The sequence below is a fragment of the Tinamus guttatus genome, unplaced genomic scaffold (assembly GCF_059628265.1).
Source record: "Tinamus guttatus ecotype Peru unplaced genomic scaffold, ASM5962826v1 Tinamus_guttatus_pri_ptg000052l, whole genome shotgun sequence".
Lineage (NCBI taxonomy): Eukaryota > Metazoa > Chordata > Aves > Tinamiformes > Tinamidae > Tinamus > Tinamus guttatus.
The window spans coordinates 2,254,793-2,325,948 of NW_028288586.1; the positions used below are offsets into that span (position 1 = coordinate 2,254,793).

Genomic DNA, 71,156 nt, shown 5'->3' on the forward strand with positions numbered 1-71,156 from the left:
ATTGCTTTCTTATTTAAAGGAAAGAAATATTAAAAAGCAAACAAATACAATTGGAAAACTCCACAGAGTTAAAAGGAAAGGTAAGAAATTTAAAGGTAAAACATGCAGCAGTAAATAAATTAGGGGTCTGCTTTCACTGAAATAATCACTTCCTCTCTCATAATTTAATAGAATCATAATCTAATCAGTAAAAAGTTAAAGCAAAGGAAAATTCTGCAATAACGCCACAAATTTTGCATACGGTCTATGTGTTGTCCAGAGAAGTTGAAGGGGCCATGTATACTTAAACCTCTTAAAGACCTCTCCAAGTACTAAATGCAAGATCAAGTCGCATAGCATTGACAAAATCACATACACATCAAACGAAGCAGGTCTCTGTCAGGTGCTCCACAGGACTAATACAGGAAAGCGGTAGGGGAAAAGGAAAGAGACAATTATTTTAGAACAGTATCTAGTCCAAAGGTGAAAGTCCACCATTTCCCTGTGATATAGGAACTACAGGGTTCATTTTCTTTCTGCTTCAAACTTGGAGGGGAAAAAAGAAAGAAGATCTCTTATTTTCTTCTGTTGAAGCTGTTGCACTTGCATAATTAAATATTTATGTTACTAGAGGGAGCCCATATCCTGGCAGCTAAGATCTTATTCAGAACATAGTAACCCAAGATTCAGGTCCTTAATACAGTTAATATTCAACCACTTTCACCAACTGTCAGTGCTTCAAGGGAGCTAAAAGGATGCTCAACAAACTTCACCTAGAAGAGATCGAGGTTCAAGCTTCAAATCTGGGGGTAATTTGAACATAAAACATGCAAACTTCAGTTCAGTGCCTCTGTATGGTCCTGTTGTAAATTCTAAGGCATAAACTTGGATTAATGAGAAATTTCATTCTAATTCTCAAAAGATTGCATACCGAAACTGATGTCTTTAGTTTTTTTCCAGCTAGACATTTTCAAATGGAAAATTATTTTGTTGTAATATTTCCACCAAGTTGTGTTTCAGTTTTATTTTTTGTGCTAGCAGTCATTGAACCTTCTTTCTTTATTCCCTCTAAATTGACTAGGAAGGGTAGAGTCAGACTGGATGTCTTTTGTTCTCTAGCATATTCTTTGCTTACAGTCTGCTGAGTACTGACCATATATATGAAGTGATGGTCTTTGTGCCAAAGACTCTATTGTGGTCACTGCAATAAATGTCTCTGAAACGATCAGACAGCTTTCAGGCATGTCACCAGTTGAAAAAATGGACTTAAGAGTCTGAAAAGCCATCCATATGTCAGATCAAATGACAATACTAGGTTACTCTTAAAGTTCATGGTAACATAAAGCAGTCTGAAGTCCCTACCTGGATTTCTTAGCAAAATGAACTATTTCTTACATTTTTCTAACACATTTAGAGGAACTTAAAATGCAGTACACGTTTCCCTGTCAGTAGTGCCTGTCTGAGTCACTTGACAAAATATTTTCTCTGATCTTGTATTGCATTTTTAGTTCCATCAATAGCAAGATATTTTAAGGGAAATAATAATAATGCAGAAGGAAGGCAGTGAGAGACTGTCTTGACAGAAGCAGTTTGATGCATCTGGGAAAACAAAATTCATTTACAGTAAGCCTAGATTTAGTTATAATGACAAGTCCTTTAAAAGGGCTCTGAGATTTTATTCTTTTTCTCTTCTATGTTTTAATTCCCACTAAGTTTTCTTCATTCTTAAAAGTAAAGAAAAGGGCCGGGGCAAGAAGAGCCGGTGAACAGAAGATAATTTATGTGTAATACCTCCAGAGTTAGCTATGATTGCTAGCAGAGACAACAGTGCCAAACTTTTCCACTAGAACTCAAATCAAATCAATTAATTTTACATACAATTTTAAACAGCTCTGAGATCCTCATGGCTGAGTTGGATCTGAACTCTCTGCAGCACCTCCCGGCGACTAGTCACAGCCTGGGAACGGGTGTTCCTGGAGCATTTCGCTAAAGTCCATGTTTTGAGTCAAAATGAGTAGGTCCACACAACTGCCTGAACTGAGCAGTTATGTATGTTGGGTATTTACCAATAGTTCCACCCATTTTATCCCCATATCACCCATAGCTAGGCTGGAAGCACCCAGCCAGCTGCTTCGTAATGAACCTCCCATATTGCCTTTTGGTTTATTTGTAAAATCACAGTGTAACTTGAAACGCATAGTCCCTCCTCTGCCCAGCCACCCTGCAGCCTTGGTCCCGACTCCTTCCTCCATGAACATCCTGCGCGGTGCCTGCGCTCCTGCCTCGTGGCTGCTGCTGCTCTGCCCAGTCTGTGCCCTTCCCTGCCACCAGCCAGGCCTCCTCCCCAGAGCACGTCACCATCTGCGGGCCTGTCTTGTGCAGGTCACCATCAGATCAAGGTTCTTCCCCCAAAATCTCTTTTTTTTTCTGCTCCAGTTCCAAAGGAGGCAAACAGTCTGCTCTGATTTCCAGTATCCAGTTGCACTGGCTAAAAGCCACATAACAGCCGAAAAAAAAAAAAAGAAAGAAAAAGACTGCCTTCAATTTTAAGAGGCAATATCTAACACAAAAGGCATATAATATGTAAAATATGTTCAAGACCCAAAATTGTTGAAGAGGGAAAAAGAAACACCATCACTTTAAAGATCTCTGTTGTTTGCCTAAGATGTGTCCTTCACGGACTTGCCTGGGCACAAAGGATTCAACATAAATGAGTAACTGCTAAACGGCTTCTGATCTGCAGATCATATTGTCCTGCTGACAGATCATGCATGTGAAGCAGAAGAGCTGATAGAGGGTAGTGAAACCAGCAGTGAACCTGAGAAAATTGAGGAGGCGCAGCTGACATATAAATGGACAAAAGCAGCCTCTGACAAGGAAAGGCAAAACCAAAAGGAAGAAAACAGGTGGGAGAGCAGATAAATGCTGAAAGTGACGGTACTGCCCGCAAGCATAGCATGCTTGCTCCAAAATGTATGCATGAAGGTTGGAAGACTGGATATTTTTCTATCATCAGATTAACAAGAACGTGAAAATATCTGATATAAATTACCACAGGTACTAAAACGTCTGTTCTAGCTATGATAGGTTATATCCTCATTCAGAGGCACTTAAACCCTCATTACATGGAGCCCTGCAACATCTGTAGAGAGTCAGATTGAGTCGTTCTTCAGGAGACAAGCACTACATGTTTTCATTATGTTTCAATTACATAGCCTGTCCAGATCTTAAGGATTTACAGGCTGGGTTTTTTTTTTTTTTTTTGTCGTTGTTTGTTTTTTTAAATAATCATCTATTTCTTTAACATAGAACATGGATGTAACAATCATGTTAGTGCAGTGGCCCCATAATGACAAAAATCAGCAGCAAAATTTGAAGTCATCCCCTTCATTGGTCTGCCTATGGATAAAACAGGGTTGTTTTCTCCTTGATGCCTGACAAAGACACTCTGATTTCTGAGAGCTGTACTTTAAAACTGTTCCTTAAATATCATACATGAGTATATCTGAGTAGTTGCATCAAAGAGACACAGTAGTTTGTATCTGATTCTGAAATTGTAATTTTTACAGGGGAAAAAAATGGTTTAGAAAGTTTGAAGCCTTCTTAATGAACCATGGAAAATGCTTAGAGAAGTGGAGAGTAATCTCCTGAAAAGACAGATGAACTCAAGATACCTATGGAGATTATAGAAGTGATAGAAATATGAGATTGAAGGGAAAAAAAAATCAGTGTTTGTGATTACAAAGCAGAATTGCAGAGAAGAAAGATGAAACACTAGAAGCAGATAAGTTTATCTAGTCAATGTACGGAGAAAGAAAGCAATGAAGATAACATATCTAGTGACAAAGACCACAGAATGGTAGTTGAAGAGGAAGGTTGAGAGTTATTTTTTCAGACATTGAATGACAACAGCGTATTCCTCTGATGCTGGCAAGGTGATGGCAGAAAAGTAGCTGCTGAGGCACAAGAAGAATCGAGACACCTAGTTAGTTTTGCAAGGAAAGCAGTGGATTGGTACTTGCATAACCTGGATTTTCACTTCCCGGTTATGTCCAAAGTTCTGTTTTTCTTGGCCAAGACAGCTACTCCTCCCTTCACTTTCCTACTGCAAGCTGGGGATGACAGGACTTCTTTTGTGTCGACTTGCTCTCGACCTTATGGCCTGAGTTAAGGCAGGTACTGCGTGTCCATCCATGTGTGCTTAGACAGCAACCAGATCCCAGTTGGGGCCACTATGTAGTAGTATCGCATACCCCGGTTAAGTAAGACAGAGAGGATAAAAAAAGTTGAAGAAGCTGTCAAAAGGCTTGATATCAGACACTAAACATGATTATTTAAAAATACATATTTGGGTTCTTTTATTTGCCTTCTGATCCTATCAAGCACACTCAAAGCATATTTCAGCTTATTTTTCACTTATTCCCTTGAACGTTCTTTTACTTCAAAAGAAAGTGGTTGTTCTCATCCAAGAGCTGGGGCTTTCTGAAAAACTCCAGCTCTCATCAGACTTATGATAAAAACATAAAAGACAGTAATATTGAGAGTTCCTTTTGTTTTATAACCTTTCTTTTGTGAATATTTATCTTTCATTTGAATAATTAGCATCAATAAAAAAATGAAAGCATGTTTGTGGAGACTGCAAGAAACTCTGAAATTAAAATGAGTGACATCCCTCAAAAATAAGGGCTGAGAGTTATCTTTCTGCAAGAATATTCTAAGGCTGGAATAAAAGACCAGGAAAAAAAGAGGACTGCAATTCTGCAGATGCAAAGAAAAAACGGTGAAAAGATTCTGTGCGGTTTATCTACTAGCATTTATATAGTCCTACCTATATTTTACTATTTAACTGTTATATAAATCGTAGATGTTCTAACACCATAACAATGCTTTTAATCAGTGGATTTAATTTATAATATTTTTATTTATTTTTCATTATTCGCTATTTGCTGGTTTAAACAAGAAGCTGTTTTCAGCAATAGGTTGTCACAGAAGCCTAAGAGGGCATGTAAGATTGTGATATATTGCACAAATGATACCGTAAACCACAGAAAATATATGAACAAAGAGGAAAGATAAATGTACTCTCTAGAGCAGTACAGTTATATAGAGTGTTAGTGAGGAACAACTAATTTAGAAGAAAATGGACTACGATTTGGGGAAAATGTCTAAGTTTGATTTATAATTTGCAGGTTAAATATATGAACACTATGTATGTCTTTACTGAATCAGAGTTGTATGCTAAAACTAGTCCTTCTGGTCTTTCACCTCTAGTTTCAGGGGCTGTGATCTGGGGCATATATTAAACATGATAATCTTAGGCTCAAAGAGAATTCCTGCTGGGTTTAGCCTATGTGGCTTATGTTTCTTCCCATATAAACTGTAAGTTAAGCGGGTGGAACAGGAATGTTATTAATGGCAAGCCTGAGCGATCATCTGCTCACAGGGACGCAGCTCTAGGGGATCTCACAGCCCCTCGAGAACAAAAGTGCCGCTGTGCCTAGATGCCAAAGCGCAAACAAGCCTGAACGGGGCGGGGGAGAGATTGTGGTGAGGACAATGGGTGCATGTTTTGTTGTTTTGCCTCTTTCTGTCTGCTGGGTTGTTTAAAACAAAGAGTAATTGTGGGTGACCACATGATACTTGTTTGTCTTGGTTGGAATTAGGGTTGTGGCCCGGAGAACGTGGTTGTTGTCCTCCACAAGCACCACGGTGCATCCACGCTTCCCAGCGCAGCCCTTCCGGGAGGTTTCAGGGATGCTCCCAGGGTTGGCATTCCAAGTTTCCACGCTCTGGCGGCACTGCCATGTGCTGTGTTCCAGCTGGCACTGCTCTCAGGCCGCTGCTCAGCACTCACAGGCCACATGTGGTCGGCGGGGACAGAAAGGGCCGAGTCCTGGTTATTTGTAATAGTGAACGGGCTCTGTGCCCCGAATGCGTCGTGTTTGAGTACTGGATTTTGAGAAAAGGGCGGTTTTCCCCCATTGTGCCCGTGCACGGGAGCAGCGCACAGGGAGCACACGGCTGGAGGCGGCGCTGCACAACACGCCGAGCTCAGGGCCGGGCGCGGGGCACGTTCGTCCCTGCCGGGCGCAGGGCTGCGGCCTCCGGGCCCGGCGCGGCCGCGGCGGCGCCGCCGCCACCGCTGGGCGGCCCCGGGCGGGCGGCGGGCGCAGGCCGCAGGCCCCGCCTCTCCCCCGGCGCCGCTGCCAGGGCCGCGCGGGCCGGGCCGGGCCGAGCCGAGCCGGGCCGGGCCGAGCCGAGCCGAGCCGAGCCGAGCCGAGCCGGGCCGCGGCAGCCATGAGCGCCCAGCGCAGCGAGAGCGACTGGCAGGGGCTGCTGAGCGAGGTGAGGCGCGGGCGGGCGGCAGGGCCGGGCCGCGCCGGGCCGGGCGGCGCTGCGGCGGGGCGCCCATCAGCCTCGCTGCGGGGCGGCCTCTTCCTCCTCCTCGCCAGGGAAGGCCCCTGCGCCACCGGCTCCAGCGACCGGGGCGACATAGGGAATAAGTGGGGCCTCCAGCAAGGAGGCAGTTTGGGGATGCAGGAGCATCACAAGTCACGAGCTGCCACGTCCACCTTGCCGTCCCCGCAGGGCAGGCACTTGGGGATAAGGTGGGAGTGTGCCACGCAGTTTGCGGTCAGCGTGACTCGAAGGAGTGTCATCAAAGTTAAATATATTTAATAAAATAAATTGGAACTAGGTTGGTGTACTTAAACTTTGCATTGCTGTACCGTGTAACTATAAAAATAATGTTCTCGTGTTTATAGCTTGCAAACCAAGCTGTGAAAGGCACGTGTCCAAAGGGCTTTGGAATCTCCTGTCCCAGGTCATGATGTACACAGATGAATTCCTTTGATTTTTGTAGGGTTTTGCCCCATTACGTTGCTCATTACATTACCTGTCGGCAAGATGCACGGGTGCAGGGGTGTTGGTGGAGTCCGTGTAGGCCCAGGTCTGCGCTCGTGCAGCGCTCCCACAACTGCAGCTGCTGCTGCCAAGTACACAACATAATCCACAAGAAAGGGGGAAATAAGAGGGCTTTTTAGCCTCCGAAGAGGAATGTTGTGTCTGCAACTCAGCTCCCCAAGTTTGGTTTGGAGACAGAGGGCAGTGCCGTGTGAGTGAGGAGTAGGAAAGGAGAATTGCACAGGTGAAGTAAAAGGAAAATCCCTATTCCAGACTTTAAAAGTCATTTTGATTTATTTGGGAACATTCTGACTTTTTCTATCTTTTAATGTACAAACTCAATCCTGAAATTGTAGTGTTTGGGTGAAGGCTTATTTCTGCTTTAGAGGCTTCTTCATTGTAGCAAATTTTAATGACTGTGCTGAGCTACAGTCTTCCAAATACTGAAGCATATGTATAATTTCTTTTTCACGGGAACAATTAGAGGCATAGTGATTTATATTCCACTTTTCCTTCTCTTCTCTCTGTTCCACAGCAGGTTTACAGCCTGTTTTTCTGCATGAGGTCTGTAGCACACACTGTCAGGGAATGGGTTTCCCTCTTTTGCCTCCCCTTTCTTTCTTGTGATTAACCTTCTGTGCTTTAGCCATTAAGTTCTGCTAATACTAATGGGTGTGCGAGAAAGCAACTCTAACTTCTAAAGTAACTTGTAATACCTTTATTCCAGTTTACTTTGTTCCTCAATATGCAATTTCAGGTGAAGATACAGAGGTTATCCAGGCCTTGAGTCTTGGTATCTGCTGGGTGGTTTAACGGTTTTGTTCCCTACACGGTGATCCTCAAAACAGAAGTGCTCTCAAATGGAAGGCCTAACACAAGGCAAAAAGAGCCTTGGTGGTGCTAATCATTTCCACATCCGATATGTTTTTAACAGTTAAGTGTAGAACTGGGTACAAAATATAGGTTATAAAAAGGCCAGAAGCCAGTGGATCCAGATCATATTTACTTCCACCAAGTTTGAAAGTGAGGAGGCACTCAGATTAAAATACTTGACCAAGCATCTGTGCTGTGTTTAACAAAGCATCTGCACTATGTTAACAGGTGTCTTGGGTGTTAAGAGAAAGGTAAGAAGATATGTTTTTGATCCTTAATTGTACATATGCAAACACTCGTACACGTAGCTAGATATTTTTGTAATTTGGCTTTTCAAAAATATATTTTTTGTTTATTTTGGTGTGTTCCACATTTTTTCAGTATTTTTTTCCTCCCTTTCACTGCCCTTTGCTGTGTACCCCTTCATCCCTCTGTCTTTCTCTCCTTTTCTGATGTTCATTACCAGTGTCTTGCTTGTTCTTTTGAGGTTAAGTTACAGTTTTTTCCCATTTAATCTGTTGTAGGCCTAGTATGCAGGTGTGCAGAGCTCAGGTTTTCACTGCATGTATTTCTGAATAGCCTTTAAACAAACTCTGAATAGGGTGACGTGGAAAGAAATACTGGGAAAAAGCCAACTTTCCAGGTGCCATGGGAGGAGTCATTGTTTCCACTGATAATCTCACGGATGTATACAAAAGAGCAAGCCTCAGGAAGGAGAATTCACATAAATTTTACTGTTACTGAGCTTAGCTCAGCTAGTTGTGCGTGTTATGTATGTATGTGTATACATACATTAATCTTAACACTTTACAGAACTCGATGGAATACAGTAGTTTGTTGTTTGCAGCTTTCTGAATATACAGAGCTTGCAGAAGTTCTGAGGTTTCAGGCACCTAAAACTTGTTTTGGCTTCTTAACTTTCTTTATGCTCTTGCTGGCTTCTCCTTTTCTGTGCAGTGACCAAATCACAGGCTGGGCCCAAGCAAAGTGTGTGTGACAAGGACAGGTTGACCACTTTAATAACTCCTCATGATCTAAACATTGAGGCTAAGCTGAGTATGTAGAGCTAATCTTTGAGAAATATGTGTCCAACCTGTGCTCTGTTTTTCTGTTGAGTTGCCACAAGATTTTTGGTTAGAGTCTGGATTTTGTTCTCATCTTCGGGTCACTGCGCAGCCTCAGTTACAGGCAAAGGCAGGACATTTAAAAGCCTGTGTTAAACTATGGGATGGCGACCAAGACAATAACTTTGCTTCTTTGACACAAATGAAATGGAGCCATAGCAAGAATTTCTTGCTGACTAGACTAAGTTTGGGGCCTCCAGAAACAAGTGATCCTCATAAATTTCAAAATGCTGTCTCAAGAGCAGGGCCCATTCCTTTGAATGTCTCTTATTTAAATCAAGAAAAAATGAAATACCTTTTTCAACCCAGAAGAGGGTGGAAAAGAAAAGTAGGACAGTTATGAGCTGCTTTGCTGAGTGCACTGCTCGGAAGTTGTTTTGCTCTTCTCGTACTACAAAGAATAGAATTCTTGGAAACAATTTTGGCCACCAATATCTTGGTAGTATTCTACTTGTTTGCTTTTAAATATTTTTAAATACCCAGAGTTACTTCTTGACCTGACTGCCTTGTCTGTGGATAAGCTAAACTATTGACTTTCACAAACTTGGGAGTCATTTCCTTGCTGGCCCAGTTTTCCCGCCTCTATAATGGAGATGAAATATAAATAAAATAAAATAAAATAATAATATGAATAAACAAACCTGTCTATGAACTCTGAGGGTGGTTGAGGCAATTAACCCATGTCTCTCTTCTGGGAGAGGGGGAAGCTTTCAGCTCTTTATATTCTGCTGTACAGAAGAGTGTATTTTAGTTTTTGCCCAAATTCGGTGTAGTCTGTCTTGCAGTCATCTGATTTGTGGCTGATGACAGAATCGGTGATTGGGAAGGAACAAGTGGTACCGTGATCGTGGTGGGTTGGGATGACTTCAAGAGCACAAGGCCATCATGCGTGGTGGGGAAGGAACCTAACCGTGTCTTGAGCACGAGCACCTCAGTCGTTGCCACAGAGAGCTGCCCTCCTATGAGCGGAGTCTCCTTCCCACTGAAGTGGTGAGTGTCCTTCCACTAACTTCATGGCGGGTGGGCACTGCGCCCGAGGTAGTGCTTGGAGCGTGTGTTCTTCAGGCCGTTTCCTCCCTGGAAGGAAGCAGGAAAGGTTTCCTAGGAAACCCGTAGACGAGCGAGGCTGCGCTGCGTCTTACTGCTGGCTTCTCCCTCGCGTCTGCCAACTTTCAGAACTAAACCCAATGTCAAATGCTTCTCTTCCCTTGTCACCTCGCACACATTACAGCATCCACCGTGGGCTATTTACAGCTACTCATAGGTGACCGTACTTCCTAAAATTAGTTTGAAGAAATGCAGTGTCCATTCAGCCCGTCGTTCTGAGAGGCTCCTTCTTGATTCCTATCTGTATGGGACAGCACAGGGACGTGATACACATGCCGCGTTAAGTTCTCTTCCCTCATAATTGACAACTTAAAACTTGAAGAAAGAGTTTGGGGCAATCATTTATCTATTATGTAACTAGTGAGCAGCAGTTCTCTAGTTGAAATATATCTAAATATTCCAGACATGAAGTCTGCATACATGTGGGAAACCTAACCTGCTTATAACTGGCAGAACATGCTTTTTCCATAGTTTTCATGATTTTTTTTCTTTTATATGGACTAGAGAGAAAAGGAAGGAAAATCAGTGAGATATTAATCTTTATAACATCTATTTCATTTTCTATCACATTACCTTTTCAAATAAGGCGTGTACTTAAACAAACCTGTGTGAAGATACCGAATGCGCTTTGGAACCACTGTTTCTGGTGCTTTTCCAAAGGTGGGCAAAGGCCGATGTCCGAAGGCTGGAGCGGAACCCCCGGCGATGGGCTTAGTGGTGAAACGGCCTTGTGGAAATGGTGAAAATGCTGACACCGTGACTCGGTTCTCAGCGGGATGAGAGTGCCCGTAGCGCGCTGCGTGCTGGGCTTTCACGGAGCAAAACACGTGTTTGCTGCCCATGCTGCTCCAGGTTGCAATGAGACACCCATAGAAGAAAAGATGTAAGGAAAATAATGTGTAATCTGATGCATGGAGTACAAAATGGTTAAGGGTATCAGCAAACAGAGTTATTTTGAATAATCGAATCAGATGACTCAATGCTAATTCTTAAATAATCATGAAGGCATAGTGTGATAATAACAGCAATGATATAACATACCAGTAAAAGCACTGATAATAATGCAAGACATGGTGCTTTGGGAAGCTGTTTGAATTTCAGTCCATCCGTGAGTGACACCAGCCTGTGCTGTGCGACAGCAGCGAGGGGAGGCTAGTGAAGGAAAGGTAGGAAAGCAGGAAAAGCAGAAGCACTGCTTATTAGGGACCAAAGTCAGAGAAGCACTGCTTATTAGGGACCAAAGTCAGAGAAACTGCATTGGCTGAGGTTTTGTTACAGATGAGGGCGAGGAGATGGGATGGAGGACAGATGGCTGGTTAGTTGAGTATTTCTCTGGGTTTGAGTACTTGACTTTCCCAGATATGCTGACCAGTTTAATGTGAAGCCAAAGGAAGCCACGTTACTAAAACATGATCAACAAGTGCACTGCGAGTGACCGCGCACTGCATTTTGGCACACTTCCCTAGGTTTGTTGTTTTCACAACAAAATTACCTACAGGAGCGTGGTGAAGAGCCACTTGCTAAGAGTTAAGTAGGAATTGTAGCTCTTGTCCAAAAGATGGTGATTACACATGAGTGTTTACCTGAGATCTTGGCGCATGTCAGGTTTTCAGACCGTGTACCAATGAGTTCACATCAGCATTTGGGAGATCACTCAGTTTAGGGCACTGAGAATGCACAGAATATGATCCACAGTAATTCCAAAGCAGAATTTGGAGGTAATATCAGTACTTCTACTCTCAGGAAATTACATGTTTTCCTTTTTGACCCTAATTCACATAAAATAGCCAAGTATAAGCCAGTAATCTATACAAATCTAAAGTAAATCATTTTGTGATATCAATTCAGTGTGTTTGTTAGTTTAAAAAAAAAAGAAAAACAACCTAAAACCTTGCCAGTGTCCCAGCTTCATCAGATTATTAGACCATGTCTATGTCGTCGCTAATGAGATCTATTCAGATTTGTCACTAAAAATAGCAATGGACAAATAGTAAGTGTTTGATATAGAGGGTGACCTTGGAGCAATTCTACTCTCCTGTAATGTCCGTCTCTTTTTACTCAATTTCTCTAAAGTAGTTATCTGGCTGTAAAGCAGTTCAGGCAGTGATCTAGGATGTCATATATATTCCTTTAATTATTATGATCTTCCTTGTAGCAATTATAATTTCCTTTATTGCAGATAACAGTGAGTTGATAGATAAAAGTCACTAGACAGCTAGGAAAAGTTGCAGATTGAAAGTACAGTAGCCGGTTCATATTTATCTTTGTTTTTTAAATACAAAGATTCTTTTTCAACATCAAATAAAAAGAAAGAAATGATAGTAAGAGTGTTGCACTCTAACTAGAACACTTGACAGAAATAACTTTGTTGTCACATTGATTATTCAGTAATGCTAGCCATAGCATTTTTCCTTCAAATACAGAGGAAGAAATCTCTGCAGGAATACCAGAAGTGCCAACCAAATGCTTTTTCTGAGACTATATTTGAAAATTTTGAAAATTTCCCATATTGCCATAAATCTGTCATGCTCTCATGGCCCTGTTGAGAGCCTACCAACTTTGCTGGGCCAGTTTGCTCACATATAGGAAACTTTATTACTCATTTATTTCCCTAAATAGGATCCTTTTCAGGTATCTGAAATGGCCATTATTAATTAATTAACTAATTATGGCCACTATTAATACCTGCTTTTTATCATTCCAAAGCATATACATTGAATAATCTCTTTGAGGTCCGTCTTGGTGTAATTTGTTTTTCTTTCAGATTGAGTAATTGGAATTGGAAGTATAGTTTTGTTGAATAATCAGATTCCACAGGAATGCTCTGGATTTATTGTCTCTTGTACCATAAACACATGGAAGCAAATTGCTGTGCATTATTACTATTTTTATCCTATTTGGGGCAGGAAGTCAATACATACAAAAACCAAAAATAGTTTCCAAAAGCCTGCTAGGTGTTTCTTTTTCTAGTGGAATCCAGGCAGTACTGATGAGAGATGCACAGCCACTTTCTTCCATATGGTGCTTTATCAGTATATAATTCATCAAGTTAAAACATAGCTTACATAGGGAGGAGACCATTATTCCTTTTCATTTAGACTCCAAACACAGTTGTCCCCACAATCTGTTTCAGGCTCGGTGCCCGTCATCCCCGTGGAAAGCACGCCATTCCCCTAGGTTTTGTTTCGCACCAGATCTGCGTTTCCCTCCCGTTAAATGTGATTTCTGGAGTTAGCTGTCCCGGGCTGCAGGTAGCTCTCGATTCAGAGGCTTGTGCGTATGCCGGGCTGAGGTGTTTGCCTCGCTCCCCTGCAATCCTGCCGTGTGCACTGGCTATGTGGCCACGTAAGCCTTGGCTGCATGGCGGGTTTCAGCCTGCCTGTTCACTAAAAGAATAAGATAGGTTTGTTGGCTCAGGGGTGGGTTTTTTCTTTCTTTTGTTCTTTTTTTAATTTACTTACTCAGTTTTATTTGTAATTACTGTGTCAGACTGCTAGTATTTAGAAACAGTTTAGTCAAGACATATTGTAGAATTGGCGAAGACACGAGATGGAACTGGCAAAAAGAAAGGAGATTGTCAGGACAAATATTTCACTGTAAGTGAAAAAATCTTTGCTTGTTTGTTTTCTTCAGGTTGGAAATTGCTTACCGTGTCACTATAATCGCTTGCTGACAGTATTAAAGTTCACTTTCCGGGGCCCTTCAGTGTGTTTTATCAGGGGACCTGACATCTGTGTAAGGTAGCGGTAAGGACACAAGCACATAGACACAGTTGCCTTTGTAAAGCTGATGCCAAGGCATCATAATCCAGAAAATTTATGGCAGGATTTCAACTTCAGTATTGCCAGAAATAAAATTAATCCAAGGTGGAAGTGTCCTTTCGGAGAGTTCAGATTCTTCTTGGAATTGCTTTTCTCATTCCCTTCCTGCCTTTTTGCAAGCAAGCATTTACAATTTTTGGAAAATGTTGGCCACACTAATATGCCAGACTCCTTTTCCACTTTCTCATTTACTTGAAATTGAGGTTAACAAAGTCAATTCCAAGCAAGTAGTATTCATGAGTAATGATTTTTGTCCCGAAGAACAGTACTGACTTGAACAGTATGGAAGTGCTGATGCTCTTGCTTTGTACAAGAGCCCATAATGACAAAGTATTCTTGTCAGAGTATATAATGAAACTATAAATTGTTTTCATGAGTGTGGTGATATTTGGTCTCTTGCAGAGCAAATGCAGAAAGCATTAGTGCTGCATCTCATGTGAGTAACATCAGAAATAGAAATATATACTTTAGCATGAGGAGTGTCAAGTGATGGGTGAGAAGAATCTGCTCATTGAACATTCAGCTGAATGGGAGAAGTTGCTTGAAACTTTTGAGAGGTAAAATTCAGACGTTTCGGGAAAGTGAGATGTGCGCATTGCTCTCTTCCCCTCCCCAGGGAACGGCAATGAGGTGGATCAGACCAGGGCAGTGAAGATTTGCAGATTCGGCTTCCTTTTGCGCAGCGGCTCCGAGCTAAGCGGCGGTGAGCGGAGCGTGGAAGCGCAGGGCTCCCGTGTGGCTCCTCTCCTCGCAGCCACACGCGGGCTGTGCTCCCCCGCTAGTTCCCGTTCTTTGGATTTACCGAGCAAGTAACATCCTAGTGTGCCAGAGACTGCGGTTCTTTCATTCTGTGCCTGTAGCATGTGTCCCTATAAGGGTTTCGGATGGTGGGTAGGTTTTGGTTGCCATTCCTACTGCTCTTTCCTTTGTAACATGGCTCTTGTTCCCTGCCTCGGAGGGTGCAGGTGGATGCAGAGGAGGCTGCTGGCAGTGGGGAAGGAGGGCGCAGTGGGAACGTGGACTCTTCGCTTGCTGACCGAGAGCTGTGCACTGGGGAGGGCAGCAGGAAGGGGAGTTTGCAAAAGCTTTTTGCTTCCCCAGATTTCAGGTTAAATTATGGGATTTCCCTTAGTGTTGTAGGTGAGTAAGCAGAGAAGAAAACTTAAATTGCTGACTTTTGTAACGTGCTACTCAGGAGAGCGCATGGCCTTACAAACTGCTTTTCAGATTCAGCTATCTTTGTGCAAACAGGTTCTGACTGGGGCAGAAATGGCTTGTTGCAGTTACGTTTTTTTTTTTTTTTCTCTCCTCTGCAGTATGTGGTGTGTAAACGGAAGCTGGAAAGTAAAAAGGAGGCCTTGCTAATCCTTTCCAAAGAGCTGGACACTTGTCAGCAGGAGAGAGACCAGTACAAGCTCATGGCCAACCAGCTGCGGGAACGGCACCAGGCTCTGAAAAAGAAATACCGGGAGCTGATTGTAGGTTGTTCTTTATGAGTACTGAGTAACCTGGGGACAAGAATCACCTGAATTTTGATAGAAAACCATAGTGAGAGCTGTGAAAATATTTAAATATTGTTTACAGTAGTCATGCAGTTGTACAATCCTGGTGATACTATTCCTCATTTGTTAAGCATTGATGAGATAGTGCCTGTTATCTAAGGCACAACAAAGTAGTTCCTGCACTGAGGAAATTAGTTTCAGTTATAATTCCATTAAAAAAAACTGACTGCAGTATTATTATTCTACAGCGGCTTAATGTACCGTTATGAAAAACAATGGAACATAAATTTGTAATGGCCTGCTATTCTAGAAATGTAAACAAATCTTGAGCCTTAGAATTTTTTCTGTGGTAAAATTAGTCTAACATGAATCAAGAGGCAGTATTTTAGAAACAATTTTGAAAATATTGCCGTTATGTGTTCTAAAATTTGATCCACAAATTGCTGGCTTCAGGAATAAGTTGCTAATAAAATATATCTCTTTGTTTATAGGATGGGGACCCATCTCTTCCCCCTGAAAAGAGAAAACAGGTAGGATTTTCAGTTGACATCATTATTTATTTATGTACAGCAAGAGTATACAAATATTTTAACATTTTGCAAAATAGGAAAATACTGACCAAGAAGTATGGTAAAAAGCAAACATTTCTCTCTATTGAAAGATCAGTCTTAAAACTGTGACTTCTGGCTCTTTCTTTTAAAGAGGTTACATCCTGGCATAGCAGAAGTACCATTAATCAGAATATATGACTATTGTTTTTCTGTTCACTTATGACCGAAATTGGTCAGTGTGTGGAGACTTCAGTTTATTCTCCTTGTTGTTTATCCTTCTTCTATTGCATCCTAAAATGGGTGCATGACAGGACTTCTTGCACTTGAAAAGCAGTTTGGGAATGCATTGTCTGCATCCCATAATTGTTAATTTATTGTTGTGAGTACTGTTTTCCATTAGATATTCTCCCAGGTCATTTGGACTCTATGGGTTATAAACGGTAAGAACAACAGTAATTGCATTTTATGGGTCCCCTGGAAATCTTTTTGCCTGCTCACTTTTTTTTCTTTTGCTGGAGATCCACACAGCGTGTCCCTGTTGCAGAGAGTTGGCTGTCACATTCTGTTATTATCTTGATTTCTGATGAAAAACTGCACCAAAAAGAAGAGGAAAGAGGAGAATCCAGAAAAACAAATATTGTTACTGTAATTATTAGTCTTGAAAGTCTTAGACTTAGGCTGTTTAAAACAAGGCACCACATTCTCTTAATAGGTTAGAAGTTTTACCATCCTTCTCTGGGAATTGGCATGTACTTCTTGCTGTTTTAATAAAAATTTAGGACTTCGCTTTTTTGGGAGGAGGGTTTTTTTTTAATAAAGCTTTCAGAGACAATATTATTATTCCTTCAGGCCCTTAAACAAATAGCTACCAAGAAGTCAGTGGCTGAGTGTAGAATCATTTGACTTGGTTATTATTTAGCATCATTTATTTAAAACGCTATTATTTCAACAGAGTTGAAAAACAGAGTTGAACAACAGAGTTGTTACAAAAATTTATGACCAGTTATAAGTTTGTGTATTGTCACTGCTAAAACAGGACCTGAAACAGTATATTGTGTGTTACTGAGAAGTTTGTGACCCCCACAGTAATTTTATGCAAGTAGAGACCCTTGCATAAAGGAGTCATAGCTTCATATCTTATAATGAACTTTGTGTGGTACAAACATACATGCTGTTTTCATGGTCATAAATGAGATGAACATGATAGGCTGAATAGGTTGCTGCCCGTAGCATTTCTTTAACTGGAACTGAAGAATCATGGTTGAAATTGCAATGTATTTCTTTTAATGGGATGAGTGGTTTGGAACTGCTACTTTCTTCTTCATCCCTTCATTTTTCATCCTCCTTATCAGTTAGCACTTTGTGACTTCTTAACATGCTTTGTCTTTCACACCAGGCCTCCTCTCTCTTTCACAAAACAGAATTTTCATATTTGGTAGGAGAAATGGCAATGTTTGATCAGCAAGGAGTTACCCAGAATGTGTTTGTAAGATCAATTGTTCTTAAGGGTTTTTTAATGTGCACTGCTCTGCAGCTTTTTCCTTGTCCACATAATCTCCATGTAATCTAAAGACTGCTGCATATGTATAGTCTGCAGCCAAGTCTGCAGCCAACCAATAAAAAAGAGAAATGAAATGAAAGACTGTGCTGCAGTGCTCCCTTCCCATGCAGTAGACATTTTGCAGTTAGTATTATTGGTATCACAGACTATTCTTGATATAACCCTCTTTATGGCAGGCATTGACAACTAGTACCGCATTTGGTTGGTGCCAGGTATGGAGAAGTTTTTGGGTAAGTAACAGGAGGGATTAAATGTTTAGAGAGCATAGGATAATGCACAGTCAATGTTGATGTCAAAATTCACCCTATTCTGAAGAGATAGAAAACAAATGACACTCTCTATTGCAAAAGACATATTAAAATGTAGCTCTGCATGCAGAGCTCCTGTTGCGCTTCCTGTATAATGAAAGTTCTCCCATTTTGCAGTGGTAAACATTATTATGTATTTGGTATGGTAAAGATTTTTTTTTTTAACATTGGCAACATTGGTACATTGGAAGTCCCCTGGACAGTGTTACCCTGTTGAAAGTTTTTTTTTTTTTTTTTGAAAAGGAGTGTAGAGAGAGAGCTTCTAATTTCGTTTATACCAGCTATTATTTTCTTCTCATTGTTCATGTTTTCAGTATAACTAGTTTAGGAGGAGCTTTGCTGTTGAACTAACAGATCAGTGAATCTTTTGACCTTCTGTATGAAATGGAAGTTCTTCTAATACAAATGAGATCCTTTGAATAAATGAAGGTGAAGTAAAACGCATGGTTAGGAAAATGACTGTGCTGGGCCACAGTCCTAAGTACGCTTTGCTTAATTTGATTTCAGTGAGACCACTCAGTTGGAGATAATGGATTTACAGTGGGGCTCTGTCTCAAGAGTAAAGCCACAATGCATGTGCTCACTGGATGAGGTCCTATATTTGTATTTTAAATTTGTCAGAAATCAAAATTAAATGGGGCTAACCATAATGGCATGCAGCCCTAGTGCAGGGCACTGCTTGATAGCTACTCCGTTTGCCAACAAGAGATTTCATCACATGATCTGTGGTGATCTTTTTGTGCATCTTTCCTGGTAACTGTGGTCCTTACCTATGTTTTAGGTCTGCATAGGTGTCCCGAGGTGGTAGACAGAGGGCTGGATTCACACTGCTTCAGCTCTGAAGCTGCTGTCTCAGCAAGCAAGCTACCCACTGACCAAGGCTTCGGCCAGCTTGACTTCTGCTCATGTATAGCTTAGCCCTAGGCATGGTATCTGGGGACAAATGGAACATCAGAAAGACCAGTTTCTGAACAAAAGTACGTTGTGACAAATTGCAAGGGGATCCATTTTGATCCCTTTTGTGCTGCCAGCTCCGAGATTAATGCACTCAGTTGTCACCATTCACTTTCAAAACAGACTGTGTTCAGGGATTGCCTGTTGCCTGTTCCTGGTATTATCAGGAAAACTAAGTAGTGTGTTTCTTGCTAATTAATGAATTCAGGCATCCTTACTAAGGGGCTGAGGCACAAAAACTCCTGCGTTCACAATCCTCTGAGATAACATCTTCGGATACAGGACGCTACTCCGTTTATTGCATGAGGGTGCTGTGGAGATTAATGTGATTCCATCCTCTGTTCAGGTGGTTTGAAGCTGAAAAACACTAAGCATGTGCTTAGTCCCTGAGCGGTCCGGATTGCTGCGTGTTTCCTGGTGCGCCTGCCCTGCAGGCTGGAGCATTCACAGGCTTGGGGGTTTGGTGTGCCACAGGAATGAGCACCTGACAGTGCACGAAGGCTGGGACTCCTTAGCAGCGCTGCAAATCCTGCTTTTTTGAAATGGGGAGAAATGTTGATTCTAATAAATGTGATAGTCTCTCTTTTAAAATTTCAAGGCGCTCTTCAGATCTAACCTATGTGATATCCTCTCCTCCCCTGCTTGCTCCATCTTATCCTGATGGAGCAGAGAGCCTTGTTTGCACCATACACCTGAACACTCTGGATAAGTACGCCCCAGGGAGTTAGTCACAACACTCAAAATGCATAAGCGGTTTTGATTCTTTTTCTCCTTTTCTACATTATGTCAAAGTTTCAGTTGTCCTTAAGATCTCAAAGCAGCTAAAATCTTTCTTATAAAATAAGCAAATGAAATTATCTTCTAGCACAGTCTAGAAGTCTCTGTAAAGAAAAAAAAATTTTTTTTGACTGTGTTCATCTACTGCTGATGGAAACTTGATGTGCTGTACTCTATATGGAGTACATGGGCTGCAGTATTCTATTGAACCTTCACATTGAAGTACCTTCCTGCCAGGTAACTTTTCATGGTTTCCAGTAGTTCATACTCAGACCCTCTCTTGCTGCTAGGAGCATGTGTTGATGAGCTGCTTTACCTTTTTGGTTTGTTGGCCTTCACCGAACACCACAGCTGTGGTAGGTGAAGTGGCCGTTTGGTTCTGTGTAATGTTGTGCTAAGCTAACACACAGAAGACTGATTGAAAAAAGGAGGGGAAAAAAGTTTTACTTCTACACATATTTTAAAAACAGTCTTATAATTAAAATCATTTTAGAAATATTTCTGATTTTTAACTTGGAGTATTTTATAGTGGCTTTTTAGTTCTACTGGTCAACTGTATAAAAATTCTGCTTTTTGGGCATCGTTTCGAAAGTTATTGAAAGGTGTGAAGGCAAGCCTGTCTGCCTGCTTTTGTGAAGCTTTTTGAAGTCTTGACTAGTGTCCCTCTGTACTGGGGTCCATGCCTGTCTTTCAGAGCTGCAAATATTTAGAGAAAGAAGACTGTTATTTTTTGCTGTTGTTTTGTTTTGTTTTTAATGTCAAGTTCCTGCTTAGTGAGGCTTTGATTTTCGTCCTTGTTTCTCTGTGAGGAAGTATGACACATTTTAGGTGTGTTTTGTTTAGTATGCCCAAGGCTTGGAACTTTGGAAGTATTGTGTACGTGGCCTTTCAACTTAGAAAGAAAGATACCAGGATTTTTACTTGTTATAATAAGGAAACCGTAGTGCTAGGGGAGGTCATCAGTTCCAGTGCTTTGGAGTGAACAGTGGTCATTGGTAAACAAAGCAGGTTTTTCCTGTATTAATTCAACCATTGCAATCATATGAAAGCATTGGAGGGGAAACTGCAATTAAATTTGCTATCAGTCACACCCATCAAGTATGCTTAGCATTTCATCAAACTTTTTTTTCTGTCCTATAATTCAGTCTTCTTCTTTGTTTGAAGCTGTGGCTGAAAGAAACAGACTGTAAACTGCAATGTGGAAAAGCCTGTTTGTATTAACAAAATAATTTCTAACTTTAGAGATATGTTGGAAGTTTGGATGCTTCCCTTCCCCTCAACAAAAAATACTTTTTTTCAGACAGTATCTGAAGGTAGAAAGACTTTGTTGTTTTTTCTTTCTTTCTTTCTTTCTTTTTTTTTTTTTTTAAGTGTCAGGTGAGATTTATGTGTAAGAGAATTGAGAGGTATATTAAACACTGTTACTATCTATCATTTTTACAGTAGTGTGAAGGAAAATAGCACTGTGTGTATGTGTGGCTAGATTTGCAAAATTGTTAAAGGAGCCAAATTTAAGTGCAGTGCATAGTTCCAGGGATGACTATTTGGAGATTCAACTTCTTTCTTCTTGGATCATCTATTGAAATTCAGTCCATTGATAGTGAAGAAAGTTCAGTTGCTGCTTCACCATTATTAGCTGCCTTACTTAGATTGATAAATATTGATAGGCGTTTTCTTCACTGGTTGCAGTATGCATCTATAGCTAAAAGTAAAGCTCTTTTCCACCTGCTATCCCCAAAAAAGATAAGAGAGATAAGTGAGAGCACCTAAGTAGAGATGCACACACACCTAAGTAGAGGTGCTCTCACTTTCTTTCTTTTTTTTTTCTCTCTCTTTTTTCTCCCTTCTTCACAGCATGTAGAGGGATCTTAGCCAATGGTTGCATTTGCTTTTTGGTCAGAGGAAAAAGGAATGTGGGGAAGTTATGTACTCTGCTGTTTTGGGGGGCCTCAAGTCTTTCACACAAGCTTCCTGGGGCTAACATCTATAAAACAATTTGCTTCTCATGTTGTAGAAGCTGAGGAATAAAGGGAAATGAAGTTGAGAGAGAGGGCTCCAGGAAGATTTTCTGATATGGGGCAATTAATTAGATGCTTGAATGAAGCACTATCTATCATTTAGTATGAAAATAGCTGCATTGAGAGAGAGGAGAAATGACTAGTTTGTACTGCTTTTCCCTCCCCTCCCCAGAGCTGAGAACTCCAGGACCATGGAGTTAAAGTTCTGAATAGCGCAGGGAAGACCAAGAGGGAAGTCAAGTCACTGGCATTCGACCGAGTCACTTTTAAGGTTTCACTTAGAGTCAAAAGAAACTGTCAAACCAAGAGAATACAGAAAAGCTGCGTTTGACTAATTTTCAGAGTTGTTCTGTGTTACACAAGTAAATGAAATGAGCTTTGTTGTCCGCTAAATTAACTCGCCTTGAATTTCCAAATTCCAGATGAATTCTGTGTTTCTTCTATAAATATTGAAAAGCAGGTAGAAAAATGAATCACCTTTCCCTTTGCATAGATTTCTCCCTTTTCTCCAGAAATGCGTGCTTACAGGTTCAGGCAGCCAGTCCTCCATTGTTAGTTTTATCATCTTTTGACCATATGGTGGTACGTTTTCTATATATGCCAAAGAAATGATGCCAAGCCCAGGTGTCATTTAAAGTATCTTCTTGGCTCTCTTTAAGCCCTATAGAGCACTTGAAAATCAAAAATTTCTCCTATCCGCACTTAACTGAGAGCTTTAATGAGGTCTTGCCAAAACCTCTAAAACAGGGAGCAATCTGAATTATATGTTGTATGGAAGCTCCGTGCCAGGGAAATGAGTAATTGCTGGAGACTACTTGTGTGACACAGCTTACCATGAGCACGGCAGCAGCTTTGCGTTAAGGAGCAAGGCTATACTTAGCTCCCTCTAATGCTCTTAGCGCGCTTAAAGGAGGCTGCTTTATTTTGATGTCTGAAATTCGTCATTTCGAGCCTCTCCCAAAATCTCCATCTCCAGGATAAAGGTTTTTGTCCCGTTAAGTCATTTATATGACTGACAAATAAAATTCAGCAGAGAATTGCAATCCCGGAGAAATGGTTTTAAAGGAAATAAATCTGAGAAGGAAGATTTAGTACAGGTAGGGTAATGCCTCTCCTGCAGTCAGTGGGAGCTGGATTTTGACTTCAGACTGCTTGAATGCTGCTGTTGGAGCTATAAACACTGATCAGTGAGATTGAGTTCCTCCCAGGTGTAGAAATTACATGTGCTATTGCAGTGTTAGGGCTTGTTCAAATTCGTCTAAAAAGGGATTTAGCAAACAGAAGTGTTTCGGAGAGGATGGTGCAAAGAGAGTTCCTTTTCACTAACTCAGTCTGGTGGTTAGATGACCGTTATTGAAAGGCAGTCAGTTTTCTTTAAAAAAAAATTGCATTTGCAAATTAGCCATAGATGCTTCAGTTTAAATAAACAGCCATTAAGAAGTACCTCTCAGAACTCTTGATTGAATGTTCCCTAAAGCTGCTCAGTCCATTCAGTATATGGATGACTATTACTAATTTGTTTAGGTAATAGAAAAAATTATTCTACCAAAGCATGCTTGAAAAACCTTTTGCATTCTGTGAATGGTTGCTCTCGTGGAAATTAGAGGCAGATTAATTTTTCTTATACAATTGGATGTTTAAGTTGTATGATATTATTCTCTTTCCCCAGATTATTTATTTGCAGTCTCTGTGTTTACCACTAATTAAAAAAAACCCTTTAATTTCTTCCAAACTTATGGGAAACTTGCATACAGTGCTTTGATATCAGGGCCCTAGAAGTACAATAACTGTAGCAGCAAACCAGGCTTCTTGTTCATCTAGAAGAGTATGTCAGCTTATTCAGTTATTTTTCCTGTTTAAACGTGCGAAGCTCTCAGTGTTCTAGGCCAATTGCTGTTACAAAGTTGACTAGTAGAAGTCCGGAGCAGCCTTCTGTATATAGTAATGTACACAAGTTCCAAGTGATTATAGTTTAATAGTCTAATTCTTCACATTCTATATTCATGCTGGTAGTTTTCCTGGAATGGAAAACATGAAGTGTGGAAATAGCATTTGGTAAACAAGTGAGAGAGAGTTCACAGGAGTGGGTATTAGACATCATGTGGTTTTGAAAGCGTATGAGTTTTAAAAGAAAACTCACCAAAAAATGTTGTAGGAGAATGTCAAGTGACAGTATAAATGAATGAGTGAGCAGGGAAGAAAAGAAAGAGATATTGAAATGGAAAAATGGGGAAGTTGCAAGAGGAGCACAGCAAGTAGGGACACTAAAACCGAACCTAAAATATCAGGAAGGAAAGAGGAGCTGTCAGTTGATGAGCTGGCCTCAAAGCCACAGCCTACATGTAGCAGTAGCTTAGAAGTTCTCATTCGTGGGGCTCCATCAAGTCATACTTGGAAGAGCTGAAAATCCTTTCCCCATTTCTTCTCAGACCCTTCAGATTTATGGCAATGGATGGACATACCTAGCTGGCCATAGGCAGCATCTTGACAGGCTGCCTACAGGCTGCCTATAGGGTGCTGTGATTATTATGCTCCTAGAAGAGATCTCACAGGTAGCCTTTTCCTGCTCTGAGTCAACTGCCTGGGTATTTGTCAAATGTATTTAGTGGAAAATGCGATGTGCTTTTTTGTAGTGTTTGATCATCTCAGGGGTAAGAAAGGAAGAGATTATATTATTCTTTGGTTAGCAATCAAGTAGCTCCCATTTTATTAAAATTAGAGACCAGACTGCTCACCCTGTTGATTTAATAGGGCAGTGAGAATGCTAACTTTTCATCTGGATTATTTTGAGGGCTCTTTCGCTTGTTTGTTTCCCCAAGTCAATCCATCTTTATCTTCCAACGGAACAAACAGTTGTTCTCCAGCAGTCATGTTTTCTGGGAGCCTCTGTGCTGGCTCACAGCAGAAGTCAGGTTGTGTTGGAAGTTCTGGGCCACTAGACACCCATGGTATCACTCCATAGCAGGGCAAGGATTTGGGCTGGCACTCTCCTTAGTGGGTAGGAACCTACTCTAAACGCTATCATGGTTATTCCTCTGCTCAGCCTTTTGTGCAATCCCAGGTAAATTCGGAACTTTGTCTAAATGTTGTCTAAATACTTTGTGTTTTGCTCTTCCCCCTGCACAAGGTATCACAGCTAGTGTTGCTCTCTCTCACCTTGTTTTGTTTGAGTTTTGTGTGCCGTTCTAGGACTTCGTATGCACACAGGCTGTGTTTCCACTAATTTCCCACTAGTTTACATACAGGAATCCTGATGGCTTTTGTTGTGGTTCTGATGAAGCATGTAGTTTAGATCAAAACCAGTAAAACTGAAGATTGGTGGTGGATAATGAGTAAATCCTGGCTTTCTTTTCAATCATCACATGCACTCCATAAACACAAACTGATGTCTGCTTCTCTTCCAGGCAAATCTTGTTCAGCTACTGAGTGAGGCTCAAGATCGAAACAAACATCTTGGTGAAGAGATTAGAGAGCTTCAACAGAGACTAGGAGAAGTACAAGGGGACAATAAGGTATTATAACCTTTTTTTTTTTCTTATTCAATGGCATGAGATGTGTGACCTGAGCTGGAGTTTTGCATTTACTTCTCAGAAAAACAAAGAAATAAATCAAAACAATGGATTACAGAACTTCTAGAATATCTGAGTTAAAATAAAAACTCGAAACAGTAGAACAAAAAAAAGCCTGTACAGGACTCTAGTAAGTGCAGTTTATTATGTATTTGCATATGCTGCTTTTCCCTGTTGTCCTTACCTATTTATTTTGCACCCAGCTTTGTCATAATGCTCTCAGGCTTTCTCTTTTTTAAAAAATGTATGTTTAGTCAGTGGTGTTTCATTTTCTAAGTGAGTATGAAAGCATTTCATTTTCAGAATATGATATTTTTCACTGTAATGAAATTGCAGAATTTTAGTATATGATAAAATCAGTGGAGACACATTTTCCCTCAGAAATATTGGGCAGGTGGTCATATATGTATATATATATTTAACTTTATGTTAAGCCCTCATCCTGTTACCTTTACATAAGCAATTTATTTTATTGCTAAATTTAGCAAGTTATATGGAACATTGCTCAAAATCTGCCATTTGGTATTAATCTAACTCCTGTTGTCTCTGTTAATTGAAATATTTAAACTCAAGCCAAATCTGTGTAACATTCACAGCTGGGGCTGTGTGCAGAAGCACATTCAGAGATCAAACTAGCGAGAGGTTGGCCTTGAGACCAGTTGGCGTGGATAGCAAAGAAGTAAAAGACAAAGCAAACAATGAACGAAAACTTTCCTTCCCTCAGCTGAAGTTTTAAAAGTTACAAGTTTTAAAAATGTGAATAAAAGTTGCTTGGTTTTAAATTATTCAGTTGGAGGGTTGTTTGTTTCCATGTTTCTTGTTGTTTTTGTTTTTATATATGTGTGCTGTGATAATACACTTTTATTCAGCATTTATCACAGATGTCTTTTCAGGAGTTGGTTGGGGAACTGGGGAAAGAGTCAGATAAGACCCGAACTTTCAATGTCCATGACATTCACCTTAACTTGCTCAAGACTTCAAAGAGCAACTCCTTGAGTGTTTCTTTATATTTGTGTGTTACTGTTTGAACTATACTGCAGTTCTGAGTGCCTGGCAGTTCTGCAGTACCAAAGAAAACCATGAGAGAGTAAGTACCTGGGGCAGATGGTGCTTTTTCAGCCTCTTGGCACTTGGCTGTTATGCTATACAGCTTCTCCCAGGGCAGTTTTGGACACCTCACAGGGGTTTCTTAGTCAGCCCAAACCCACAGGTAAGCAGTTATACAGAAAAGCCTTATACAGTTATAATGAGTTACTTCAGGGGTATTATACCAACACAGAACCTTAGAGGGCCTTTAATCTGTAGCCTGACCGTAATTGCAGAGATTAAAATTGTGTAATCTGGTGTGTACTGATCCAAGTGCTACATCCCTGCAAACCTCTTGAGACAAGAGCCTACAGGTCCCAGTACTGCAAATGTTATATTCTGCTGATTCTGTACCTGATCCTAGGTGGGCTGCACTTCCAAGTAAGTGTGTCTCTAAGATACTCGGCGAGTTACTAGCTGGCCCTTTTTGTGAAATCTGTATCTGGGAATTAATTTAAATTAATGATCCTCACAAGAAATGGAACAATACACAAAGCGTCCTTCTGCCAACTGTGCCCCTGCTAAACGTGTAAAACAGTGCATCGTTGAAATGAGGGAGGAAGGAATTGCATCAGACAGGGGATTATTTTAGACGTGAATTTTCATTTTTGGAACACATTCTTCACTTTCTTAGTACGTGAGAAACAGAGTTTATTTTAGAGTCAGGCTGCTGTTTCTTGAAGTGCCTAAAAAAGCTTTGCCATCTCTCTGAGGAATTTAACGCTTCCCTCCTGTGTCAGATTTTGCTCCCTTCTAGCTTTGGTGATAAAATTCTGGGCTTGTTCCTCAAGCTCATCAGTTCCCCTGTACTGGCAGCTGGGTTACTTCAGGCACTGAAGTCCAGATACTGCATGGTATACACACAAACAAAGAACTATAATAATTTGCTTGTTCTTACATTTTTTTCCCCTGCATTCTTCTCTCTGTTTTTCCAAAGTGAGGGAGGGCATCCTGCCCAGCTGGTCTACGTCAACCTTACTTCTGGCAAGAGATGAACAAACAGCTGCTTTTGCAGCAAGTGAAGCTGCTTATGGATGAACAATTCTGCCTGTGTCTGAGCAGGGGTGACTCATGCAGGCTTTGTCACTGAATGGCAAGGGCTTTGTAGGACTAAAAAAGAAAAAAAAAAGCTCTTTTAAAAATCATACATAAGCTCTATTGATAAATGTTTTGATAGCTTGACTTGTTTTTACTTGCTTTAATGTTTGCTGCTATGAAGATCCAGTCACTTGTATTAGCAAGAAGACATTAAAGTGATGACCAGTTACTTGCTGTTGAAATCATGTTAAATCTGTAATCAGTTAGGCAATAGCAAAGTACTTTTATTCGGCTTAGCTGGGCTATTTTTTCCTTTAATTCCACTAGAATTCTCATGGCACAAATAATAAAACATTTTCAGGAAGTCTCCAGAAGGATTTGTTGCTGCAGCTTCAGAAGTGCCGCGACGGTTACACTGCAGCATTCCAGCAACAGATTTCTAAGACCGTTTATTTCTATGATTGATCACAATCTCTTATCAACTCTGACACATGAAAACTGTTCAGTGTTTGAGATATTTATTTGGAAATCCTTTTTCTTCCTTAACATGCAGCCAATAATGCTTGCAGAACAATTACTGAAACTTAGAGAAGGGTAATTATGAAATCTCATTCTTTCTCTTAATGGGGAGAAAATGGAAAGCAGGAGAGAAACTGGAGGCTTCTAGAAGACAGGATGACTCAGTTCCCTCCACTTGAATTCCTACCCACACAAAGGAGTGATTTTGTGAGCTGTCGAGGGCAGTGCTAAGTGAGAGGAAGATACTTGATGCGTGGCAAACAATAGCTGCCGCATTACTGACAGCTCGTTATTATAAAGCAGACAGTCAGTTATGCAGTAACAGTGCAAAAAAAGTTAAATGCGGTGCGTATGTTTTGGCAGAACTGGGACTTTATGTAAGAAATTCACATAGTTGTGGTCCATGTTTTAACATTTTGCAAGCACCATGGTGGAGGTGTTTGTAGTCAGTTGCTGTGGCTGCATGTGCGGGTGGTTGTCTTCCGTGAGCATCGCGCTGTTTGTGCCCATCTCCTTTTCCTTCTGCATGTTTTGTTGGTGCTCAAGCATTGGAAACGCTTTGGTGACGACGTCGTTTTGGGTCTGTCAGCCTGCCCAACAGGCAGCACGGGGAAGCCTCTCTGGGGCATCGCGGTGCTTCCTGGGGGCGCCGCATTCTGAATAATTATCTTAACCAAATTATTGTCATTGATTAAGAATAGCTGCAATATTTAAATGCCTCACTGATTGCTTTTGCTAATGGTGTCCTGGGCTGACATGCAGATAGTGCAAACCTCTGATGGAGATGGGAGTCTCTGCTGCCGCATGTGTATAAAATTTATCATAAAGCACTAAAATATGAAATAAACTCCTAACCACCCGGCGTAACACCTGGTGTCTCCTTGGGTCACAGCATCTCAGGGAAGAATTTTCCAGCAGGTGCTGCCGCCTCCCGGGACGCTCGCAGTGCGGAATTACAGGACTCGGCTCGTTCTGCCCCGTCAACCCCCTGATTGGCCACCTGTCTGCGAGAGGCTCTCTCTCGTTTTATGGATTGGCAGTTTGGCTTAGTTTATGGATGTCTGGCATGTTTCCTTGACTGGCTGAATTTGGATTTCGGGAGCAGCCCTTCCCTAAGACTTCCTGCATTGTTTCCCCTCAAACTTCTTAGTAAATAAAGCGCCTGCCGTTATTGGCAGCCTGCTTGACCTTTCCAGGAGTGCCGGGCCTGCAGTGTAATGGCCCCCTAGGCCTCCTCGTGCCTGCGGGCCGGAGGAGGGCTGGTCGGGGAGCGTCCCGGCCCCGATGCACATCCCGGCCTGCGCTGTGGTCACAGCAGCTCTGCGCTGCTGCCGGCGCCCGCAGCCTCCGCAAAGGCCCATTCCACCCCTTCCGTGTCCAGCTTTCCTGCACAAGGCCGGGTCTGTGGTATTGCCTTGGTTTCTCACTGCCCTTCTCACTGAGAGGGATTCTAGAAGGAGGAATTAATTGTGTTATCCTGCCTTTTCCTCATCGGCCTTTTAGCATTTAAAGAAATGACCCCATAGCTATGAAACCATTCTGGAATTTGCCAGTTGCTGCTTTGGCTTACTGGTTGGTTCTTTCTTTGTTTTGATAAAGCATTTAGAAATCATATCTTCTCTGACCCATTTGGCTCTACTGACTGTGCAGTAGTTTGTGCTTTCCCTATGGGCAGAGGGTTATGTAGTTTGCCAAAAATAGTCACTTTTGGGGCCACTGCTTTCCCTTAACAAGTAAGTGAACTGTTTATCAGAACAAGTTGTGCTAGCTTCACTGAGTTGCACTGAACTGGAGCTGCAGTGAGTGGGGAGGATCATTTGGGTAGCCTGTCTTGCATCAGCAGGATTTTAATGGGCACATTGCAGCCATGGTGAGTGGCACCCCATAAATACCAAAGATAGATATTAATGTGCGATCTTCCCCTTTCAGAAGATTGCTTTTTCTAACCCGTCAATATAATATAATAATGGACATCATTAATTTCTTGATGCTGTTGAAAATGTGGGGAAATCAGGAGGGTTCTCACAGCGGGTTTCTCTGGGCTCTCTGGAGCTCCTACAAATTAGGCCATGGGGAGGCAACATTTTTGCCCAGTTGTGCACAGTATGAACCACTGTAAATGCTGCCTGCTGTTATTTTAATCCTTCGTAATTCTTGAAAGGCAATCCTCTTGGTGGTTGCTATTCCAGTCAGATATTGGATATGACTGACTTGGTCTGTCAGGCTGTTTTCCACAGGCACAAACTTGATGAGCTCATTAACTGTTTGGAGATTTTGGCCAACTCCTGTGTTGCAAGTGCATCCTTTTGTTTTTAATGTGAATTAACTTGTGCAAGTAACCAAAAATAATGCACAAACAAATGTATAAACAGCAGTTTATGCTACTTCTGCATTGAGGTGTTGCAGTGGGATTTTGTTTAATTGGCGTAGGAAAGGTGAAGCTGAGGAAGCCACTTTGTGCCTTTTATTTTTCTTACCTAGGAAAAGATAAGTGCTTATTTTCTTAAGGCCTGTATATGAAAATGTCTTTCTGAGAAGTCTCTAGCTTTAGTCTGACCAGAATTATTTCCTGTCACTTTTAAAAGCATTGACCACATCTCTGTGTTTTCTTGGGCTTTCATCATTTGTATACTGTGGTGACGATTATCGCAGGTCTAATGCAGCTCCTGCTGATGCTTTTGGGGGTTTGACTGGAATTTTTCACTGACAACAGCATTGAGCTCTTAGCTTGGAATATTCCCTCTGGTTTAAATAATACAAGCTTTCTGGTTTGGAAGAGATGACATCTGTGACAGCTTTACTCTTTCTAATGCAGATGTGTGCTAATGCTACAGCCTGTGTTCTCTTGCTTATGGATCTGTTTTTGTAATCACAGCTCCTTCGGATGACAATAGCAAAGCAAAGACTTGGAGATGAAGAGATTGGGGCTCGCCACTTTGCAGCACATGAACGTGAAGACCTCGTTCAACAACTGGAGAAAGCTCGAGAACAAGTAATAACTGCATGGATGTGTATGTGCTTGTTTACAGAGCTGGTGTGGTGGCAAGTTGGGTTTTGATGGTTAGTGGCTGATTAGCAGCACGGATAGTGATGAGGGTGCTCAGATTTTTACTGCAGTAGTTCTTATGTGCACTAATGTGAACATGCATACATGCTAGGAGCGAGTTGCCTCACCTCCAAAATTCCTCCTCCTCTAGATTATTCCTTCTCCTCTTTTTTTAATGGACTGCAACACCTGGTGACAAGTCACTACTGACAGTGAAAGAGTTTCTTTAGGGGAAGCTGCTACAAGTGAGGTATGCAACACAGTAAAAACACAGTATAACAATACAGTGAGTGATGCATCCCTTAAATTCATTCTTCAAATCAAATTGCCTGTGCAAGAGTTGAGTTTTCCCTCTTCTTCCTCCTGTCTCTTCACCATTCTTTCCCCTCATTTGAAAGCTTCTTGCATCAGCCCTCTTTTCCTTCCTTCAAGGCCATATTAATATTATGTATCATGTACTACCGAACCTGTCAGACTTTTTCCCTGATATTGATCCATATCTTTCTGGAGGATTTGGGTGGGTGGAGGGGTGTTGCATTTGCTGTCATTTCATACTCATTCCTAGCGGTGTTAGTTCCAGCCTGAATGAGCCATTTGGTGACTCAGGACGAGGTGCATATTTCTTGTTCTTCAAAGTGCAACATGACTGTTCACTGTATTTGCTCTTCCTCTGATAAGATTCTTTCTCTGATTTATCCATTCCTGAGTTCTCTTCTCTCCTTCATTGCCTGGCCCCTTTTCACTTTGTCTTCTGTTACCTTTTGGGGTTTATCAGTGTTGTCTGAGGTGGCAATAAAGACTTCTCATCACATTGCAGACTTTACATTCAATTTTCTCTCCTTGAACGACTGAGACACTTTGTGCTTGGGTATCTTTTTTACTGGACTCCTTTACCCTTTTGCTTAATAGCCAAGTTCACCCTGTCAATTGAATCCTGGCTTACTGTATGCTGGCTTGTGAGTATTCAAGTTGGTAGTTACAGAGTGCTGCAGCAAAGTTATGATCAGGGCTTTCCTTCAGTGTTGTCAGTGGTTCCATTGAAGACAATAATGACATTGTAAATGTACTTAATGAATATATTTTGAATACAACTCTGATTTCTTCTAATTACTTTTTTTGAGCTTTAAGGATATTTGAAGTGATGCTTGTCGTTTCTAAATTTTTAGTGAACTTTTGCAGGATTGAGGTCGTGAGCTTTGGAAGCAGTTTTGACCTTCCAAAATCAATCCTGTTATGAAGTACTTGCTTCTGTTTTCAGTTTAAACACTGTGTGATCTGTGGTTTAAACTTCAAAACAGCAACGTAGCTCTCCTGTTTTTTCAGATTGAGTCTCTGAGACTTGATCTTCAGTCTGCATTGGATGAGCTAGAGGATTTGAAAGAAGAACGCTCTTTTTACCAAGATAAGGCTGACAGACTAAACCAAGAGCTTAATCATGTCTTAGGAGGGCATGAAAACCGTATCATTGACATAGATGCTCTGTGTATGGAGAACAGGTGAGTACCTGGCACACCTTACTGTTCCCCTAGAATAAATAGTATATTGCTACAGCTTCAGAAGTCCATCACAAGAAAACTTTAAAGGAAATATATCCAGGAATAAAAATTAAGAGATTTTGTTAATTTATGTAGTGTGCTTTGTTCTACTGTAAATAACCATCTAATAATACTGAGGAAGTTATTCTGTGGGAAATTACTAGTGCTTGATTGGTCTGCAGAGATGTCAGTAAAATTCCCAAATGTAGATAAGCAAGAGGAAGCAAGAGAAATACAGCCTTTTTACTCCCCTCACTATATGACATTCAAAATCAAGAATGTTAAAAATCAGTGTCTTCTGAAACTCATAGTGAGCTGTAAGGGGCTAATCCTGAATTGGAAGTGGGGACTTAGAGTACCCTGAGTTAACAGCTTTGGATACAGTTCTTGCCATAGGGCTTGTCAATATGGGATGATGTGTCAACACTTGTGCTGGTGAAATCCCCCACGTAGATATACCTTAATATTTTTGTCACTTCATTGGAAAAATAACATCTTTTTTGGTCTCTGCTAAGAAAGCAAAGAAGAGTCATTGACCATGGAAAATACCTCCCTTAATGTCAAGAGTTCCTTTAAAATTAAATATAACTTGTAAGACACTGTTTAAAGTCTTGAGATAGGAAAGTATAATACAAAAATATTACTTCCTCCTAGCAACTCCAGGCTTGCTTCCTATTTTGCATGGCTTGCAGAGTTCTCTATCAATTTAACTCTCTCCCTTCTCCCCACTAAGATATTGCTGTGACTTTTTTCCTTCAAGATAGTTAAACTGGCACAATCCTAATACAGGATGTTATGTATGCCCTTTATATGAGATAAAAATGAGGAAAAAAAAGTGTGTGTTTTTTTTTTTTCCTGGTATGGAGATAGTTGCCTAGTCCAAGTGCATAAACTCCACTAGGACAAACTGCCTATTATTTCCTTACCACTGTTAAATTTCCTACTTTATGATTGCTAATGAGACATGCTGCATAACTGATATTGCAGTTGAAAAGCTCTGCGTAACCAAGTCTTATGTTGACATGTACACAAATCTTCAAGCATTCATCTTGCAAACCTTCAAGTGCAGAGGACACAAGTAAATGCTTCCTGGCTAAGTACTTCCTGTAGCCATAAAAAAATCCTTCCAAGAATCTGAGGATGAAAATAAAATGGTTTTGCAGCATGCTTGACAAATCCAACACAAGGGCAGCATATTTTTCTGATGCTATTTGTTTGCCTACTTAAACTTCTGTGGGGTTAAGACTAAGAAGATTTTATTATTTTATGCTTTAGAAAACCATAGGAGGAAAAGAATTCTGTTAAAAAACAGCAGATGCCAAATAGTAAGGAGGCTCAAAAATACTTGAGCGTAACACAGTGGAAATTATTATGTGATTTTTTTCCAGATATCTTCAGGAGAGGAAGATCAACCTTCAAGAGGAAATAAACCTTCTTAAGTCTAATATTACTAAATACAAGGTAGAGTCCTCTGGACTGTGCTCCATTATTCATAGAGGATATTGTTCATTCTCATGTTTATATGCATTTAAAGAACAAAATAGTGCCTTCAAAGAAAAATGCACCATTAACATTCTGATAATATTAGTACCTATACATATTATATGCCAGACAATCTTCCTTGTGGGCTTTTCAGCCAATGTGGTACCAAGAGATACCATTAGGAATATCTTGAAAAGTGAATGAAGCACCTTTCCTAAGTTCTTTGGCTCCTACCAGGGAGCCTCCTAACCTACTGGTAAGTGGGAGGTAGAGGGGCCAGGCAGCATGTATGAATGAGCACAGCTATGCTTCGGTCACAGCAGTTCTGTCTCCCTGCTCCCTCACTATAGAACTATTTCTTGATGTATCTTAGTGGTTGCTAAGTCTTAATTATTCCTTCCTTTTTTGGATATGTGCTGTTTTGCATTAAATCTTCAGGAATGAAGCCTGAGGACAAAATATTCTTGCTCTTTCCTGAAGGCAAGAAGCCTGCTTTCTTCTCCTTGTGATTTTGGGGTGTCGGAGGGGATGGCTGCTTGTCAGAGCACGGGAAGAGTTGTCTTAGTCAGTAGGACTTTTCACTAGTTAGATCACTGTGAAGCAATCACAGCACTAATTGCTTTTTATGCATGAGGAAAGATCCTTAAAGTATTGCCAGCTTCATTTCAGTGTTTATTTACTCTTATGACTTGCGTCTCTTGGAGTGTGAGTTAGCAGTTTTTATGAGAACTGAGAATCATAGAGAGTCTCCTGGGTTTCACAGAATTGTAAAGGTTTGGAACAGCTGGACTTTTGTTGCAGGATCATGATTCTGCTGCAAACTCCTAAAAGTCAGTATTTACTACAGAAAGAGCTTCCAGAAACTATGTTTGGTTGAGGGTTTTTTGGGGGATTTTCCTTTTCAAGCCTACACAAAGAAAAAAATGATGAGGGAAGTCTGATTTCATTCCTAGCTGACGTTCTCCATGGGATATTGCAACATCTTCACTGGCACCCATCAGTTTATTCAGAAGTAGGTGAATCTTAAAAATGCATGAGGGGTGGAGGAGGAGTGGGAGGAATACAATAAAGTCATTGTAATGAGACAGAATGAGTCTTTTAACATTTCAAAGACTGTTTTAGCTAGAGAGTCCCATACTCCAAAAGGATCACATCCCAGATCCTTTACTCCTAATGAAAGGATTTGGAGCTATTGTTGTTCTGAAAGTATAATGTTTATTTTTTCTTTAGAATGCACTAGAGAGGCGAAAAAATTCGAAGACTCAGAGTAGATCCAGTAGCAGTGCTCTGACTGGAGTCCTTTCTGCAAAGCAAGGTATTACACAGATGGAGCACGATATTGCATATCTTACTGAGTTCCTCCTGTCTTACATCTTGATTTCAATTACTTTTTTTCACCAAACAAACCAAAATCTTTCCTCACTTTCACATTTATTATCATGTGCTTTTTTTTGTCCTTTCCTCAGAACTTGATGTTATACTTCCCTCTTTATACCACTTCTCCTTTAGCTACTCTTGCCATTCATTCCCTACCCAGTCAGTTGGATAAAGTCTGTTTTTTTCTTATATCTAAGCCCATCTGCAATTTTGACCATAACAAACCATCTTTTAGCTCTGCTAATGATGACAGTCCCAATGCATATTCAATGATGTGTGAGAGAGAAAAAAAAAAAAAAGATTTGGGATGAGGGGGAAAGGTGCTAAGTTGGGCAGCTTGTTCCTGTTCTTGGAAGCTTTATGTTTAGATATTTTGCATGAAAACTTTTTGCCCTGTGTTTCTTCATGAGAGGGGAAACAGAAAAGAAGCAAAAAGCAGAGTAATAGAGAAAATTCTTCTGTGTGCCTCAGTGTCCCTTATACCCTGCTGTTTTTTCTTTTTTCATGTGTGGGTCCATTCACATATACAAATGCACATGAGATTATTAATGTTTGTCATTGTCAGTTGAAAGTCAGTTTTCTGGTTTTCACTCCCATGTGTCCTCTCCTCTGCTTGCTAGCATATACCTGTATAAAGAGCAAAGGCCAGATCTAGTTACAGCAGTTAATTATACTAGTCAACTTGCTGATGTGCTTGAGAAGTAAACAGGCTTTAAGGTCCAGAGGAAGAGTTCATGGGTGGCTGTATTTTCACATCAATCTGAAATAATCCAAAGGTTTTAATAATTCTAAAAAGTAATATGAAAGCTTACTTGTGGGCTTGTGTTTTAATGTTGAAGGGAGAGAAATGCCCCATTTCTACCATCTGTGTGCCTCAGTGGCATAGAAGAATGAGTTTGTTTCCTGCAGAACAAAAATTACTTTTCTGAAAGCAAAATGAAGTTAGCAGAAAATGTGTCTGCCTATCCCTGTTCTTGCAATTGCTGTGGAATAACAATCAGCTCAAAAAGCCACCACTTTCATGCCAACTGGTTATTATATTTCTGGTCTTTGTTTTGTTTGTTAAATGAAGGAAAAACTTTGTTCATTTATGCAACGAGAATAGTTCTTTAATGCTAAGTAAATGTTTGTGTCATCTCTGTGTATGAGAAGCCAAAACTCATTTATGTTTTTAACATTATAGTCCAAGAACTGTTGTCGGAGGACCAAGGATGTAGCCTGCCTGTCACATCACAGTCCATTTCAGATCTCAAATCACTGGCCACTGCACTGCTGGAGACTATCCATGAGAAAAACATGATCATACAACACCAAAGACAAACCAACAAGTAGGTTGCATGACTCCTACATGAAGGAGAATTTACCAAGCTGTGAAAAAATGATAGATTTGCAGAAGTTTTAGGGAAATAGGAAGGAAGGTCTGTTTTCCAGAAGATCCATTGCCATTGCTAACAAGTGGGCCCTTTCGTTTTTAGACACAAAGATCAGCCATGTGTTTAGAAAAACAGTACTTTGTAAAAACAAAGTTTGGGCTTTGTAGCATAGTCCTCCAGCTTCTGCTAGGAAAGGATTAGGTGACTGCTCAGATTGTAAAGGAAAAGGTAGCTGCTGAATTTATTGCTAATGTAACAATTTGCTGAAGAACATAGCATATAGAGGGGGAATACATGGGGGTCCTGCCATATAGGTGGGAATAGCAAATGTTGCCCTCAGGAATCTGGAAAGACTGGAGTGTAACATTTGACAGAGGTCAATATAGGTCTCCTATAGGACCATTGCTCCTAGAGGTACCTTTGCCAGACATTTTAGCAGATAAACGCAGTAGGATTGCAAGCACATGTTTTTTTTTTTTTTTTTTTTTTAATCTGAACTTTCAAGGAGAATTTATTTACTCTTAGCTGTTCTACTAATCAGTACAATTCTTTATATCCTGCACAGCACCTATGATGGCAGAATGTAATCATTTTTGACTCATTTTCTGATAGTCTGATATTATTGTTCTTCTGTAATGTATGAAAATCAGAGCTAGGAAGTGTTCCTTGATTCTGTGCTCTTTTATTTTTTATTTTTTTTTTTAACACTGAGTCACTACTGGTAATCAGAGGTTATTCAGGCTTCTCAAAGACACATCAGGACCAGATGCCAGGAACAGGCAGTCATCTTTCATGGAAGGAAGGAATAATACTGAAGTAAACTGTATTGCACTAGAATAGATTATCGCTTTTTAAAATTGCTAACTGATACTAGGCAGAATCCATTGCATATTTCTTAGTGATGTGGCAACAGAAGTGGAGGAGCAGTTTATAGCCACTCTTAAATACTCCTGAGAAAGCAAATGCCTAATCAGCTTCAGGGAGACCAAAGCAGTGAACATGTAGCCTGCATCTAATTGGTGGCAGCTCAGTAACTCAAGTCTGCAAGGTTGTGATGGAGCAGGACTTCCCTGCTAAGCAGTGTTAGCAGAGGAGCCATTGCCCTAGTAAGCAGCTCCTCACTCACTTATCACTCATGTAACTCTTGAAGCAAGACATCAAGAGAATACCTTTCCTTATTGCAGGCCTTATCATTCTTTGCCCTTCAACTGTGTCATTCTTGCTGTGCTAGTTTGCTTGTTCTTGCCTATAACTGCAGCAAATATCTTCCTCAATATTGTGTCTTTTAGGCAGTCTCTTGCAACTCTCAAATGTATCGGTGTGATAATGGCTCTATCTTCTGTTTTAAACTATGAAGCGTGGGTTTTCTTTAGATCAGGCTTCACAAGGAGATGCTATTCTTTTAGCTGCTTTCCAAGCTAGTTATATGTAGCTAGTGGAGTTGTGTATGTGCCCAAACTACTATTTTGTGCACAACAGAAAGATCAGCCTAGGGGGATCTTATACGAAGGTGATAATCCATCCGTCAGGATCCTGAGTGAGGGGTGCTCAGAATTGTGGGGTTGTATTCAGTCTAGGACACCTCAGGGGGGGAAAAGGATAAATCTTGGGCAAGCTGAGTGAAAATCCTCACAGACACTTCTGTGTAGCTTACTTATCCTTTCTGTTACCTCTAGCTTTAGCTGTATTTTGGAAGCTTTTTAGGAGCTGGCCAGGAGTGGGACTTACTTCATGTAGAAGCATTGGAGCTGTGAAAGGGTTACAGTAAAAGAGAAATGCTGGCAGGACATCAGGAAGAAACAGCTTTTAGTTGAGGTGCTGTAGTTGGTTTTTTGGGACACTTAAATACCATGTAAACCAGAATAAATCAGAAGGTAGAAGTCTTTTCCTTTATCCTCCTGTTCTCTTTCCCTGTGCAAAGAGCATGTTCAGAGGGATACTGTTACTCACTCATACTGCTGGGTAAAGAATATGTGATTCTGGGTGAAGAGTGTGAGGTTTAGGGGTGGTTGCTTCATTCAGGGAAGAAGTTTTACTTGTGATATTTGATAGATGATTGATCAGTTAGTGATTCTGTTACCAGTAAATGAGAATCCTGAGACCATATGAACTCATTTGCCTCTGAACCATTAACCTGCTCTGTTTTGCTGCTCGAAGATGGGGATATGGCTATTTAAGTTTACAATAACAGAATGGTAGATGGCTTTTTGATTAACTGATGCTATAACAGATTAATGGTTCTTTTCTTTTTTAGTTAGATTAGATTTTGGATGTACTATAGAAGATGGCTTTCTGTGGCTGTTAAAACCATCCACTGCCACTTGCTCTTGGAACAGACAATGCTTTTATTGGCTTCTGTTATTGCTATTTTACTAAATATGTGGCAAGATAAACTGTAGGAATATATGCCTAGGAATGACTGGCATAAATCCAGCCTTTAATTTTTTTCAGTTCCATGTTTAAGAAAAATAAGTGTTTTCTGAAGAAAAGAGGTCAATTTCTATAGATGATTGGTAGCTACTACTGCTAAGGTATAAGTAGAATCCTATATTTTTCCTCACAAACAAATCAGCTTCATTTGAAAAGATAGTCCTAAATTAATTCTGCAGCAAAATACTGCGAGATTAAATAGTTACAGAAATGCAAAAATAAGCAGCTCTAACTCAGTCTAGAAAAATCTTTCTGGCTTACACTAGTAATAAGTATTTTATTATATATTCTTTTTTAACACATTTTGTTCATGAGTTTGCCAGCACCCATGAAAGCCAGATGGACTTAGAAATTGCTCTCACTGAGCAATGTTGCGCTAATTTTAATGTCCTTAACTTGGGTGAATTCAGCTGTGGCCAAAATAACAAAAAGGATTGTGTCAACCTGTAGCTGAGTTAAGTGCCTCCATGTGATGTATTGAACTGGAAATGTAGCAGTGACAGGCCCTATTTACGGCCATTTGGGTGACTGGATGTGTATGCGGGCACATATCAAGACGCACACTGAAGGTGAGGTACAGATCTCAGGTGCCATGAATCAGCACGTCTCCCTTGAGGTTGTGCCCAGATGTGTTGTAAAGCGTGGGAGAGCTGGGAGGGAGCATCTAGATTTGCAGGGGAACATGACTGCTCCTATGTGAGCCACAGAAATGTAGTGGCATTTCTGCAAAATCTCATCCGGAAGAAAGGTTTAGACTAACTGCCATAACCCGTGCACTAGGCATGGGTCTAGATGACAACAGAAGTACCAGCACCTTTGCCAGTGACATTATCTTTTCTGTCAACTGAAGGATCTGGTCCACTGTGGCTAGAGGTAGAAAACACATTAGAGAGTTTGATCCTATCATCCCATGCTACTGTTTTAAAAGGTTGGAGGCCAGTGCAACTTCCCACAGCACATACAGAGGTGTGGAGCCTCACAAGGGAGAGGAGTAAATGGGACAAACCATTCAGGACTACTTACATCCTTACTTTGTCAAAAAATATTTCTGTAAGTACTCACATGGTATGTGGTCTACATGCCCAGCACCTAGGAACGCTTAGGAGCCTGGGACATAAATTGGAATATGGAAATGCAATTATCAAGTCTGAGACTCTCATATCAGAGAGAAGTACTTTGAAACAAAATAAAGACGCAATCAATTTTGGAGTCGACTGGAAGAGGCAGTAGTAGATCCATCATAACCTTGGTGGCCTGCATAATTATTATATTTAAAAGGAGGAATAAACATAACTGCTCCCCAATGTTTTCTGTACTCTGCTGTGAGCATCAAGGGCTGTTTGTTCTTTAATTGTTACAGACCCCTGCACATCTCTACGCTTTCTTTGATATTATGAACTTTTCCTTTCTCTTTTTATATGAATTCTTTCTCTCATATTAATGTTTTTAACCTTTAAAATACTGCAGGCTTTTATTCCATCGCTACAGAGCTTTAAAACGTCTTTTGTCCTTGATAACCAGTTCTTCACGCCCCTTTCATTTTCACTGCCCTTCCCCCATTCCGCCATTTTGTGTCAGCAGTGACAGCCCCAGGGTGCTCAAATGGCCGAAGCATCAAACTGTGGGTGGAGGCTCTGGTGGCCTGGGGAAGATGTGGTCGCCTTGCTGCGTGGTGAGGTGCAAGCAGGTCAGACTGAGCTGGCTTCTCCTGTTGCTCTGATTTCATGAGTACAGTGTGCTCTGCGATACCCCTGCTGCCCTGCTGGGATGGCCGCCTCCGCCACGAGGTTTCTCCCTCTGCTGGGTATCGCCTGGGGTGTGTTTAAAGACTTCTGGCTCTGTAAGACGTGGCCTTGCCTGGGAGAGAAACGCTTGCAAAATGCATTGCAAGAAATAAAAGAGCTTTCTTTGCAAGATAAAAATCATTTGATCCTGTGAGAGAATTAAGACTAAAAGGTAAATCCAGCAGGAGAGCTAACTGCAAATAGCATTTATGGAGGAATCAGATACAAAAGGAGAGGTGACCCAAGAAGTGCAGTGAAAACTATGGGTAGGTGATAAGCGCTATGAAGTGTTTGAAGCTTTTTAGTAAGAAGAAAGAGTTCAGGACTTAAAATAAAAAGATTTAGTAGAAAAGTTGTTGCTTACCCTATTAAGCAATATTGAGGCTAGGCAAACCTTTGCGAATCAAACAAGAGGCCAAAAGGATGTCTCAAAACTTCAGAACCAGTCCGGATGTTGTCTTGAGTTTTACACAGTCTATTTGCATAGCATTACTGCCTGATTTCAGCTGTAGAGAAAAGACAAGTAGTCTGAAAAGGGGGTATTTGCAGATAAGGAGATGGAAATACTGTGAGTTGATACTGTTGGTCTTTAAAGTAGAGCACAGGTCAAATGTCCAGTACATCCCAGACTTTTCTTGTCATAGGATATTAGGCAACTACATTTCATTTTTTCAGAGCTTGGGGGTGTTGTCCATTGCCTTAAAGTAACTCTTTAAGAACTGAAGTGCATGTAAATCGCGATCTTTGTTTGGTTAGATCACTGTGATGTGAAATTTCATCTCAGCTAAGTATCACTTTTTTTTTTCCTTTTTTTTTCCCCAAAGAATTCTAGGTAATCGAGTGGCAGAACTAGAAAAAAAGTTAAGAACTTTGGAAATTGCTGGCTTGTGGAGTCTTCCAGGTTAGTAGAAATTCACAAGAGCAACTTCCATTATTTGGTTTTCAATGGTATATCTGCATTTAAGAAAAGCTTGGCTATAATAATTTTTTTAATGCGACAGTGATTTTGCAAATGTGATGTTCAGCACATCTGAGAAATTAAAACCCTCTAATAAATGTTAAATTGAAACAAAAAATCACTAGACTATTTAAGATGGGTTTCAAAGATGTTTATTGCATAGTTTGAAGGCAAAAAAAGAACTGTTTTATTTAAGTGGTTGTATAAAATGATACATTCAGAATATTAGCTATTAACTTTTTCAATAAATTTTATTTATTAATTTTGTACTTTCTGTAATTTCCATAGGGTTTATTGCTGTATTTTTTCATTTTTTTTCTGTAGAATCATAAATTCCAAGAAATTGTAAATGTAAAAGAGCTTAAATTTTCTAGTCCATCTCTCTAGAGGAGGATTATTTGTGGTAGCATCATCTTAAATTTTGCATTTGGTTTTAAATTACTCAAGTAATGGGAAATTAATCTTTTTCCTAATAGACCTTGCTGTTAGGAAAATGTGCAATATTTAATTTACATTTACTTTTTGCTTCTTTTTCCCCCATTGCACCTAATTGCACCTCCTTCACCCACTGTAAATTATTTGTCTCCATTGTTTGCACCACTAGGCATTTTTGTTTCCAGTTTTCAGTTACTAAGAGCTTTCACCAGTGTTACTGGTGGTGGAAACGTGTGCTAGTCGCAGTCAGAAAGGCTTCTAGCTTTTTTGACTGTTATTTAGAGCTGCAGTTTCCATGCAGACGACAGCATTTGACAAAGCTGAAGAGACCTTGTGACAAATACTCGTGACCTGAGCTGTTCAACCTTTTGGACTGATACGGTGCATTTCCGCTTCAGCTTGCCCGTTGTAGGCCTTTCTGAAGCTTCATTTTTCTAAAACTGTTTTTCTCTGTCATTGTTACTTCTCAGAACTGAAGGCCACAAATTTGTTCCATGGAATGTAGTTCAGTTAGTTATCTAATTCATGTAGTATGATGAGCGCTTTTGTCTCTTCCCACCTTTCCCAAATGTAGGCAAAATATTTATCTAGACTCCGCCAGTGCAGCTTGCACGTTGGTACAAATGTCTATCATGAATTTAGCATTTTAATGTGCTGGAGGGCTTTTTTCCAAAAATACTTTTCCATTCATATACTAATAAATGCAGTGTTTCTAAACTTTGCAAAATGTATTGAAAAAGAATATATGGAACAAAGAGAACTTCTTATTCCATTGTTGATCTGTTTAGGTAAGATATCAAATTGATATTTATACAATAACAACTCTTTTTTTTTTCCTTCCTTTCTTCTGCTACCTGAAGGCCTGAGCTACAATGTCTCAGTGGGATTTGGGAGTAGGTTCTGCTTGTCATGTATATTTTTAGTAACTGATTTTAGCAGTACGTTAAATATTGTCGCTGAATGTAAATAAACTGAAATGTTATCTGAACACTTTTATATCTGTCAGATTAAGATGTTCAAATGAGTGAGTTAGATGACCACCAGGGAAACAGAGGCTGCTGTATAAGACAGTTCCTTTTAGTTGATGAAAATAGTGACAAGGATTGGTCTTAAATAGATGTAATGGAATTTTACACTGGATTGCAAGTTCTGTTGAGCATCAAAGCTTGTTGGTTGATTTACTGATTCCCTATTAAATCAAGAGTGTATTTTTTATTTCCAAGTGCAGTCGGGTCCCAAGGTGGTCAGAAAGAGTCTTGCAACACCTGGTGGGTCACTAGTTTAGAGGACATTGAAACCTTCTGCTCCATAAAACAGCAGCGTATAACAAATAATGTGGAAACTATCATAATGGCCTGTGCAGCTGCATCTTGGCTTGGGTGAGAGGCAGCATGTGAAGAGCATCTCATCTAGTCAGTCCTAAGTCCAGAGAGAAAAGTGTCATTTGGTTGTGAGTTTAACTTTCTCTTACTGGAAAAACTTACCCATGAAATCTGATGATCTGCTTCTAATAGATAATAGCACATGGATAAATTGCAGATATTTTAAATGAAGCTAATGTTTCCAGTTAGACATCCTTGTTTATATCTCATTTATAACATCCACCATCACCATGATACTGATATGTTCCAAATGCTTAGAAATGATGTTAGCAAAGTTTACCTACTAAAGTAAACTTTACCGTACTTGATCGCTACTAACGTTTTAGTTATGTGGTATATTTGTCATCTGCTTTATGTGCAATGCAGGAATAAACTGTGGGGAAACCAAACCAAGAGGAACTGCATATTTTTGATTTTGAAATAGCGAAAGTGGTAGCATAAGTTCAGTTTCTGTAAAAGTTCTGCCTACCACAAACTACAACTTTCCCTGTCTGGAAAATGGCTTTAATTGAACCAGTCTCTTATGAAATCTACGAAAAGAGAAAGCTCGAGTATAGATTGCCTTGAGAAGGCAGCCAGGAATGTGATGTTGGCAGAAACATTTCGTTCTTTGCTCAGTCTTATGTGTGTTGTTGGTTCATATATGCATGTGCATTTTGTTAAGTGTATGCAGTGATAATATATAGTAATGGCCAGTTTATTCCTCTCAAAATTTGATATTCAGATTTAGGCATTCACGTGAGCAGTTCTGTATTATTCAATTCAGCATTTCCTGAAAATCCCTGACATTCAGTGCCTAAGAAAAAAGAAAAATCACCCATGACTCAGCCTTTTTTCTTTCCAGGTTCACTGGGGTATTTCAGAACTCCTCTTTGCTCTGCAGTAATCAGCGTGGAGCAGTTGAGAGGTGGCATTCAATTGCTCAGCAGCTGCTGAGGACACAGCCAGTTACAGTAGTGTAGGATTGTTTAAATGGAAAAGAGGATGTAAAGGATCCCTAAGACTGGGAATCCTTTGGAGAAGTTTGCTTGTCCTGGAGAAGGAAGCAAATAACTGAATTCACTACTGTTGTTTGCCTCTTTTGAGATCTGCACTGTAATCAGTAAAGTCCTTGAGAAATTCATTATATAGAGGACTCTGCACAAACCCGTATGAGCTATAAAATGCACTATATCCAGCAGCTAATAGAAATTTCCTGTGTAGTCCAACTTCAGGCCATGATTCACAGGATACAGGCCAGCAATAGCCATGGCCCTCTTTCAGGAAATTATGTGAATCAGTGTAAATAAATAAATAGGAACTCAACACCATAGCTGTTGCTTAAATGTGTGGACTCAGAGGTTAGCTCTTATTTTCTGTAACCAGGTCAGTTTTCATAAAAATGTTTTGAAAGTGAATGTGTTTACTACGTAAATGCTGGCTGGAAGTCAAGAAGTTTGTTTTTTAAAGCTTGTCTTGGAAGCTTTAAGTATCCCAGCTCAGGCTTTACTTTATTATTCCGACAAACAACAACAACAACAACAACAAAACACCTTTAAAAATTATTCAGATTAATCTTTTGGAATCCTGTTCTTTTGGGTGTTACTGGATCTTTGGGATATGTATGGACTGTGTGTATGAACATCTGTTGGATGTTTTCGTACCACTAGTTCCTGTCTAGTTTAGTTCTCCTTCCAAAACAAAATTCCTCCACCAATACAGGAAAGTGCATTCCTGTATCCTCTTCCATTCTAGTGCATTCCTCTTCCAGAGGCTTTTGTGTTTTGAAATGGCACTTGGGCTTGTTTTGCCTAGTTACCATTTTTAGTTAGTTTGCCTCACCTTGTGAATTCTTTTCTTCCACTGCATTACAGTTTTATTTGCTATAGCAAAGACAAAATGCTGCTGCATCCTTGATGGTGGGATCAAAGCTCGACAAATTGCAAATTGAAGTGCATTCATACTGTTGCAGCCTATACCCAACTTGTCAGGGATATTTCTAAAAAAATCCTTGACAGCTTCAGTATCAACGTATTTACAGCCACTGTTTTCAAAAGTAGTTAGAGATTGGGACAGCTGGACTCCATGAGAGGAGCTCAACTTTTATTGCTTCACAGAAGGTACCAGAACTTTGCCAAAGTTGGATTTATTCACACTATCTACTGACCTGGTGCTCTTTTGAAAGTCTCTGTCTCTGATGGGTGATTAGATTTAGGATGTTGGCTTAAGGGGAAATGTACAAACAGATTTAGAGGGGAAAAAGTGATAGTAACATAAATGTCCTGTCTTATGGAGATAAATAGAGCGGGAGCTTGCCACCTTTGCAGCCGTTACTTAGCAGCTGGCAGTGCTCTGGAGGCCACGCGGTGCCCTGCTTAGCTGATCTTGCAGATTTCCTGCCATTTCCCCTCTAGGTTTAAGGCAGTGTCAATCACTGAAGGACCTGAGAATCCTGAATAGCAGAGGGTTTGCTAAAGGATCTGCAGGTGTTGCTTTCTGTATTGCTACAACATGTAAAGGCTAGGCATCTACAGGCAGAGTCCTTAGCTGAAGAGTTTCTTGCACAATTTTCTCTACAAAAGAGCTGGAAAGATGCCCTTTTCCATTTGGCTTGCGACAAAACCGCTCAGAAATGGTTTGGGAGTTTTCGGATGAAAATCCCTGCCATTCCCTGGCAGTGTCCATGTGCTTCTCCCTCAGCTCTGGCGTGCCTCTGCGGAGCTTTTTGCTTAGTTATGTCTTTGAAAGGGGGCATTGTGGGCTGATGTGTATGTGGGACCGTGGTGCAAAAGCAAATTTGTGATGTGAACAGGTGCCTTGCTGACGCAGGACGTGGAGGGTACAGAGTGAGGGCTGAATGGCAGCATGCAAATGTGCTAGTGCAAAGCCTCACCTAAAAATGCCTCTTGTAAAACTTCTGGCATGATCAGATAATTAATATGTTGAATTGTATGGCTAATACAACTTGCTGAATGCAGCATCTGGTCCTTTTTCAAAGTTTGTTCTTTACCGAGTAGTGTGGGTAGAAAAAATGTCTTTTCTATGTTTGACTTGCATATTTCAGCTGCAGTACAGAGGGGTTTTTTCCATGCTGTGGAAGGATCATTTGAGATGCTTTTCCTGTTCTGTACTTTTCTATAACATTGCAAAAAAAATCATATTAAAATGTAGGATTTGTTTGAATATCATGAGTGAACAATGAATGCAGTTGATGAATTAATGATTCCAGAATTTTCTTTGTTTCAGGTGGAAAGGATACTATAACATTCAGTGATCCAAATATCCCTGTTATGCAGCGGTCTAGGTCACCCTTGTTAGCATCTACAGACAAGCCACAGGAAACTGAAGTACAAGGTGAGCACCAGCGACGTAAAGAAAGTGATGGAAGTTGAGCACTCATTTCTTTCTAAATAAAAAGTAATAAATTTTCATGCTGGGTTAACAGAAGGCAGAGTTTCACTGGTAGCAGAGATTGAATAAATCAACCACAAGTAAAATGGATAGATGGTCCCTGTACAAATAGCAGAGATACCTTTGAAAAATGACTGTTGAATAGATTACACAGTGCTAGATATGTGATCTTACACCTCAAAGAATTTTCGTGCCAGATAACTCGATCCTATGAGAAGTTATTCCTGCCATCTGTGTTACAGCTAACTGCCTCGTGCTCGTTTTGCCTCTGTTAAAATGCACAGTAGGAAAGCAGTGGATAGAACTGGCTTAGCACTTCCCTGCATTATACCTGATATCTACATGAAAGGCTTCCTGATTGCACCCGATAAATTGAAATACCCTACGCCTTTTTTCCAGAGAAATAGACTTTTCTTTTATAGCTTTCAATATGTTTTGTTAAATCCTTCCCCAAAAGCAAGCTTTAACATCTTCTTTCCAAAGTCAAGCTTAACTTTATTTGACAGTAGCAAAAATAGTATGCTATACATAACCTTAATTTTCTCCTCAGTTTTTCGTAATGGATGGAATGTGAATTATTATGCTTGTCTGTCAGCATTTGGATAAGCTCTTTAATGGGCATAAGGTTTTTGGTATGCCCAGATCTTTCTCGGCATGGTTATGAAACATTATAAACAATTTATTTGTTAGTCTTGAAACTAGATAGATGTGGCTTAATTTTGACTTTATTATCCATATCATCAGCTGATAAAACCTGACAGCCAGACTGATCATTTTTTATAATCTTGATCAGCTGATCTTTTGGTTGAAAATAAGAAATGAAACTACAGTGAATAGTTCTCCAGTGAGTAATAATAACTCATGAATATTCATTTTTTATGCCTGCTAAATCATTCTTCTTTATTAAATCTGCAGTTACTGAATGTATTTGCTTGATGGCCTTGTGCTCTTTTTGCTGCATATTTGTCCTAGGTGAGGCTGGTATTACAGTTTTGGTTAAAGTTGCCTCTCAAATCTCATCAGACCCTGTTTTTGTAGCTCTCTAATGCTGCTGAACCTTAGCTGTGTGCTGAAGCTTTCCATGCTGTGTTTTCTGCTTTAGATGATTTTTTTTGTAATGTTACCCAAATCACTTGTTTGTGTTAAGGTTTATTGACTGTGTTTTTTAAAACATGCAAACATTTAATACTGCTATAATTGAAAGACAAGGGAGTTTTCACCACTGAGGAATAGACTGAAAATCATTCACTTTTAATTCCCATGTGATTTTTTTAGAAGTCAAATGGTTCTGTCTTTGTTGAGCTTGCTGCATGCTACTAGTGCTGATAAAACTCTGCATGCCTCCTTCCCTCAAGATACTGCAAATGCAGCGGCAGGAAACCTGGAGCAGAGAGGACAGAAAGTCTGCAGAGCAGGACCCTGATGTCAGGACTCCCATGTGATGCAGAGAGCAGAAGAGATGAGGATTGGAAGAGATGTAGGAAGTCTGAGTGAGACGGGGCCAGGGTCCGGCGTCACAGCAAGCCCAGAGCATGGGAGGGAGGAACTGAAATTCTGACCAAAAGTGGTGTCATAATAAAGACTGAAAGGTGGTGAGAAACAGGCAGTGTGTGTCAGGCCCGGATGCACAAAGGGAAATAGGGAAGAGCTAGATAGAAAAGAAAGAAGGTTGGAAGAGAAGCACCCCTAGAAGGCAGGCAGGAGGCTCTGCCCATGGTCGGAAGCATCAGTGCCCGACAGGTCACACTCTTTCCCCTCCTCTTCCCTGGCTGTAGCAGAGCCAAGATTTAAAACGGAGACCTTTCCTGTGAGAAAAGTGGAATGGGTTAAGAAATTACTGAAATTATCTATCTTTAAAACTAGGCCTGATGATTCGTGTTAGTGAACTACGATCATGTAAGTAGTACAGAACAGTTGAGACTTGCTACGTATTTGGCCCAGGAGGCTTGTGCAGGAACATATATTCTTTATCAGGACCTTCTACAAAAGTTCTGACATCTATCAAATGTTGCTCTAGCCATATCTGCAGGTATCCAGAGGGGCTTCTTTAGGCTTGCTTGATCTAATCTAGCTGTTTACCCTCCTCTCGTCAAGGCCAGTTTTAACCTGTAATTGTCTGCAGTGCTGTAGGTAAGATGGATAATACACGTTTGTAGAATGCAGCATGCAGCCTCCTTGTGAAAATGCTTCATGTTACAGTGTGGTTGCATGAATTAAAGACTGCTTTTTCCACAGGATCTCCCTTTACGCATTGCTTGGGATGGGTGGTGGTTGTGATCAATGGAACCAATGATTGGCACTAACTGGAGCTGTTAGTGAGCAGATCTTCAGTTGTCTTTTCCCTACACTGCTGAGCACAGTGTTTGTGCCATGTTGGCTGTGCACTGTTTCAAGCAGTCTGTGAAGACAAAGGGAGTTTTTCAATGAGCTTTTTTAGTTTGGGGTTCAAATGCTTTGAAGTAATTCATCTTCACAAAATTACAGCAAGGTGATGGGGTGGTGTTAGCCCACTGTAGAGTCCGGAAGCTGAGACATACGAAGAATAGTGTAGATTCCCTACTAATTTTGAGTGCCAATTTGAGATATGTAAGTTTTGTTTATTTTTAGAGCACTTCAAATATTCATGTTCAGATACATAACAGGGGCCTGACAGTGCTGCAAAACCAGCTCCCAGGGCTCCTGTTGAGCACTCAGATAATGAGGATTAGATCCAGTAGGTAATCACCTTTGAAAGTTAATTTATCCCTACTTTGCACCAGACTTAAATTCCAGCTCTTCCAGCTTTCCAGGCTTCCTTCTTCACAGTAGCACTGTTTCCTTCATTCACTCCCTCGTCCCATGCGCTCCGCAACGAGAGGGGCCGACTGGGACAGTGGGGCCTCCTGCTGTGCAGAGCTCCGAGGCCTCCTGCCACAGGGCTGGTTCCTGCCTTCGGTGAAGCACGAGCCCCGTAAACGCTCACGTAGTAGGAGGTACTGCACGTGCAGTGCCTGAGTTATTTTAAGCTGTCTATAAAGCCATACTTCTTTCATGTCCTAATTTTACTTCCTTGACTTTGCAAGCTTATTTTCCATGAGGCTTTTTGTCCTTAATTAATAGAAGGACAGATTCTTTCCCTTTTACAAAAGCTGTTTGTTTACACATTGCTGTTTTCTGTATTCTGACACTCTTTATCCAATGTTTGCTTCGGGTATAATGATGTTCTTCACCTTCTTCCAGTGCTGCTTTGTTTTATGCCGTTACCCCAATTAGGAACACCTTTTGTGGTAGGAAAAATGTTGCAGGACCCATAACAAAGGTTCGTTATTGGATAAAAGCTTGTGAACAGAAAAGTGGAGCTTGTGTTAAGCCCTGAAAGCAGTAGTGATTTGGGGATTAATGTTAAGCTTTGCCAAAAAAAAAAAAAAAACTGCAGCCAAGTAAGTGCCTTGCTCAGCGCTGTTATCATCCCATGAAAACGCTTATCCGAGTGGGCTGTCCTGTACTGTAGTTTGGGCTGTGCCTCTTTTAGAACTGGCAGCTGGGGAAAGAGGATCCAAAACTGCCTGATGTAGTCAATGCTGATTGCTTGAAATCTCAGAAACGGGCCTAGGATGGGATAAGGAGTCGCTCTAGATAATCCCTTACCAAGGTGGAAGTCTGTGCTCTGAGCCTGTTGTGAGGGTCTTCAGGGCAGATATGTATAAACACCTGAGCCTGACTGGACCATATTGCTGTTTCACTTCTCTTTCAGCAGAACAAAAGGGAGAACGTGATGAAACTTGTGCTGTTGCAAGAGAAACTGATAAAGAGGAAAATGATAAAGATTCTGCCAATTCCCCAGCAAACTTAAATAACAGTAACCAAAATAAATATTTTTATCCTTCATTACCTCAATTACCTTATGAGGAAGGAGAAATAAGCGAGTTTGGAAGTCAAATAAATAAACTACCAGAAGAACAGGGCGTTGCAGAACTGGAAGGGAAGGGAGCAGAAAATTCAGCAGAGGCTGCAAACACGTTAGTTGGACCTGAGCTTAATGGTTCATCTGAGGGAGAGCTTCCTCTATCCAGCCCTGGCCGATCCAAGCACACAGATCCCTCAGCCTCAGAGAGTGAACAGGCAGCTGAGACTGAGGTCCTGAAAGACAGTGGTGAAACCGTGGAGAGCAACTGTGAAATTACAAAAGGAAAAGGGAATCAAAATAGCAGCTCTGTGGATATTGAGGGCCCTGGAAGGCCTGGAGGTCTCCATGTTACAACCGCTCACACAGATGACAGCTCTGAGGAGCAATCTGAATCTGAAGGCAAGAAACCATCTGATCCTGCTGAAAACTCTGAATATTTGAATAACAGTTTGGCTTGAGGTATGAAGTCCAAGCCCTTGAGTCTCTCTTTGTCATCCTTTTGTACTGCAAGCTGTGCTGCTGTGAATGGGGATGGTTACTGCAATAGTGTGTCATAGAGTTGCATTTTACATCAGTCTGTTAATATTTGTCCAATAATGGTGTTTTCATGTTAATTTTGGCAATAGTCTACCAAAAATATGGATTGCCTAAGGGAAGGAACTTGAAGCTGGTGAGATTTGGTCTTGTTTTTTTTGTAATGTTTGAAAGTTTCTAGATAGGTTGACATAATTTATAATAACATGGCAAAGAGACCGGTGGTGGTAATGTAGCATGTCATGTCATCACCAGGCCTCTGTAGTGCGTATGATCTTAGGGCTACTGTGTTCTGAGGACTAGAAATGTCTTCCGAAGACAGAAAGTTTGAAACGATAAACTTTAGGAGAGTCTTAAATTTGAAGGCTTTTGTTTGTTTCTGCATTCTGCTTCTCTACACAGTGACTCTAAGCATATACTTGAAATCAAATCAGTTATTCCTTTAGAGGAAGCAAAATACTTTCTGAAAAACCATTCTTGCATGTATGTAGTTCCCTCATTTCCAAATTTAATGTATTCTCAATTGGAGGAATTTTGTCCTTTCCACTACCAGCTCATCTCAGGAAAATACAGGTTGTTACTTCACCAGAGAACACCATTTAATGAAGTTCTAGAGGAAACCTCACCAGAGAAGCCAGAAGCCCTTCCCTGAGACACAGCGCTGTGATTCCAAAGCGAGATCAGCAGCACGAGGAGCAGTGATGCCCTGTCCACCTGCCTGGCTCATGGGCTGCCACTCGGGGGACCGTGCTCCTCAACCTCCAGTGTTGGAACAGCCCTTGGTCTGCGTGATGGGCAGTGGCTTCCAGCCTGCTCCACTTCTGCCCTTGTTTTGAAAGGAATCGGTATCTTTTTATTTTCCTCTGGTTTGGAATTAAGGACAATTCTTCCTTTCATCCACAGTTCTCCAGTCTTGGGTAAAGTAAGAGGCTGATTTCATTTGCTGTGGCTTTTTTCTCCCTCCTCCTTTGCTGCTGATGAGTTGTAAGAAAACATTGCAGTAATGACTGGGGAAGGAGGAGGCTGCTGTGCCAGTCCCCAGCTCCCTACTGGTGCTGGAGCCGAGCCACTCTGCTCCCAGGAAGGCAGCAACAAGGGAATGACAGCGCTGGAGTCAGCAGCTGTGGGAGAAGGGGAGGCGCCTCCTTCCTCCCGCTTTGGAGCACAGGGAAGAGGCTCTGCAGCTGTGGAGCTTCTATGGGCCAGCAGCCGGCAAGGCAATTTTTCTGCTGGCGTGGGACCTAATTGTCTGTAAATGTGCATTTCTCACTCCTCAAACTTGAAACCAATCAGAGAGAATTAAACCAAATTTAATAAAATACTACTAATAAAGAGGAAAATCCCTCCCAGGCTCAGTCCTCTTTTGACAAATAACTGCCAGCTGCAAATTTTTACAGGCCACTTGTCAGCTCCTGAATAAACAGAGTTTATATTAGCAATACTGACAAACTCTTCTGTCTGTGGAAGCTGAGCTAGCAGGTGCTGCTGTAATCAAGGTGTCGAAGTCCATGAACAGTTTGTATTCAGCAGAAGAAAGGCTGGATGTAAATGATTACATACAAATATAAGGAATTATGGTGGGAAGGTGAAAAATGTGGCTTGTCTCTGTTTTCGTGCATTTTTTTTCCTACCAGGTGCATTCATGTAACCCTTTCAGTGTCTGTCTGCAGGCAATAAAGTGATATTCACCATGCTCTTCAAAAAGGTTTCCTTTCTCTTTAAAGGTACTTTGGCATTGCAGCATTTTGCTGGTAGCAGCAGCAGCCGTGAGGAACAGAGAACATCTATAAATTTAAGTGTGCTAGAGACATGAGGCAGCAAAAAGTTTTTGTTCAGTATCCTGATCTCAGTTTAAGTTCCTCATCATCTGAAAACGAAAGAGTTTTAAGTTTTTGAAAGATTATTATGCTGTTGCCATTAATTGCAGCTGACTGCATTATTGACTCATTTATATGACAATACTGACAAGTCAGGAGAGGAATAGCTGCAGACCCTGACATCTCTGGGAGAATTCTGAATCTCTGGCAGGATTTTTTAGCTTTAATGCTGGGATGTTACATGAAGTGTCACTTTATTCAAGATGTATTCTTTTCCATCTTTTGTAGACTAATCCTGTGCGGAGCTGAACACCCCTGCAGGCTGAACTGAGGCAGGTTTCTAGCAGAAAGGTCAGGATTTCTCAAAGCTGAATTAAGATGTTCAGGGTAGTTTATGGCTGTTGTTTTCCTCTCTTGTGTCTTAGCTGCTGCTCTCTTAGTTGTCAGTTAATGCTTTAAATTAACAAAGTGCTGGTGAAAAAAACAGAGCAGTCAGAAATAGTAGCTTTTTAGTGCCTGAATCATTTGCTCTTTTGAATGTGTTTCACAGAGTGATATAGGAGCATCAACTAGGTCATTGCTAGCTACGGTCACACCATTCTCTCCTCTTGAATGCCATTTTTGTATCTTTGCAATCATTTAGTGCCAGCCTAAATATCTAGATCTCTGGAAACCTCATTTTTAGTGCTACATTGTTGGTGCAATCATGTTCTGTCTTTTGTGCCTAAGTGGAATTATGTTCCTAGCTACGTCCTTAGCCTTCGCCTGGGAACACAAGACTTTGATTCTGGGACTCTTGTCCAAGGAAGACAACATTGCTGCACTATGTAATAACTAATTGAGTATTATTGTCAATATTCCCTTGGACATTGCTTTAATTGATTTAATTACTGTTGTGCTCTTAGAACTATGATTTTTTTCAGTAAATTAATTCCTATTTTGTTGAGAAAATCAGCACTATATTCTTTGGTCTTGAGACTTGCACTGTTTATTTCTAGGACTTAAAAAAATTCTGAAATCACATCCAGCCACAAGCCCTTTTGGTGTTAGGCTCTGGGGAAGCAAACTGGGAAGGGCAGTGTTGTAGCAGGGGGATGCAGCAGATGGACATATTTTACAAGTTGGTTTTAGGGAAGTTGTCTCATCTTAAAGTGATTTTGTGCGTTATTTGTGGAGAAGAATTTGAAAGTACTATGTTGTGGTTATTTGGAAAACTGCGTTGAGTGAATTTGTAGAATAAGTGTGTGAAAATGACAGATTAAGAAGCATCTTTTAGAATAATGCTTCCTTTCTAAGTGAGACTATTTTTAAGCATATGGCGATTTGTATAATAAAGGCAGGGGAATTTCTTTAATCCATATGAGCCTCAGGAATGCATTTTACAATCTTAGCTGAGATTAAGTTGAAAGTCTGCTACGTTTTTGAAAGATAAGATTTTGTTTACCGGCTTCTGTTTTGTAGTTTTATTTTCATGCAGTTTTATTTATTTGCATACCTTTCTTTTGTTGCTACTTGAATTAAATATATAATGTGGTCCAAAAATATTAATATATTTTGTGATCTTTAATAAAAACATACATTTCCTGATACGCTTCTTTTATCTGCTTGTTTCCTTATTTTCTCAGTATCAGATGAATATTAGCTATGAGTTAGTGTTTCAGCATTTTCATTGACCTGTGTTAAATTGTGAGCACGCATTAGAAAAGTAAAGCTTTTGTGAGTGGGTTTTAAGTCTGTTAAAAATTATCTGACTTAAATGTTTCCTCTGTCACTTTTCCTGGTCTAACTTGCTTCCATTTTTGTGTGAACAATCCCACTGTGTGTTTTAGCTTTGAAAATACAACTTATCTCTGATTTGCTAACTTTATCATCGTGTAAGCAGTATTAAAGCTTTTATATGTAATCAAGTTACTAAACGTCATAAACCAGGGGTGTTAGGGAGTTTTTGAGGGGTAGTGAGTGTGTGGGCAATAAACGGGGTCGGTTCTTACCAGTCTGCTCCCCTCAGTGTGTGTTGTGACTCAGCTGTAGCCCTGTGGGCAACCTAAACAGTGAAGTTACCAGTTAATGTATGCTTGTTTGAGAACAAACCCTGCAAACACAAGAAGATCTAAACTTTAAAACAGAAATGTCTGCACTTCCCCTGCATTTGAGCGGATGTCCAGGTTGGACAACATGCTCTTCACAGTTGTTGTAAGCATAGAGATCTTTTTAGCTTTCAGATTTGTAGCTAAGTACCAGATCGCATCTAACCAGAAGCAGTTTCATTATTTACTGATGTCTTTTAGCCTTTGTTACCTCAGCTTACAGTGAGCGCTACTGACGGGGGGACAGGGTCTTTGCAGGATTTATCAGCCCTCTCTGTCAGCACTCTTAATTATATGCATTCAGCCTCCAAACTTCATAAAAGAGAATCCTACATCTTCAAGAAAATGCACCACAATGTTGAGTTGATGCTGGTTTTATTGATCTGCTTACAGAAAGGACATGCTCTACAAAGTGATACACATTTCTTAAAGAAGCAGCCAAAGGGAGACGGGAATCCTTCTGCTGTGTATTTGGGCAGCTAGTGGCAGAGCTGCGGGTGCTTTGTGCTGCCCGGGCAGTGCTGGGCTTGGGGAGCATCAGTTGAGCCTGGTCCTCATGGAGCTTCTCTTCTTCTTGTCTGCAACCTCAGGCAGCTTCTCGTCCCACTGGCTCTTGTTGCACATCCCAATCACGCAGCAAGCAAGACGCTTGCCTGCATTCCCGTTTTCCAAACTGGCCTTGTTGTTGCCTTTGCCCATGTCATCTTCCTGCTCGTGAATCACTACGGATCTGCCCAGGATGGAATATGGGCCAAACATCGTGGCAAAGAGGTTTGGCTTGTATTTCCTGATCTTGCCTTCTTTAGGAAAAAAGTTGCCAAAGTCCCCTGGGTGGCGAGGGTGATTCACACCGAAAGGGTTATAGTGGCCTCCTGTGGAGTCACAGCCATCACTGAGATCTCCAAGCTGGTGGATGTGTATAGCTCTGCCAGACTCGTTGTTCCCGAGTGGAAACCCATCCAGGGCAAAAATTGCTTCTAATCTTCCATGCGAGTAATGCTGCTTGAACAAAACTTGTCCAGTCACTTGTGGCTTGTCAGCATCTATTTTGGGGCTGGGCAGCATTTCACAGGTGGCATAAATCATCCCATCAGTCTCCTTATTAACCATCACTGGGTAGAGCAAGCTCTGCCAGAGGTCGTTCACTTTCCTCTGTATGTCCTGAAGTGGTTCTGAATTCGGATCAGGGTCTGTCACATCAGAGGCAGAAAGGGCAAGTCCAGCAACCAGAGAAAGAAGCAGAAGCATCTCGGCCATCCAGAGCCTGCAAAACGAACAAGAAGCCACGAGAATTAAAGGCTGTTTGCAGCAGTGTGCCTGGAGAGAAAGGCACAGCCTGTCCTGGTGCCGAGCGAGCCCCAGGACACTGCTTCCCCCGGAGCCTGCCCACCCTGACGAGTCACAAGTGAACCAGGATGCATACGCACTTTTAAAAACATACCGCCAACAACCATGACTAAAAACATACTGGTGACTTCATATTTCACACCAGATCTTGGTCTGGAAAAAATGCTGCTTTTTTCCTGCAGAAATGAAGTACTCTGGACTGACGTTTAATCAATTCTTGGGTTTGTACCGAGAGTTTTCTCCTGCTCCAGTTCCCGTAAGACAGTTTGCCAGGAGCAGACTTCGCCAGGTTTTGGTCCATGTCTGGAAATGTTAGTTAGTTCTTACAATTGCAAACAAAAAGTCAAGCAGTCAGTTACCTCTCCGAGCTGCTCCGGAGCCTCTCCCTCTTCAGTAGCTCCTTGTCCCTGCTGCTGTGCGGTGGGATGTGCTGCCTGTTGTGCAGGAATTAGGTAAGAGCCGCTTGGGGAGGGGTCACCGCGCGGCCGGGGAGGGAGGGGAGCGTCCTGTCGACGTTCTCCTTTTGGGCAGGGTAAACAGCTTGGCCTCTCCCCGCTACGCACTGCCCGCAGCCCTCTCTGGCGCTCCCAAAAACAGAAAGGAAAAAAATGTTCAAGTTCTTAAAATAATCTTCCTCTTCATGACTTCATGTGCTTATCTAAACTGAGTGGCCTTCAGTGTGCAGCGGGGAGAAGAGAACTAGCTTTAAGGTACATGGCACGGTTCTTTCCCTTGAATGTGGCTGGCATAGAGTTGTTCTGCATTTTTATTTCTTCGTGAGGCAAAACTTAAGCTGGTGCTTTAGCAACGTAACGTTTCACATGGGCATATGCCAGAGTTTTGATGGTTTTAAACTGGAAAGGCACAATTCAATATGAGACACTGAGGTTTCTTTTAATGATGCTCCTCTGCAAGGCTTTAGGGCTGCTCTCTGCCACCGACCTCACCGGGTATCTGCTCCTGTGAATGAGGTTCCTCTCCCTGCTGCCGTTGCCAGCGCTGAAGGCTGCTCCGCGGAGCAGCACGCGGTGCCGAGGCAGCGCGGCGCCCGGCGAGGTGCTTCCTGGAGCTGAGGGCAGCGCGTGCAGCTCGCGCGGGCCCGGCCAGCCCCCGAACAGAGGGGCGCCCGGCCCGGGGCGCAGTGCTGCGCTCTGCAGGCAGCCGGCATGGGGGCCCTGGAGCGGGCTGGGCCTTCTGCAGGGAGAACAGAGCAGTGCTCGTTGCTCAGGAGTGCGATAGAAAAGGAAATCTCTTTCCCCAGTCCAGTTCCTCTGCCAGCTGGGCAAAAGGAGCAAGGCACTATCAGCTTCTGGAATGGTAAAGCTGGCGCATTAATCCCGCTGGTATTTTATTCTAGCTCAGCGCCAAGACACTCAGTTATTTTAGAGCTGATATTTTTTCTTGCTCTATGAGGAAGAACAGAGCTAAAGGAGCATCTGCTAGTTGGATCGCTAGCCAAGGGCCTAAAACCCTGCAGTTCAGTTCTGCGGCGCTTCTTGGAGACGCCGAGCACGGCGCTTTGGCCCCGAGCCTCAGCTCCTGGTCTCTGGAACGGGACAAGCAGCGCCGCTTTCCTGCAGGGCTCTCGCGAGGCGCTCGCGGTGCTGGGCGCAGGGGAGCCCGGCCGCAGCTCGCGAGCCGGGAGAGCCCGGCGTGCCGAGCCCGGCGCTGCCGCCTGCCGCGGGCCGGCCGCCTGCGCGCGCAGCGGGGAAATCCGTGCTTGCCGTGTCGCAATAGGGCGAAATTGCTCGTTCCTCAAGCGCTTCAAAGAGGTGAAATGCTTCATAATCACCTCAGAATTACAGACGGTTCTGTTAAGAAATAGCCAAATGTAGAGGTGGATGGTTTAAACTTGTAAAATATATGAAGCAGTGTCCAAAGCAGGGCCTGCTTGAAAAATTGCTTTGTACCATCATAAACCATTTCTACAGGGACATGATGTCTGAAATGGGAGGAAGGAGTTTGCTTTTGAATCACAACATACAGGACTGTGATTGAGTTTAACATCTTTGCAAGGAGATTTCTAAAGCAGCAGTCAGTGCTCCAAGAAAAAAGTGTTAAAAATTAGGTTGAATTATTAGGCATTTCAAGAGAGGATCAAGGGTCAGAATTTCAGGTGTTGTAAATACAGCAGTGTTATTGACTTTAGGGGGATTTGTGCTGTTTCATCCCAGCTGGGGATCTACTCTCCCTCCCTCCCCAAAAAGAAAAGCACCTGGAAAAGCCGAGGGTATTTGCTGCAAAGCTCTTTCTCAATGTGCTGCACGTGCGGGAATTAAGCACAAGTCCAGAAGGGTGTAAAGGAGATGATCAAAGGGACGGCAAGGACTGCAGCAAAGCCCAGTGATGGATTTGTAGTGCTCTGCACTAAGGAGAGTGCAAAGGAAATACTAGCTGCGGGTTTCTGTCAGAAAGATGTATTTTAAAAAGGAGAAGGACTGATAACTCCAAGAAATGCAATTGCTAGGGTGATCTGGCATCTGTTCTGCTTTCCGAAAGGTGGAAGTGGGTAAGTAGTAAGCAGGGGTATCCTTAAAATGTATGGTTTCCCGACTGCCTATGTTTTGGGGTTTATTTTGGTTTAAAAAGAGATGCCAAATAATGAGCTAATAATCTTTCAAGTAGATGGCAGTTAATGGGAGGAAAGCCCAGAATGAGCTGCCTGTGTAGTTGCACCTATGTTGTAATTTCTGTGTAAAAAATAGACCTCTCCCTTTACTGCAGCTCTATGGAATCTGTTGTATACTGGATTTTGTGCAATGCTCCAGAATTTCCTGGCCTTTGCAAGACAGAGTCACTGAAACAGGCCAGAACTGTAGCTCATCTGGCTGCAAACGCTACGTAAGGGCAGAGTTTGTGCCCGTATCCCGTCGGTGTCCAGGATCTCCCCTCTCATCCCCTCCGCCAACAGGCTCTGATTTATGCCAGCCAGAGAAGCACTAACTCTGCCCGTGGCCTCTGCCTTTTTCTGACACAGCACTTGAACAGGGCTCTCCAGGGTGCTCTAGGAAAGCTGGAATTGCCTTTGCCTCACAGTGGATTTTATGATGGGCTCTCTTTGCAAATCTCAGTCCGCTGTGACCTTCTGGGCTAGTTGATTGGTCTGATTGGTGTAAAAAAAAATGGATATACTGGATTGGGAAGTGATCCTAAGGTATCACATTGCCCTTTGACATAACATAATTTGATCTGTCCAGTGTACTGCTAGGCCTGATAAGGAAATGCTGCCTAGGAGAGGACCTTGTGTAGCAAGTGGTGGTTGTGTTTTGTGCCTCCAGCAATCTACTTTCAGTCATCTTCATTTTATGGCAGCGTAGAAATGGGACCCAGGGCAGCCAATTTTTACCCCCTGTGTAGCAGCGCCGGGCCTGGCCGCTCTGCTGCGTGGGAGGCAGGAGGGAGGCCGAGTCCCGCTCGCTGGGAGCCTGCCCTGCTCCTCCGCTCCCGGGGCCCTGCTGCCGTGTGAGACCCCAGCGGGTCCCAGCGCGGGAGCCAGCGGGGCTGGGGGGCTGCGGGCGGCAGCCGCGTCCGTGCGGTGCCGGGAGTTCCTGCTTGCCCTGCAGGGACGGCAGCGCCCCAAAGCTTTGGTGCGTTGCCTGTGATCATGGCACTTTGGGGACAAGAACAGGGACCTCCCGTGCTCACGTTCCTGTTCACATCACACATTTCTATTCCTTGCCTTAGTGTTTCTGTTTAAAGAAATAAGCATGTTAAATTCCTGAGATAAGTATCCATTTATAATGTGCTTGCAAAAACAAAGACTATGTGCGTTTCCAGCTCTTCAGGGCATTGCTCTTAGGAAAATCTTGTTAAATAAACACAAAGGGAAACAATACTGTTCTCTTTGGGAATTTATTTCTCTTGAAAGGAGAAGATCATGAGACTAGATCTAGTCCAGTGATCTGATTTTGTTGATCAATTAGAAAAATTCTGGAAATTTATCCCCTTTAATATCTTGGGAAGAAATGGTTTTATGGGAGTGAGGAAGGGGAGGGATGAACCATAAGTAAGCTTTTGGGAAAAGCTGCATTCAGAAGCTCATCCTAGTTCTGTCAACCTAATTTAACAGAATTTTATCTCCACAGTGGATATAAAGTATAAATGTGTAATGTAAAAAGTAGGGAATGAACCCAATTATGAGATAATTTAGGTTATTATCCAGGGTTTGCATTAATTCCCTGATCTTTTATTAAATATTTATCCTTTCTCTACATAGCATTAATCTGAAGAGGGTTTTACTCTTTGAGAGAAGAGGAGGAGCTACCAATGGCCATAAATGGAAAGGATTTTTTCTTCAAAATGCCCATTGTAGCTAATGTGTATCTGCACAACTTCAAAACTGTGCTCAGCTCCAAGTTCAAAAGCCACAGGAAGGAGGTCCAGCGGGTCAGCCATCTGAGCACCTGTTACGTACAAATAAATATAAAATGATTTTTCTCCCTCAGGCCTTTTTATGACACCTAATAGCAGTGTCTCAGGTGTCTGATGATCCTTATGGACGAGCTGTGGTCCCCTCCTACAGGACCTGGCTGGGCTCGGGACCCAGTCGGCCGTGTGAGGGAAGAAGCGAGGGCCACAGGGAGCAGGGACAGAAGCAGGCAGGAGGAGCTCGTGGAAGGATGAGTTTCAGGCACTGCTGTAGGCAGGAGGTTTAGGAGTCCCCAAACTGGCCTGATCCTTCTTCACTCATTTCAGTTTAACTTTTGTGGTGAAATATATAGGATTGGTCCAGCCTCCCTTACACAGCAGATAGTATTCCAGATAAGAGGATTTAAATTCTTTTGGCTTATGTATTGCCATACAGATACACTTGCTGTATTTCAAAAAGACAGAACCCAGACTTCTCTCTAAATATCTCTGAAATTTATTTGCAAAAGCTATGGACTACCCTGGATATTCAGTGCAGGGCAAGACTAGGAGTAAAACAAGGAGCTGGGCCATGCAGGATTCTCCCTAGGAGGCCAGTACTGGCCATACCACCATGCCCTGTCCGGGATGAGCGAACGGAGCAGATATAGGTAGCCACATTATTGCTGCCTGGGCCTAGGGCGAGCGTTACTGAATCCATGTATTGCCTCAGAGCAAGGACCTTGCAACCAGCTGCCCCCACCAAGGGAGCACCAGCGTGTGTGCGACCCACCAGGTGATAGCGTGGGAGCTTATGGAGAAATTACAAATAGTTGGGTATCATTTTGTGAAACAAAGTTAGGATTTGAGGTGTCTTGTTGTTGTTTTCCTGGTGTCCTTTGCATTTTTCTGGGACAAGCATTTTTAGGGAGCTCTGGTCGTGGGTTAATAGTAGAAATCTGTTGGTGTGTTGCATCAAATCAGTGTAGTCCTGCTTGATGGTTAGGTTCTCCTCAGTGAGGATGACTGGCCCTGGCCCAAGGGGGAAGGTCCCATTGGAAGCAGCCCCTGCTGTCAGTGCTGGCTGCTGGGCCGGCCCCAGGACGGGCTTGGGAAGGGGCAGAAACTCAGCCGGGTTCAGAGCAGGACAGGGAATGGTCTCAAGACAGAACATTTAGGAAGATTTCTTGTGCTTTATCTTCCTCGTAAGATAATCAGGAGGCTCTGAAGAGCCTCTCTGTGCATCTGGAATTGGCTCACATTTCTCAAGTTTTTTTCCGAGATTTAAGTTGTAAACCAGAAGGCTTGTGCCTTCAGCAAGTCTGAGAAAAATGGATCCGTGCTGTGATGGGAGTATAAACAAGGGTGAGCAGCTGGGCTCTTATCCAGCTCAAGAAGAAATGAGAGAAAGAGGGCTGCTTCCCTTCCAGACATGTATCTGTGCACCCAGAGATTATAAAATAGAGTCTGTGTAGTCAGTCTTGTTGCTTCTCGCTGTCCCACGGAGTCTTGTACTTCTGTAAGGGCAAAACTTCAGCAAGAGAGATGGCAAGGTCCCATAGTAAGAATAAATCCAGTTTTGTGCACACCCCTGGTGAGGATGAGGTCAAAATCCTCAGTTCAGCAGGAGTGGCACCTTGACAGGCATCCTAACACCTATGGCAGGAGGTAATAGGTAAGCGGCATCAGGTCTGCCCCTGGTGTATTTGTGGGACTTTAGGCTTTAAAGGTGATTTTGCCTTATCTCTGTGAAAGGCAACTGTGGTAAACCCCAACCTTGCAAAATATTTTCAGGCTTTGCAGTATTGGGTTCCTCCAAAGGCAATATTCCACTTTCTTCTTGAGGAGTTGGATTATGGCCACGTTGCCATGCTAGGCATTTCCTGCTGGCTGGTGGGGCAGAAGTCAAAGCAGAAAACCTTCCCCATGACATGTAGAACTGGTGCACCCAGAGCTCTGGCTCTGTGTCTCAAGCGCACACCAGCTGTGCATCACACCAATATGAAGCATGGCCTAAGCTTGTCTCTCATGTCATAAAAGCTGTTATTAAGGGAGAAGCCACTGTCACCCATGGCTTGACTATACCTTCTCTTAGAGTTTTGGGTTAGGTTAGAACTTTCCTCCTACATTTCCAGGGTTCCTAAACTGAGTAGAACATCTTTTCCTGTGGGCCATCTGCACATTTTTTCTGAAAGAGAAATGTGCCAGTTCCTCAGCACTTCAGCTAAATAGTAGAGACTGCTTCACTTGTCTTGCAAGCTCTATTGCTGTCAGTATCGCAGTGTGATATTTGGCTTTTCCACAACAGCATGACGTTGTTCGGCTTATGATCGCTGATAACACCTGATCTTTTCCTACGAAATTGCTCTCTACGTGGTTGCTTCCATTTTATATTTATGTAGTTGGCTACTTCTGCCAACTATGGAGTTTTAGCTTTGTCTGAACTGAGTTTTCTCCTTTTTTATTTTCCCCACCTTTTATTGTCTCACCAGCTTGTCGTGATCGTTTTGAATTCAAATCCTTCCCTACAGAGTATTTACAGCCCTTCAGGCTTGGTGTCAGCTGTGAATTTAATAAGCTTACTTTTTGTTCTGTCATCCAAATCATTAATGGAAATGTTTGAGCAAAAACCAGATCAAAGAGGAATTTCTGCCGAACCCAGGCTGTCCTGCCGACCCCAACTAGCTAGTTATCAGTGTGGGTGCAGGTTCCTGGACCTGCTTTATAGCTGTGTGATCAAGACTTTTTTTTCCCATGTCATGTGAGATACTAGCTAAAACCAAGGTATATGTCTACTTTTCTCTTCGCAAGGCTTGTAATCCTCTCATAAAAGGGTAGTAAAAAGTTCCTCTTGTCTTTTATTCGTTTCCATTTCTGACTTTCAGGTGAATGCAAGAAATTTGCCTTTTCTTGCATTTTGTCTCATATTTGGCTGCATGGCTTCTGCTTCCTTTGCCAAGCCGGGCAGCACAGTTGCCCTTTGCCAGGCTCCTGGAGCCTCACTGAGCCTCCCGAGCCCTCGGAGTTCATGGGAACCCATGTCTTCTACTGGAGCTATCCCAATGCCTCCATGTTGCTGTTATTCCACTTGGGGAGGCTAAGTGTCTTTGCTGCACTCCCTGATGTTATGTGGTGCTTGAAACCTTAGGCATCCAAACCTAATGAAAAGCCACCTTCTAGGCACACGTCCCTGACATGTCTAGCTCTCTTCTGCAGTGCAGAAGACTAAAGACATTTCCAAAGCTTCACTTTTATGATCCTTTTAATTTTGCAAGCAGTGCTTGCAAAGTCTCTGAACTTGTCCATGTTCCTCACTGTCTTCGTTAACATTGTTAGTGAGGTACAACTCACCAAAATCAGGAAAGCTATGTGTGTTCCTAAGTTTATGTTTTGGTGTGGAACCATATGTGCATGTTGAGTTGCTAAGTAAAGAGAAAAATTATGAGTCTTTGTTTCCAAACTCAGCAGGATCTTGGCGCTCCCATCGCAAACAAGAAGCCTCCAATTAGGATTTAAATTCTTGCTAAGTCTCGCAGGTGCCAAAGCCTCTCTTTGCACAAGGGCAGGCTGGGACTCCACAGAAGCTGAGGGCCCCCGTGTCATATCTTCATCTTTTGTCGTATCTTCATTTTTGCTTCATCAAGGAGGCAAGAGCCAGTGTTTCTCTTGGGGCCGAGGTGTCACCCGCATCCGCGTGCTGGCTCCTGGCTCTGGAAGCTTCCTGCCCTGCGGATACTGCAGGTGCAGGAGAGCTGAGCCTGGAGGCCTCCTCAAACCAGGCTCTTCACCGTGATCTTGGGGGATACCAGTCTCCTCCGAAAATTGTGCTGATTAGATCAGGGCCTGAACATCTGAATGCTTTTCAAAAAGGTTTGTGGAAATAATTGCTGATTTTGAATCTCTCCAAATATCAGAAAATGAAACACACACATTTTTTTTTTCTGTAGAGTAAAAATTGTTTTCCTGGTAAAGTGGCTCCCCACCTTTTTAGCTATATTTATTCTAATGGGTTGATTTTGTAAGTATAACTCAAACCCTGGGAGACTAATGAAGTTTAACAGTGTGTGTTAATTATATCCATTTTTGTTGTCTCAGTGAAAATACAAGATCCTAAATCCTATTCACAATCTGAAATTTCAGAGGTTCCAGGTCCCTCATCTGACCTTAGCATCTCTTAGTTTCATGCAGCTTTCGTAAGCCTGTGCACATATTTAAGTTCCCCCCTGTGCAGAATGCTTTTGGAGATCAGATGTTGCAGGGATTACGAACACAAGAATTTTCTTACCTTGTTTAAAATCATTTTGACATTTTAGTATGAGTCGTTAAGATTGTTTTCTCAAACTGTCAAGTGGGCCTCTATTTTTTAGGAAAACTAAATAAAACCATTTTACTTTTTAAATGACTCATCTTAAGAATTTTACCATCAATATTTTGTACCCTGAACAAATACACTCTGAATATTTTGTACACAGTTTGAGGTAAATATTTTCTTATGAATTCCTCCCTGAGGAATCTTTCCATCTCAGCACATAATTAAAGCCAGGAGAACATCCTGGGGGAGAGCAAATCGGAAGAGCTGCTCCTGTCTGAGGGTGTCTGTGGCTGCCCATCAGGTTTGCTGTCCTTTGGCCCCTCTGGACCGTGCCGATGGAGGGTGGTTCAGGATGGAGGGTCGGTGCCGCGGTGCAGAGCGGCTCTGCTGATGCTGCTTTCAGGCCAGGTGAATCCCATTAGTTCCAGCCCAGCAGTACAGGGGATGTGAGCAGCTCTCTGAAGCAGGGTGTTTGGGCCAGAAAAGGACAGAATAGATATGAGGCAAAAAAACATGAAGATACTACATTTTTCCCAGATCCAGTGTATGCATTAATAAACAAGACTGAGAATGCCACCTGCTTACAGAAAGGTTTTTAACTCTCAGGGCATGGAGTTTTTAATAGTATTCCATTAGATATAATGAGGTTTACTGGTGCAGATTTTCCCCATGAAGTTGGTACACATTTGTTCAAAATAAGGCTCCTGCTGGGTTGCTTTATGAATGCTGAGTCTTTCGGTTCCAGTTAAATAGGTTAACCAGCTGCTTCTCGGGATACGTGGAGAAATCCATGGCCTGGTTGTTCTTCCCACTCTTATTAGGATGCCTGTAACAAAAGAATAAAAACATAGTGGATATTTCACAGTGGCCTTGCGGAAGGGAAGGCAATACTTTGCGTGCATCAGAAAATGTTGTAATAGATAGAGCAAATAACAAAGAGAAAAATCTGTTATCTTTGAAACAGCCCTTTTTATTTTGCTACAAACCAACCTCCCATCTTCAGCTTCCAGGTTTCCCTCCCATGAGTCATCATGTGTTTGTCACTTCACTCTCGGAGCCTGCAGATGTTATTAAAAGTGAGGATTATAAGGTTATGAAGTGCTTTGTAGAAGCCAGATACAGATTGGATGTTTTTATTAGAGGATTACCAAATTTTGTAAACTGGAGCGAGTCTGAGTAATTCCCCTGGAAGCTGCGCTGGGCTAGTTACGAAAGGGCCGATCTCGGAGCAGACAGCGGGCAGCACCTTGGCAAGGTGCACAGCGGGGCCATGGGGAGGTCGTGCTTGTGAGGTGGAAAGTTGGGTGGTCGCCCAAGCAGGTGTTGGGATTTAGCTGGAGAAAGCACAGCAATCCAGGCAGAAAAAGCCTCATCCACTATAAGATACCCAATATCCCAATCTCTTCTTCACTTCAGAAGACTTCTGCTGGCCTTGCATGCATTATGAACCGTAAAACTACAACGTAAAGAAATCAACATAAAAGGAATGTAATTCAATGTGACTTTTAGACATATTGAAAATATCTGCATTTCGTATCTTCTTATAACTTACATATTCCTATATAATACTTAAGGAATCAAATAGGCCCTTAAAAGGCCTTAGATAGTGGCCCTTAAGCAATCGTGCTGTTCTGAGGTGATCGATTTTGGTGACATTTTAACCAAACCCCTGGTTTAACCACCCCTGCTGGTGGGCTTGGTGAGTGGGGAGGCAACCCACGCTAGTGAAGCACAAACAGCAACTCAGAGGAGGAAAAAAGCTGCCTCTTGCAGCTGTAATGATAACACTTGTCTAACTGAGGCCTTCCAAGAGAAAAGGCAAAAGTAAATTCCCTTCCCAGAGCTACTAAGGAGGTAATTTCTTGAGGCAATTCATTTAAGAGAAGAAGGGGCCAAGATATCTCCTGAAGTTTCTAGCTTTTTGCATCAGTATCCATTCCCTACAAAGCTGGACAGTGACATAGCTGTTTGAGGGAAGGAAAAAAAAAAGATTTCTAGGTCATAGCTACAGTGGATTCCACTTTAAAGAGGAAAGGGAAAATAGTTGAATAAGGACTTTGTTTTATACTTCCAAATGCACCTTCCCTTCTGCTAAAGGACTGAATTACTGCTGCTGTAATAACAAAGTCTATTTGGTTTGTCCAAACAGACTCCTAATCGCTTAATAAATCACTTGAAAAGTTATTTGATAGGGTGACAAATCATTAACTGGCTAGAGATCCAGCAAGCAACACCTGTTTCATACAAAAAGACTTGACTGGGAGAACTGGCCAAGGAATGACAGTGTCCAGTGCCAGAACCATCTTTTGTTTTTAATTTTTGAAGTTACTCCCCATTTATGTCAGTGGAGAAAGGAAAAAGAATGAGTCCATGTATATAATTTCAAAGTGTAATTGGTGAGCTAAATGAGTATGTTTGGTATTTATGCTGTATTTATGTGCTGCTTTGCTGTGAATTAGTCATGTGGATCCAGTTCCACTCAGAGAGAATCTGTTCATCAATCTGGATTCTTGCGGTTATTCAGTTTATTAAAATCTGGTTGTGTGTTTCTCTAGCTGAGTATATTTTGCTCTGGTTACAGCTATTTACTCATACTTTTGGCTAGATATAACTTGGCAAAGTGAAATTCTTAGCTTTGTTTTGATTTAATGGATGAGTTTGAATTTTAAGATTATTCTGACAGTATCCAACTGGGTGGGGGCTTTGAAATCTGCCTTTGGGTAGTTGAACTTGAATTCCATTATGCAATTCGGATTAAAAAAAAAAAAACATATCAGAAGATAAATTTCTCTGAGCATAGAATAGAGAATGCATACTAGACATGATCAGGTAGTTATGCATTCTTTATTATAGTCATATTTATAAAAAAAACCCCTTTGTGTTCTGAGTGATTTGGGTTTGCATGACCACATAGTTAGATAGCTGTTGGAAGTAGTTTTGTCAACGAAAATTGTTACATCCTAACAAGAAAAACAGTCCTAAGATTAAACAGTAGATGTGGATTTTGGATGCGCTTTATTCAGTGTTCTCCGTGACGTGGAATAAGCTGCGTAACCTCAGCTGCCTCCAGCTTGCCCTTTTGCAGCGTGGTGATAAAAATGACTCACTTCCTCATGGGGGTATTTCGAGGCTTAGCTGAAGTCTGAGAAGTTGTTTTTGACCCTGAGAAAATTGATGTCAGAAATGGCAATACTGGAATACTAATCTTTCAAGGCTTGGATAAATAATTATCACAAAGTAAAAGCTCTTTTCTTTCCATTTTTTGGGCCCCTCTGATATTCCTTGACTTACCAGAATCTGAACTTAATACGGGCAACAGAGGAAACAGTGGACTTAAATAAACAAGAGCCAGAGCCCAAATTATTAGTAAATACCAAGGCTTCATTTAGGTTGAATAACGCTGCAATCCAACAAATAAATGAGCCATCAAGTTTGAATTTATGTAGCATACGAAACACATTAAAGCCATCTGACCATGACAAAGGCCCTTTCTGCTGTGAATAATGAGGCCAACACATTATAATATCCTTTAGATGAGACATTAAACCCAAGGTCCTTTTTGTTTGTCTCTGGTGGCTCTCCAGGTGGAAGTTAAAGACTCCATGGCATTTTGCAGAAAAACATAGAAAATTTCCTGCCCCTGGTAGTATTACCAGCTCTATAAAACAGATAAGAATAGCCAAGACTGTGTGTGGTTTGATTATTATTAAGTAAAATACAAAATATCTGCCAGTTTGCTCAGCCAGGAGGACACTGGGGAAAGCTCCCTTGCTTTTGTAGGGACAAAACCAGGGTCCCTGGTGCCAGTGTCTGATTTGAAAATAATTTGAGATCTTAACAAAGTAAATCATATAAAAACACTTCTTACTTCCTATCATGAATGTGTATTATGGCAAAGGACAATAACTCCAAATAATACAGCAAATGTTTACATGAGTTTGTGCTTATATATCTAGATATGCAGACTGACGTGTAATTTCTAAGAACAGTTTGGACACAAACGGAAATAATGTTAGGCAAAATGTCTTGCCATATCCTCTAAATGTGATTTGCTTTTGGAAATCCATCTCAAATTTGAGTTTCTCTTGTATAATCCTAATCATTTTGTATCCCACAAGGAATTTCTGCTATCCCTTCCTTTTGGTATGAATCTCAATGATCTTTCACCTACCCAGAGAAAAACGGGCTCTTTTTGGCAGAATCTCTGTCCTGGTTGCAGAATATTGCACACAAGTTTCTTAGCATTAGACTAATACTGTGACACAAGAGGTGTCATGTCAAAGGTAAATTTTGGAGTCCTCCTGTAGGTGCATGTCTATCACCTTATTGTTACCAAGCTGACTGAATTCACTTATTTAAATTCAAAGGAACAAAGGAGAAGTTCTTTGAAATGAAGTTGGAGCCGTGATAGAGCTGAGCCCCTTAATAACTGAGATAACAGAGAAGCTTTTCACCACGGGCTGACTGATGAGTCCTCGCATCCTTCAATTTTCTGAATAATGAGCCAGTTCTTCCCTCTTGCCAAGGAACATATGGGATGTGAGGAAATCAGCTGGAAACTCTGCCATGTCTCTCCTGAGCTGTACTTTCCACTAGAGGGTGGAAAGTGGAAAGGTGGACAGCCTTATGAGAAAATAAGGTTTGAGGGAAACCTTGGTGCCAGTTCAGTCTTTGTGACTCGTGGGCCCCTTGGTGTTTGCTCCCTGTTTACAAGAGTAACCAGCAGGAATGTCACAGAAGGCTATGACTCTTGTCCAACAGTGGTCAAAGCTGGCTGGGTTAAGGAAATCAGTTCTGCTTCTCTTTCTTAATGTGTATCTTGAAACTCCCATCCTGGTGGAAATGTTCCACAGGTCACATCTTTCAGGTGTAGTTTTTGAGAAAGACACTTTCCAAGTGAGGCGAAGAGCGGGTGAATGGGGAGGATGATGTAAATGCCTGTCTTTCTTTGACACATCTTCATACTGATTTAATTGACTATCTCCACATTAGGCTTAGGAAGTATTCCTCAGTAATAGTGACCAAAAGCATATGTTGGCTGTGATTTTCCAAAAGTAAGTAAAGACCACATTTTAAATGTATTTAATGGCAGTTACTTAAAGATGTAGGTATTTCAAAAGTTTTTTTTTAAAGTTCTAAGACCTTCATAGTCTAGACCACCTCCAGCAGTCTGGCCTCCCCACTCGCACTCTACATCTGCAGAGATGTCTCAGCTTTCCTTGGACATGAAGCACTTCTCAGGCCCTGAGTACGATGTGAGGCACCTCCTGGGATGGCCGAGGCTGATCCTGTTAATGGCAACCGTAGGGCTCTGCCAAGGAGAGCTCAGCTCTTAGCACCCGGCCAGGTCACTGTGTCTGTGCCGCTCTGATGCTGATGGAGGATGTTCTGCACCATCAGGAGGAAGAACATCAACAACAAAACGTGAACTCAGCCTGTGGTTTTCATATTTGTAGGAAACGTGAGTCAAGCTGAAAATTAGCTTTCTCTGCTGTAGCATATTATATGTTTATTGTCTGGAGATTTTTTGAGGCATTTAAGGGAGAATTTAAGTAAGTAACCTATGAAAGCACTGTCTTGTGTTTTGTACATACTCTGGGTCATGGTAGAAAGAAAAGCCCAAAGCTGTGTAGCCTTCCCCATCCTTATCAACCAATACATGGCTCCACTTTGGGACGTGAATTTCTCAGGAAGTTTAAAAAAAAAGTTCCAAATCTTTCTATAAACTTCTCTAAACTTCTCTGTATTACTTCTCTAAATGTGAAGGGTTATTATTAAGAAGATAAACATCAATTTATTTTTTAACTATGCTCTTTCTTTCACAGCAGTAGTTTAAGATGCTATTTTAACATAAGGAGCCAGATTCATCCTGTGACTTGTGATAGCCACTTTGCACAACCCTTGAAAGTAGCATAAACAGCCTTCAAAGCGACAAGTGGAGGTT

At 41.5% G+C, this 71,156-nt stretch overlaps 2 protein-coding genes across 4 annotated transcripts; one reads left to right on the top strand and one right to left on the bottom strand.

Annotated features, from left to right (window-relative positions):
* The first annotated feature begins 6,252 nt into the window (after positions 1-6,252).
* Positions 6,253-53,350, top strand: CCDC149 (coiled-coil domain containing 149). 3 transcript variants are annotated; one of them, XM_088539948.1, is made up of 14 exons: positions 6,253-6,324; positions 15,124-15,285; positions 15,801-15,839; positions 24,883-24,990; positions 30,566-30,682; positions 32,060-32,232; positions 33,660-33,732; positions 34,984-35,068; positions 36,314-36,458; positions 41,542-41,618; positions 42,971-43,003; positions 46,718-46,825; positions 50,616-51,227; positions 51,866-53,350. In XM_088539948.1, exons 1-13 carry the CDS (start codon positions 6,277-6,279, stop codon positions 51,224-51,226), a joined length of 1,779 nt encoding a protein of 592 aa, XP_088396074.1. In that variant the 5' UTR covers positions 6,253-6,276; the 3' UTR covers position 51,227; positions 51,866-53,350. The 3 variants fall into 3 exon arrangements, with proteins under 3 accessions (XP_088396074.1, XP_088396075.1, XP_088396076.1); XM_088539949.1 differs by having other exon boundaries at positions 50,619-51,227; XM_088539950.1 differs by lacking the exon at positions 42,971-43,003.
* Positions 53,351-55,564: 2,214 nt separating this feature from the next.
* Positions 55,565-56,975, bottom strand: SOD3 (superoxide dismutase 3). Its single transcript, XM_088539943.1, has 2 exons — positions 56,913-56,975; positions 55,565-56,470 (listed from the first exon to the last, which is right to left on the bottom strand). Exon 2 carries the CDS (start codon positions 56,461-56,463, stop codon positions 55,744-55,746), a length of 720 nt encoding a protein of 239 aa, XP_088396069.1. The 5' UTR covers positions 56,464-56,470; positions 56,913-56,975; the 3' UTR covers positions 55,565-55,743.
* Between the last annotated feature and the right edge of the window lie 14,181 nt (positions 56,976-71,156).

Coding starts and splice junctions, on each gene's coding strand:
- CCDC149 (XM_088539948.1), top strand. CDS start 6,277: ATGAGCGCCCAGCGCAGCGAGAGCGACTGGCAGGGGCTGCTGAGCGAG. Junction 36,459..41,541: donor CACCAAAGACAAACCAACAA/GTAGGTTGCATG, acceptor TTTTCCCCAAAG/AATTCTAGGTAATCGAGTGG. Junction 46,826..50,615: donor ACAGGAAACTGAAGTACAAG/GTGAGCACCAGC, acceptor CTTCTCTTTCAG/CAGAACAAAAGGGAGAACGT.
- SOD3 (XM_088539943.1), bottom strand. CDS start 56,463: ATGGCCGAGATGCTTCTGCTTCTTTCTCTGGTTGCTGGACTTGCCCTT.